Genomic DNA, 66,731 nt, shown 5'->3' with positions numbered 1-66,731 from the left:
TTTTTTTTTTTTTTCTTTTTTCTCTGGGTTCTTCTCATTCTGTGTTTTTTTTTTTTTTTTTCTCCGGGTTGTTCTCTGTTATGGTTCCTCTCTTATTTGCTTATATTTGTTTGGAAATCGAGTCTAAGATACTCGATTTCCATGTGGTCACCACGTGAAAAAATATGCCACATCAAATATGATTAGGCCATAAAAATCGAGTCTTAAAGACTCGAGTTATGTGCCAAAATCGAGTTTTTGAAACTCGAGGTGCTAAAAAAAAATATAGTTTGAAAACGTTGACAACTAATTATATTGTTAAGATTTTATGGTTAGTTACCCATTTCGTCCTGCCATCTTCACATAAAACAACCTCTTGTTATTTTCGAACGAATTTGAGGATTCCTTACTTCTCTCAAAGAGATTAAATTCGGTCCAGTCGGTCTTCTCTAATGATAGAATGACACGTAAGCAGTTTTACAGGAAAATAAATACAACCTATCGCACGTAATGACAGCTAGTGTGACAAAATCAGACTTAAATCTCGTTATAGCTGATTGTTGGTGTGGTAGGTTTTATTATATTTTTGGTAAAGTTGCTGACATGGCATTCTCTCATTTGACAGTGTAAACCCTTTGTTTAGGCCAAGGCCAAGACCGACCGGACCAATTAACTCTCTACTTCAAAAGAAGGTAGTCTAGTTTTTTTCGAACTCGAAGAAGAAGGTGTGTGTTTGTACTTTGTTCCTCATGGAGGCAACTCTTCTCAGCTCGCACCACTTCCATACTCAACTCTTTCCCATAAAACCCACCAAAATCCCAGGTCAGTTTTTGCTTTTTTATGTTCATTTGCGTTTGTTTCCTGATAAAACCAAAGGAAAAGCAAAGTTAAAGTAAGCGAAAGCAAAGAAAAGAACGGAAAAGTCTATAAATTTGTTTCTTTCATTTTGTTTATTGGACTTGATTATCATTTTTTTTTTCATAACAAACCCAGAGGGTGTCATTCTTTAGATGCAATTTCTTAAATTTTATTTGGCTTAGTGCTTTTTTTCTTTGGCGTGCCATGTGGGAATTTTGCTTCTTTGTGTTTTGTGTGTGTGGTGATTTTGGTCCAAGAAAAAGTTTTTCTTTTGGATGGTTATTGTTGGGGTTTGCTAAATTTTCAGTTTATGAGTTACTTGCATTGGTTTAGCCAAGGTTGATAATATATAGCGGTGTGTGTTTGTGTTATAGTTTTGAAGAATTTTTTTTTTTGATAAGTAACGTAAGAAATATGGGAGAATTATTAGGATTGTGGATTTGGTTAGTATGAGAATTGTTTCTGTGTATTATCTATTAGAATAATGTGATTAAGCTGTATGTGGCCTAAAAGATTGTTACTTTAATTACAATTGTTATTTTATTTTTGTATATTTGAAGATGTAACTTTCATTGACATGGAGGAGAGACCTTAAGTACAGAGAGTGTGTACGCAAAGCTCTCCTAAAGAATTACATTGTATAAGGTTATTATGAGAAAAATTGTTGCTGTGTTGAATTTTGATTGTGTTCAGAATTGCATGCTGGAGTTGATTTCTGTGCCAAATAGTGTTTCATCTTTGTGAACATTAGATGGATATGGGGCAAAATCCCAACATGGGACATTTCACACTAGAGCCATTCGTTTTTATATTTTTCATAATATGAATGACGGGGTTTATTGATAATCGTTCATTGTGGGTTGTGTGAATTCGCTAGAAGAGTTATACTTAGTCTAGCTCCAGATTAACATTTCTGTCTCTTTTAATTGGTCTTCCTCTTCAAAATTGTAAAATTATAAGGAATCAAAAGGGCACATTTAGACATTGGAGTCATTGATTGAAGTTGTGTTACTTTTGGAAGCTTGAGGTCAGCAATCTTTTGTCATCCTCATCTGTCGGGTTGGAAAACCTTTTCTGGAGGTCTCTCTCTTGTAGTGTTTTGCTTCATATAATTAACATGCTCTATCATTTGCTATATCACCAATTGGCTTCACAGTGAATAATAGTATAGCTTCCTGGATGACTTTGTTATACCGAATACAGATATATTTGTATCTGGACTTATTGTGCAACTATTACATCTTAATTACAGGTGGACACGCGGAACGTGGTCTGCAATTTTGTAATCCACTGTTTGCCAAAACCCAAGTTACCTTTAAGAGAAATCCTTTGGAATCCCATAGGAGGCATTTCCTGTTGCAAAACAAGCCTTTCTTCTCCAAAGTAAACAAAAAATTCTGTGTTAATTTCTCAGATCAGCTCCGAAGTGACTATGTGAATGTTGATGCTACATCTACAGCATCTCAAAATTTTAATGCTGTACCTCTGAAGCCTGATGATGGGGCAGATACTCTTAGTTTGCTTGAGATTAATAACTCTAAGACTGTACAGCACATACCCAAAATGTTTAAAAATAGGTTTCTAGATTTTGTACGGCTGAGTTCTGTCCTGAATAATGCTGCTGAATCATTTTTCAAGAGCGAGATACGTCGTAGGTTATTTGTGACAGCTGTACTAATTATAATTAGTCGTGTTGGATATTTCATTCCTTTACCTGGATTTGATAGAAGATTGGTACCTCAAGATTACCTCAGCTTTGTCTCAGGCTCTGTTGGTAAGTTACAAAAAAGAAAAAAAAGAAAACTGTGTACATATATGTATTTATATATGTTTATGATGTCCATATGACTATCCCTATACTGTTTAACACCTATATGATTTGTCTGCCATGAATGAACAAAAACTTGTTTTTGCAACCATGGAAATTCAATGCCTTCATTTATTATAACTTCAATTTATACATGTGTATAATTATTAATGTTGCTTCTGGCAGATGAACTTGGTGATTTCACTGGAGAGCTTAAGTTGTCACTTTTTCAGCTTGGGATCAGTCCTCAGATAATAGCATCAATTATCATGCAGGTTGCTGCATTTCTTCTGCCATGATACACAAATGAGCTGAATTCTTATTTTATAGGCTCTCTATTAGATATATGCTATTCAATATCTGTGCTGAATTTATGAACTCGATGTACAGGTACTCTGTCATGTAGTTCCCTCCTTAGTAAAGCTACGGAAGGAAGGCTTAGATGGCCATGAGAAGATTAAGAGTTATATGTGTGTCTAGTTATTCTTCTCAAGCAGTGAGCGAGTCTTTGCTACGCAATTTTGTAGTGTTTGTTTCGTAAATGTATTTTGAAGATTCCCAACCCTATGAATGTCTCTTCCATTTCAGATGGTGGATGTCTCTTGGCTTCGCAATATTGGAGGCTGTGATAGTTGCTTGCTACTCACTTCAATATTCAATTTACGCAGCTAGTCATAGGTAATTTGCTGGGAAGAAATCATTTTCAAAAATGTTCTAAGATTTCAATTTCCTTTCACAAGGTGGAAGTAAAATGCTCTATAGATGATTTGACAATACATTTTCTCTCTGATATCAAAGATGTTGGGTTGCATTATCCACTACTGCACCTAGCATGTCTTAATCTTTGTTTTTTACTATATAATATTCTTCTTTCTAATTGATGGTTGGTATCTATGCTATATTCAATGCACGCAATCCTCAAACTATAGCATGTGTATTAATTTTGGTTACAGTTAGGTGATCATGATACCATAGTAACAAGATGATTATATTTTGATTTTTATTTTTGCTTACAAGTGGGGGGGGGGGGGGATTTTAACCCAATTTCTCCACCATAAAAAAAATGGGCTGTGCCACTGAGCCAGAAGGTTCTGGGCCAAGATTATCATTTATTTCTTTATTTTTTGAAAGAGATTTTCTTTTAGGGCTTACAATTTTATGGATTTGGCAGGGTCAAGCATGTGATGGTAACGGCTCTTTTATTGGTCTGTGGTGCAATGACTACGACATGGATCTGTGATACCATATCAGAATCTGGATTTGGTAGTATTCTTGACATATTAGTTTGCATTTTTATTGTATTTCTTATACTTCTCTTGTCATTATTTATTCACACTATATTTGTGGATAAATCTTAATTTTCCTGTAAAGAAAACAACCAATGAAAAATTTTTATTCTTTTTTTTTTGATAAGTAACGAAAATTTTATTAAAAGATGAAAAACAGCCAACCCGAGTACATTGGGAATGTACTATGGGGGCAGAAATCAAAAACGAAGATTACAACGATTAAGTAAAACAGGAAGGGAAGAACAAGAAAAATGACAAAAGACCACACTCCAATCGAGGAGAGTGTGTAAAAAGAAAGACTTAATCTCTAACATAGAGCGTTCACATCCCTCAAAACTTCTAGCATTCCTTTCGCGCCAAATACACCATAACAAGCAATGGGGCACAATTCTCCACAACTCAAAATTTCTATGTCGACCAAACTTACCCTTCCAAGACTCAAACAACTCAATAACCTTCTGAGGCATAACCCAATGAATTCCAAACAAACAAAACACCAACGACCACAACTCACAAGCAATGGGGCAATGAAGAAGAAGATGATCCACTGACTCCCCACACTTCTTACACATATAGCACCAATCAAGAACTAACACACGTTGTTTGCGAAGGTTATCTGTTGTTAAAATCTTACCTAAGGAAGCAGACCATGAAAAGAAAGCTACCCTTGGAGGAACCTTCGATTTCCAAATCATCTTCCAAGGGAAGGATAAGATGGTAGGAGGGTAGAAAGAAAGATAGAATCCTCTAACCTCAAAACCTCTACCCCTTGCTGGCTTCCAACACACCCGATCCGGACCCAATCCCCGAACCGTCGAAGAGTAGACCATATCCATAAATAGATCAAAGGATTCTTGTTCCCAATCTTGTGGAGGACGACGAAATTTAGCATCCCAATGAATCCTCCCACCAGACCAACACAAAACCTCCGCTACTGAAGAATCTTTTGTTCTACTAATACAATAAAGTTCCGGAAAAGCCTCTTGTAGAGTACGATCTCCACACCACGCATGCTTCCAAAACTTCACTCTACTACCATCCCCCACATCATATAGAAGTAGTTTAGAAAACTTCACCCAACCACTCCTAATATGTCTCCACAAACTAACACCATAAGCACTGGTCACCTTTTTCGTGCACCAACCACCCCAATCATTCCCATATTTTACCTCAATAACCCTCCTCCATAGAGCATCGGTCTCCATGCCATACCTCCATAACCATTTTCCTAACAAGGCAGAATTAAAACTCCTCAATCGTCTAATACCCAACCCTCCAACCTGCAGCGGCTTACAAACCTGAGCCCAATTGACTAAGTGTACTTTGGGATCACCATTAATACCACTCCACAAAAAGTCACGTTGTAACTTCTCCATACGATTTGCCACCTTCCCAGGTAACGACAGAAGCGAAAGGAAGTATGTAGGTAAAGAGGAAAGGGTACTTTTAATAAGAGTTACCTTACCCCCTTAGATAGATACAACCTCTTCCACCCTGCTAATCTCCTTTCCATCTTCTCCAAAATAGGATTCCAAACTGACAACTCCTTAAATTTAGCTCCTAACGGAAGCCCCAAATATCTCAATGGAAGAGAGGCTTGCCTACAACCCAACATCCCCACTAGAACATCCATATTATGCACCCTCCCTATAGGAACCAACTCAGATTTCTCCAAATTAATCCTTAAGCCTGAGACCTCCTCAAATCTAGCCAGAATTGCTCTCAAACGAGCTATTTGCGTAGGAACAGCATCACAAAAGATAAGAGTATCGTCAGCAAATAAAAGATGAGACACCATCACCGAATTACCAGCCGTATTACCTACAGAAAAGCCTGAGAACTGATTAGTAGTAGCAGCCACATCCAACATACGACTCAAACCCTCCATAACAATATCAAATAGCAACGGAGACAAAGGATCCCCTTGCCGAATCCCCCTAGAACTACCAAAAAAATCAGAAGGGCTACCATTGATCAGAATGGAGAATTTAACAGTAGAAATGCAGCACAATATCCACTTTCTCCATTTCTCTGAAAACCCACAGCGCTGAAGCATATACATTAAAAAACCCCAACTCACATGGTCATATGCCTTCTCCACATCTAACTTACACAACACTCCTGGAACACCTGACTTCAGCCTACTATCAATACATTCTGAAGCAATTAAAAAAGAATCCAATATCTGTCGACCTTTCACAAATGCATTCTGAGAATCTGAAATAAGCCCATGTGCCACCCTCCTAAGACGATTGGCCAACACCTTCGAAATAATCTTATAAATGCCACCACCTAAGCTAATAGGCCGAAAATCCTTGATCTCCACAGCATCCACCATTTTGGGAATAAGAGCAAGAAAGAGGCATTAAGACTCTTCTCAAACACAGTCTGAGTATGAAAATTTTGGAACACTGCCATAATTTCAGTGCCTTAATAAAAAAAAAAAAAAAAAAAAAAAAAACAAACAAACAAACAATTGCAACTTGTTAAAAAAAATCCGGGCTCAATTAGTTGGGCCGAATGGGCCTTTCTGGTTTGTTTTTCCAGATAAGCTCATGTAATTTGCAAATCAGGACCACTCCCGCTAAAACATCATTTTTCAAATTTTATCACAGAACCTAAAACGTAGGTTCAGATCTCTCTCTCTCTCTCAGTGGCGATGATGGAGGAGCAGACGGAGATCGAGACGGCGGCAGAGTCAATAGATGGCTCCGTTATCTTCCACGTCATCAACGACGCCGTTGGCTTCGTCCTTTACATGCACCAACAAATCCCCTCGTAAGTCCTCCCTCTCTATTTCCCACTTTTCTTTTTCTGTTTGTTTGCTCGCAAAGTGCAGGAAAATCAGACGGAAAATTAATTAATTAATTATTTTTTGTTCAATATGAGTTTGTGGTCTTACGTGGCATATCATATCATATCAGTGTTTCCAATAAATTTCACAATTATTATTTTTTTTTTTTTAAACTTTTTTTGGAATCTGAATCCCTACCTAATTAACAAAAGAAATATTCAATGTGAATCTCTACCAAAAACAATTTTGAGGCTTTGTTAACATTTTTTCTAAAAGTTTTTTACTTGATAAGAAAAATTGAAATAGTTAATTTAATTATTTAACCAACATGTGAATTTTTTTAACTTTAAATGAAATGTATAGTTAGTTCAAATTGAGGTTCGTTGGAACTTTGAACCGATAGGAAATAGTGAATTTAATAATCATTTATTCAAGGATTGGAAACATGGACTCATGCGGATCAATCAAACACTCTTTTGGGTTTAGTAGTCTTGTCTTGTGTATTAGACCTGTTGGGATGCGCACACGTGTCAAACACTTGTCACCTGTCCACATCCGATCCAACAGGCTAAATTTTAATTTCACCACTCTTGACAAACTATCACTACTGTTAGTTTGGTAAAACTTTTTTTCATGGTTTTACTTTGCTTGAAAAATAGGTTGGGCAAAAGTACAGTTGTATCTTGAAAAACTTCAAAGATGGAGACTTTGAAAAGCTATATGTTCTTATACAAATAGTTGAGCTGATATTCGATCTTTTAATTATTGTTGTGACAGTTAGGATGGTAGTTATGATATCTGATATTAGATAGGAAATGGTATCTAATATCGGTCACTTGTAAACAGCATATTGCAGGATATCAGTCTTGAATTTGATACACTGCATACTGAGTTTACAGAATTGGTAATGTTAGTTGAGCACAGGCTAGTTTGCATTATATCGTTTTGGATTGAATTCTGTGCTCTAAAGAGTTGTAAGCTTTTAGGAGACGGATCTTACACAATCTGATATAAAGGCGCGGAGAAAGCTAATTGGCAGAATGAGGGAGGTCAAGCATGGAATAAAAAGACTGGAGAAACTGATGAACACAGTTTCGAATCTTCAAACTGCGCTTAAATTGATGATGAGTGAGATTCCTAACGTACAGGGTGTCATTTTGGTTCTTGGGGCTACTCCTATTCGACCTCAGCATGTTTATGAGTTGTGCTTTTCACATGGAAAGGTTGGTAGTGGGGAGATTGATTTCACCAAAAGCAAAGTGGCAGAAGGACTTTCAAGAAAGGTATTTTAGTGCTAATTCCACTTCCAAGTTCCATATTAAATTGAAATTTTTATCAATTTATAATAGGAAATTGTATTTAATGTTTCTTTGACAGGCTATTCGGACACTGATCTCAAAGGGTGCTGGATCTGGTTCCTATCCAGGTAGTTAATTGAGTGAGTTTTGTCTTGCTAATCCTCATTTCTTTTTTACTTAGCAAAAATAAAAGATCTAGATTTTTTCTTGTCTTTTATTAGGCCCCAATAAATTGTTTCTATTGGTTAAGGCTCCCTGTTCTTTCAACCTGCCTCTGCATTTTCTTCCCAAACGTGATTTTAAATACAGCAAAAAGGTAACAATTCTCCTTTATTTATTTATTTTGGGATAAGTAAAAAATGCAACAGCAAAGCTATATAAATAGCATGCCTTTTTATCATTTTTTTTTTTCTTTTGTATGGTGAGTCTGCTTGCTTTTATGTGCATAAGACAGTTGTATACCTGACATGATAGTGGATAGTCTTGATAAACTATTGTTCTCACTTTTCATTAATTGTAAATTTACTAGAGATATTGCCATGTGCTATTGCTATGGGTGCTTCTAGCCAAATCCACTTATAGATTGCAGTAGTGTCCTATTTGAAGTAGGAAATAGGACACAGTTATTGTCTCATATAAAATACTGTTTCTTTTACCCTCCTGGAGTTATGATTGTGCTGTGGAATGGACTGAATAAGTCTACAGAGTGGGTTAGACAGCAGATCATCTTTCCACTTAATATTATGGATGCTTATCACTCTTTTAATAATAGTTGGGTGAATTCATTCTGTGTTACCTTTGCTTACTGAAAGCATCAGACTGTTTTGCTTTTCATGATTATTGCATAAGAGGATCATGTAGAATTTTTTATAACTTTTTATAAGTTTATGAGAATGATAAAAATCTTTTATATGGACTCATCTCACGTGCATGTCCATCTGAGCTTGAAAGCATCAAAGCATTGGTTTCATAGGCTACTGATACGTATCTTTTCTAAAAGGAAAAAAAGGAAAAAGAAAAAAAAAAGTCGCATTCAATCTTCCTTGCATTATCAATTATTTGGTCACATTCATACTGACAATCTCTGATTCTGGTCTTAGTGCATATCAGAGAACATGAGATGAGTTTGCCAAACTGAACCTATGGCTGCTAGCATTTTTCAAGTATTTTGTGGCTTCCTTACATAAGACCTTCAGGCATTATATGCATGTTTATGATTTTAGTATTACTTGATATTTGATAACTAATAAGGTAGCATTTTTACAAAAGAATTTTCATTACAGATTGTGCCTTTCAGACTACGGTTCAAGTGCAGAACCCAAGATCAGCAAATGGATGCTTTGGGTCATGCTTCTCAAACTGGGAGCTCCACCAGTTTGTCAGATTCTACTTCAGATGATTTAATCTGGTATGATAGGGTTAGATTTTGAAGCAATTAGATTTTATATAAATCCTTCTTCTATACTTTGAAGTTGCTACTGAGGGCTGCTCTGAGACTACAATGCTTTATTATCTTTCATTTAACTTTAGTACTGTAAACTTAACTTGTTGAGATCAGTCTAACAAGTAATGCCATTTTGACAAATCCTATTTATCCTTCTATCACTTGACAATATTTTGTACATTAGCCAATCAATTTAATATGTACCTTATGTTATCTGTTCTTTTACACTGTTACTAATTTCTATAAGTTTATCATAATGATGTAAACGTAAGGTTGCTGTTAGGAGAATCTCATAAAATCTTTACTATTTTTTTTTCCACCTGTGTTCTAGGATTTATTTAGTGACTTCCAATGGAAACAGCTTTACAGTTGATCAATCGCCAATGCACCAAACTTGCCTGGTTTTGGGTGCTTGTATCGATTTCTGTTTGTTAGCATGATAAAACCACGAAGTCCATAATTTCTGAAGTTATCTATCTGATGTTGACAGGTTTCAATGTCGGCATGTGATCAAGGGCCTGGTATCCAACACATCAACAGAAGAATGAAGAAATTGGCCATATGTCCATTGTATATAGGAGTTTTCCCTCATTTATTTGATTGTCATTAAGACATTAACAGGCATTTTGTTACAATTTAAAACCAAAACTGCAAGTACACTTCAGTTATCTGTGTGTAGAAGCAACTGGCCATAGTTATGTCACTTTTTACTAGCAGAATGGGAGGGAGAGATGGGAGAGGTTTTCACAATGCATACATTGTTTCCTAGTCAATAGTCTAAACCAAAGGCCTAAAAAGTGACGAGTTAGGGTTCTATTACTCGCACAATGTCGGGATACTCTACATAATGGGTATTGGGCGACAGCTACCCTTTGAGAGGGTAACCACACTGGTGCCGCACTGCAATATGAATAATTGGGAAACGTGAATAATTAGGGTTCTATTTTTTTTTTTTTTTAAGGTGATGTTAATTGGGGTTCTTAGAGCAATTATTAATAAATCATATTAGAAAAGTTTTAGCACTACTATTATGAGAAATATAAAATCCTGTTAGAAAAATTAATTACTTTATTGTTTTTCCATTAAATTTTTCTAACAAAAGTTTATAAACCAAGGCCTTTATGACATTTGTTTAACATTTTTCTTTTAAAAAAAAGCAAAGGTAAAAAAGTTGTTTATAAAGATGGAGAAATCAATGAGGATGTGAATTATGTAACAAGAAAAGGACGGATAAAGTAGAGAAACGCACCAAAAATATTGAGTGATTCTAAATACTTATTAAGTAAATGGAAAAAGTCTTACATAAGTAAATGGAAAAAATTCTATAAGATGATGCTTATTGAATTCAATTCTCTAGGCTCTTATCATAATAAATAGTTGTAAATCTTATAAGACTACTGTAAGATTCAAATGGGGAGCTTTCTTTTAAGTTTATTTGACTTATTTGGTTATTTGGTTATGTATAACTTTCTATTTTTTGAAACTCAAATTTTTTAGAGGAACGATTGTACTTATATTTTTCAACTTATTTTGTAAGCAAAATAAGCAAAGAAAATATTTTAATTTTTAAAAAATATTACACATATTTTTTATCCTACAAGTATTTTTAGGCATATTTTTAAATAACAAATCACATGTTTTTAAGTTTTGAAGTGCAGGTAACAAACACCACGAGTTAACCCAAAACTCAAACTCGCATAGTACGAGACTCGAATAGAAATAGCTCAGACAGTGTACGAGAACTAGAAGAATAACTAGAAACAACAATAGCAACGACAACAACAACAACGGGTCTGCTGAATTCCAAACCCTAAAACCCCTTCTCTCTCTAAACCCTCCCAAAAACCCAGAAAACACAATGAAGTTTCAAATAGAAGACGTAACGGTGTACTTTCCGTACGATCACATATACCCAGAACAATATGCGTACATGGTTGAACTGAAGCGAGCTCTAGATGCCAGAGGGCACTGCCTCCTCGAGATGCCCACTGGCACAGGCAAAACCATCGCTCTTCTTTCTCTCATCACCAGCTACACTCTCTCTAAACCCAACAACCCTGTCAAGCTCATCTACTGTACCCGCACTGTCCATGAGATGGAGAAGACCCTTGCAGGTACACAATTTGAATTGGCTTTGGTTCTGTTTTTATTTTTTATTTTTTATTTTGGAGTAATGGGTCTTGGGTGATTTCAAGTGTTATATGTTTTTTTGATTGATTTCTCAGTTGTTTTTGGTATATGGAGTGAATTGGGTTTTTATTTTTGGTGCGGGCTGTATGTGTTTTGGTTAATTTGTGAGTTGGTTTTGGTAAATGGGGTTTAAATTGTGTATCTTGTGGGTGGAATGAATTGATGTTTGGTTTGCTTTTGTGATTTTGAAGTAATAGGTTTTGGGTGATTTAAATTTTGGATTTTATTTTTGGTATTGTATGTGCATTGGTTGATTTTTGAGTTGTTTTTAGCTGATCAGGAAAGAACAAAGTTTGTTGGGCAAATGGGGTTTATACCTTACAGGTGGGAATGAATTGGGATTGGTTTGGTTTTGTGATTTTAAGTTATAGGTTTTGGTTGATTTGATATAATATGCATTTTTAGTGTTGCATGTGTTTTGGTTGATTTGTGAGTTGTTTTGAGATGCAGAGCTCAAGCTCCTCCATGCTTACCAGACTACTCACATCGGGGACCGTGCTAGAATCCTTGCTGTTGGGCTCTCTTCCCGCAAGAACCTATGTGTTAATTCGCGTGTTTTGGCTGCGGAGAATCGGGACTCAGTTGATGCTAGTTGCCGGAGACTGACGGCCAGTTGGGTCAGGGCGGCAGCAGCGGCAAACCCCAATTTGCCCACATGTGAGTTTTTTGAAGAGTATGAGAAGGCAGGGTCTAATGCAGTGTTGCCTCCCGGGGTTTATACCTTGCAGGTTGAAATGAACTGGGATTTTTGTGTTTTAATTGATATCTGTGTTATTTTGGCAAATGGGTTTATACCTTGCGGGTAGAAATGAATTGTGATTGATTTGTTTTGGTGATTTCAAGCAATGGGTGATCTTTAATTTGAATTGGGATTTTTGTGATGTATATGTTTAGGTTGATTTGTAAGTTGTTTTGGGTGATTTCAAAAGAACATGTATTTCCAAATGGGTTTGTACCTTGTGGGTAGGAATGAATTATAATCAGGTTGTTTTTTGTGCATTGAGGCAATGGGTTTTGGTTGATTTGAATTAGAAAGTTTTGAGTTATATGTGTTTTTGGTTGATTTGTGAGGTGTTTTGGGTGATTAGGAAAGGGCAAGTATTTTGGATTTATGTTAATTGTTAATCATTATATTCAAGTAGCTGGATCTTATCTTGCAGCTTTGCTTATGAAATATTCGTTTAATTCCTGGATTCTGTTTGGTTATGAAGAAACAACATGTTTAGCTATCTGTGTAATTCCTAGATTCTGATTAGATATGAAGAAGCAACAAGTTTTGCTATCCTTGGAATCCATGTTGGCAGTATATTAACAATGTTGTTGCATGAAGTCTGATTATTGCCCCTTATTTTTTTTTTTTTAATAATTAAAGGATTATTATGAATAATATTGAGCTGTCTACCATAATATGAAATATTAATATGGCTAAGATTATTTCTTACATTCCAGTGATGCGTTGCAATCTGATAACATTTTACCAAATATTTCTGAGTTCCAAAATCATTTCTATGTTGAAAAATTCTTGCAGGATCTGAGGGCATACGGGAAGGAGAAAGGGTGGTGTCCATACTTCTTGGCACGACATATGGTGCAATTTGCAAATGTGGTGGTTTATAGTTATCAATATTTGCTTGATCCCAAGGTGGCTGGGTATATATCCAAGGAAATGCAGAAGGAATCTGTTGTGGTGTTTGATGAGGCACATAATATTGATAATGTGTGTATTGAAGCTCTTAGTGTTAGTGTGAGAAGGCAGACACTTGAAGGGGCCAGAAGGAATCTCAATAAAATGCGTCAGGAGATTGAGAAGTATGTGTTTTTCTTAAATTTTTTTTATTTCTTCCCGTTTTGCTGTTACATGATGTATTAGGTTCATAATTGATTGGCTTCATGGACTTTAAATATTCTCTTGTAATTTTATGGAAATATGGAGCCATTATTGTATAGTTTGGTTAGACCAGTACCTGGAAAAGTCTTTCTATTTAATTTGTAGGCCTTCTGTGTTTGCCTGTCAATATTCTGATGTGATTCTTAAGAAGTAATGGCTGGATTTCTCCAGCTTAGATTCATATTTAATTTCTCTTTGAACCATAAACTAAAATTTGATGCAGCTTTTATGAAATTGTTTGACATGGTAGGAAGGTTTAAGGCCACAGATGCTGGTAGACTGCGTGCAGAGTACAATCGGCTTGTTGAGGGTTTGGCACAAAGAGGAAACTTACCTTGTATGTGGATTGCACTGACGTTAATATTCATTCTCAAGACCCAAGAGTTTTTATTTTATTTTATTTTTATTTTTATTTTTTTATTTTTTTATTTTTTTATTTTTTTATTTTTTTATTTTTTTATTTTTTGACAATGTCCTTAGTTTATTTTATTTTATTTTTATTTTTATTTTTTTATTTTTTTATTTTTTTATTTTTTTATTTTTTTATTTTTTTATTTTTTGACAATGTCCTTAGTTATCTTGAGCTGGACTTCTTTCTCCATGCAGTCACAGACAACTGGCTCTCCAATCCTGCCTTACCTGATGATATTCTGAAGGAGGCCGTGCCTGGAAATATCCGCCGAGCAGAACATTTTCTGCATGTCTTACGTAGATTGGTCCAATATCTGGAGGGGCGGCTGGAAACTGATAACGTTGAGAAGGAGGGGCCTGTTGGCTTTGTTGCATCTATTAATACTCATGCTGGAATTGACCAAAAAACACTGAAGTTTTGTTATGATCGCCTACATTCACTGATGTTAACACTAGAAATCACTGACACTGATGAATTCTTACACATCCAAACAATATGTGACTTCGCAACACTTGTAGGGACATACACTCGTGGTTTTTCAATTATAATTGAACCTTTTGATGAGAGAATGCCCCATATTCCTGACCCTGTGCTGCAGGTTGGTTTCTCTTCATCTTCACCTTGCTTTGTTTTTGTCCTTTTTTCTCTTATTTCTTTTCTGTATTATTTTACCTTTAGGGAACACTCTATATGTTAGCAAACTTTCAGTATTCTGCAAATGGAATGGATGTTTGACTCCAATGTTAATATGTACCTTATGAAGTCCTATTCAACAATCTGTTGTATGTAATTTTGAACTTACAACATCTATGTTTAAGGCCACTTTTCCTTTTTCTTTTATTTTCCCAGCATCTTAAGTAATGAATCTAATGGGTTGATGTTTCTGATCCTTCAATTTTATATATTTAAACCTATAGATGCTCTCCCATCAGCCATCTACCTGCTTATGCAGACGTGTCTGTTTGCTGTTACTAGGTCTAATTTTATATTTTTGACAGTGGATGCAATTAAGATTTCCATCCTGTTTGGCATATCAGCTTTTTGAATTTATTATTGATTGGTTTTTCCCTCTATATGTTTGGTGTTTCAGCTTAGTTGCCACGATGCTTCTCTTGCCATAAAGCCCGTATTTGATCGATTCCAGTCAGTTGTCATTACATCTGGAACTCTGAGTCCAATTGATCTCTACCCCCGTCTACTTAATTTCCATCCAGTTGTTAGTCGAAGTTTTACGATGTCCTTAACAAGAGATTGCATATGCCCAATGGTTCTCACTCGTGGAAGGTATAAGGTTCAGCTAAAATCCATTAGCATTTTACAGGCAAATAATGATTTTTAGTCTTTTCAGTTTGGTTCTCACCTTTTAATTCGTAATACAACTAGACCCCATTATTAATACTTTAGTTTGTCGCTTAGTATCTGGTAAATTGGTTCTTGTTTCAGTGATCAGCTTCCTGTCAGTACCAAATTTGACATGAGAAGTGATCTTGGTGTTGTACGAAATTATGGGAGGCTTTTACTGGAGATGGCATCTGTTGTTCCAGATGGGATTGTATGTTTCTTTGTTAGTTACTCATATATGGATGGCATAGTGAACAGTTGGAATGAAAATGGAATTTTAAAGGTAGCAGTTCTATCTATATTCTTTTAGTTTCAAGTATTTTCCTTGAATTTCACCTCACTGTCCTTCATTAGTTTGTTAGGTATCTCCTTATGCTGAAAGGTGCTTGATGCTCTCATTTTCACAGGAAATAATGCAGCATAAGCTTGTCTTCATCGAGACTCAGGATGTTGTAGAAACTACTTTGGCTCTTGACAACTATCGCAAGGCCTGTGATTGTGGGAGGGGTGCCATCTTTTTCTCTGTTGCCAGGTACTGTATTAGTCCTACTAAAATGCTTTTTTTCCCCTTTAAATTCTTTCAGGGGTAAAAAGCTGCTTTTACATGTTGAAATCTATAATACTTGAATTCTTGACTGTTTTCAACCTATGTAGCCTTGTTGTACTTCTCCACCTTGCAAAGGAGAAGATTTTAGTTTAACTCATTCTCAATGCTTGGAAGTGTTTGAGTTATAGCCTATTGGTTTCTCTAATATTTTACTGGGAAAAAAAAAAAACTTTTGAATACCATTTGCAATCAAATGAAAAAGGATGTCATACCCAGTGCATAAAGCTCCCACTTTTGTGGGGTTTGGGAGAGGTTACAGTAGGCAACCTGTCGCTGTTGGTGGAAGGTACTTGCCATCACAATGGTGTAAATTTTGTAGTATAATCTTTATGTTAATACCATAAGTGACTAAAAGAACACCGTGCTATGTCTCATTTGGTCTGAGGCAACCTTCTCTTAATCTGGTGCCTTTAGCACTGCTGATGTTAGCATATAAAATATTTCCAAAAGATTTTTGTGATTTTTAAGCCTTAAGTTTTACATTTTTTTTTTTTTTTTAATCTCTAGTCTCTACTGTATCTTTTTTTGAGCATTGTGTCCTTTTCTGGTTCTTAAAAGGAAGCTTGTGAAGGGGAAATCTTTTATCGATCTAGGTTCATTTAAAATTGAAAATATATCTGTACTTTTGCAGGGGAAAAGTTGCTGAGGGTATAGACTTCGATCGACATTATGGTAGACTGGTCATTATGTTTGGTGTTCCTTTTCAGTACACATTGAGCAAGTGAGTTTTTAATCCACAGTTCTATGTTATTGTTACTTATGAAATTGATTGTATATGATGTGACAGATGAAAGTATGGTTTGCAGGATTTTGCTTGCCCGGTTGGAATATCTACGGGATACCTTTCAGATTAAGGAAGGAGATTTTCTGACTTTTGATGCCTTGGTATTGTTCCATTGCCCTTGTGTCAGAAGAACAACTATTGTTTTGGCTGTCTTGTTTCAAAATTCATTTTTTGTGTAATAGATTAATATTTTTACCATTGGATTTTACTGGAGCAGAGACAGGCTGCTCAATGTGTGGGCCGAGTGATCCGGTCAAAGGCTGATTATGGGATGATGATCTTTGCTGACAAAAGGTCTGTATATTTTTTTTGATAGGTGACAAAAGGTCTGTATATATATATACACTAAAATACCACCTGTTTATCAAGTAATTTTTCTAAATTTTTATATACATTGATCAAACATTTGTGCTTTTGTTAAACTTCAGCCACTCCATAAGTATTAGTTTTTGTAATTTAAGAACTTCATATGGATATTTCAAGTATCATTATGCTGATTTTATGTAGTGTTGGGACTTGGGACTCTTGAAGTTTGGGCTAAAATCATACTCATATTTGTCGAGAAACTTAGGTGAAGACAAGGGGATTGAACCTTGGACCTTGGCCACCACATGGGGTGGGAGTGCCACTTGGCCCAAAGGCCAATGGTGAATGGTGATAATTGAGTAAAATTTAGTACAGAATGATCATAACTTAGATATTTGCAGTATTTTACCATGTATCCTCTTCTTTCATTGTTAAAGCAAATAAGATAACTGACAATATTTGGTTCCAAAATGAACAGAAGTAGGAAGGAATTAGTTGAGTTTACCTGCAGCTTTTACACTTAAATTGCTATAATTTTATTGGGAAAACATCTTTGATGAGTGCTCTGTTTTATTTATTGTTGCTGTCCCCAGAAGTGCTAACCACTCTCTAATTTAGATTAAATATATTTATCTTGAGATAATTTTCTCTGTTGGATTGTTGACCTAAATTTTGTGCAGGTATAGCCGTCATGACAAGCGCTCTAAATTGCCTGGGTGGATACTGTCACATTTACGTGATGCACACCTGAATTTGAGCACAGACATGGCTCTGCATATAGCACGGGAGGTAGGTCCCTGTTACTACCACATGTTTGTACAATATTCTCCCATTTTTTACAGTTTGAAATCGACAAATCTGTTATGACTATTGAGGATGGGCAAAAGGCCAAATTTGCAACCACATCAGAGTCGTGTGTTATCGGTTTCACCAAATAGCAATCAAAGGACATTCTAGATTTTCCAATTGTTTGAAATTGCTTTCTTTTACTTTTTTCCCTATTGTATGTGTTTTTTGGGGAAAGACCATGGGTATTGGGTGTGGGAGCAGTTAGCCTCAGTCACACCTTACCCTGTGCACATATGCCTTTGCCACAGTTCTTTCTGGTTTTGGTTGTCTTAAACCAGATAAAGATATTTGTGCCAAGAAAAAAAAAAAAAGATGATGACCTCTCTGGTGATCACTTAGTAACTTTTTAATGGAAACAAAATTACCGAAAGAAAATTCTACAACTATGGATCAGAAAAATGTTAAAACGGAGTGTTATTCAAGCAAGATGACGAAATTCAATGTTCATATCCTGTGTACAAGTCAGTTTGATACAATAAAATAAATAGCGAGTTTGTGATATAGAATATGGTTGTAAATCTGATAATGTGTTCTCTCTGGTTTCAGTTCCTTAGGAAGATGGCTCAACCATATGATAAGGCTGGTGGCAGTGGTAGGAAAACCCTTTTGTCCCAAGAAGATGTGGAGAAGATGAGCGATGGCATCTTGAACGAAATGCAGTATTGAAGATTTATCTGCCTGCTAGCAAGTTTTCAGTCTGAGGGTGGTTTGTTGGTGGATCATTCATTCCTTGGGGTCCATGCTTACATATAGTAGTTGGCTAAGTTGTGGAACAATTATGTGAGAAATAGCTTCCTCTAACGGCAGAAAATACCGTTCATATAGCATTGAATTTTCCCTGATCCTTGAATTCAAAAAGGTGTTAGAATGTTCTGCGTGGACTCACAAAAATCAAATTTTGTTTTGTTTTTATTTGTTTTGTTTCTTTCTTGGGGGACAAATTCCTGGTGCAGGTGTATATTTTTAGTTATACTGCCATTCCCTTTTCTCTATTGTGAGTTGTGGTATTTGTGGCTCATTTTCGTACTGTCAAATCATAAAGCATTCATGAATTTTCCTCAGTAATGTATCACTTTCTTTTGTTGCCCCGCAGATGAATAAACTATAATAAGTGAAAACTATTGTGGACAACAAAACAGAGATTATGATTCTGATGAATGTTATTATAAGCAAATTATAAGTAACAAAACAGGGCTTCCGTATAAGCCTATCTGCCCTGAAGCTTTGAATTTGCCTGGTTAAAGCTTAAGTTAGGGCTGGTCTTTAATAGTGAATGAATATATATATATATATATTAAATAATTAAAAATATTCATTCAAAAAGAAAAAAGAAAAAAGAAAAAAAGAGGTACATATTACAATCATATCCTACACTGAAACTCACTTTTATTTTTTTAATTGTTTAACTTTCCTTATTTACTTATATGCAACATATTTAAACCTCATTTTGGAAGTTCACCTATTTTTATTGTTTGATGATACAGTCTGGACTTATGAAACTGTCAAATTCTCTAGCTTTTGTGACGATCATATATCTCTTAATAACAGCTTAGCATTTGAGTCATAGTATAATCCATGATTTTTAACTCTCTCTCTCTCTCTCTCTCTCTCTCTTCCTCATATATTTAGTATATATATTTAATGAAGGGAAAAGAGATGCATATACGTGTCGATTGGTTTGCATGAAGGCTAAAAGTTCATAACTATTGAACAGCTAAAAGGTTATATACAATGCTAATTATCATGCTGCTTAATTACAAATATTACTTTTGGTCATCTCCTCTTGGCTATAAAGATGATTAGCTATATGGTCAATATTATCTTCAAGATATAGTATCAACAGGCGTTACTAGACCAATTTTATATTGCATTTCTTGAACCTTTATGCTAACATACACTTTGTTAGGTTACACTTGGGAAATGACTACTAAATCTCACAAGTACTAAAGATTGTACATTGCTACTTCAATAAGTCAGTAATTTACGGATTCCCCCCCTAACTCATATCCTTCAAATATCTAAGAGTCAGTATGGGGTATGATTTGATTTATTGCCCTCTTCACTTCCACAATGCTTGTTTTCTTCCCATTAACATTCTCTTTCACCTGAAGATACACACAAAAAAGAAGAATTAGTATCATGATGTACATAACAAATGAGTTTAATGAAACAAATTAGTAAAATATTAATCAAAACTTTTAAAAAATGTTAATGAGAGGATATCTTGTACATTCAATATATGTATCATCTTTCTCATAGTATATGGGTCACATGCAGAAGTAACATCAATAAATTATGAGAAAAAAGATTCATATATCAGATGTATGTGATATCTATTGATTAATTATATGTTTAGCATTGTACCTTGGCTCTCAATTCAGCTACAAAGAACCCATTATTCAATGAAGATTGCACTGTTGTGGTCTCAATTCGGAGCTCTCGGAGCTTTTGCATGATATCAAGTAACAACCCTTCTTTGTAAGGACATTGGAGCTCCAACAACCCTTGACTCTCTATAATTGACACTTCTACTGAGGTTCCTGTTGGCGTCGCTGGCGGTGATGAAGGTGGTGGTGGCGGAGGTGGCGGAGGCGGCGGTGGTGGTGGTGACTCAACAACCATCTTGGACTTTGCAACACCACCACTCCCTTCCACAATTCTCAACTTCCTCTTATCTACGCCGGATAGGCCGGCCCGAGTCCGGTCTGAAGTTACCCCACTAGTAGTGGCCCGCAGATCTTTTAGACTACTAGACCTTTGTAAGTCTCCAGTTGATCTTGACCGTTGATCAACCTCCATTTGTCTATTACGTGTCTCAAGATCCTGAATCTTTTTACGCAATTGTTTTACATACTCAATTGTGTCACCTAATATTGAGGCCTTGTCCATTTTGGTCACGAATGGCACTAGTGACCTTAGTATAATGAACCTCTCATTAAGCTTCTCACGGCGGCGCCGCTCAGCTAAGACATGGTTAGCACTGAGCTCATCTTGTGGGGTACCCTTTTTGAAACGAGTGGCAACATCACCATCCCTTAATTTTGGTGAATTTTCATCACGGTACTTAGTGTGAAGAAGTGGTACACTAAATAAAATGTATTTTAGGAGCCATTGTGATGTGCCCTCAAGTGGGACCTGAAGGTGGTGGTCCACACGGATTGTCCACTTGGCAAAAGCTGATTGGTTGGAATAGGGGATGTAGGTGGATGAGTCAGTAGCCCATCGGGGCTGTGTTTGGAGGATGGTGGAGACTGTTTGAGAGTAATGGGTATCCTCTTGTGTCAAGTCGTCTAATGGAGGAGTTCCTCCTGCACATATACACAAACACCAACACATTGACAAATGAGAATGATTATAAAATAATAATGGGGTTCATTGATTTTGTGGATTAACTTCTACGGAGTATTTTCTTATTATAACAATGATTATCCCAATAAACGGAATTAGTAACTTTATTAGAAATATATAATGTTTTTCACAATTGTTTATGATTATTGTGATTATAATAATATATCTATATATTTTTTTGAAAATATAGCTTTGACCTAATTTTATTTATTTTTATTATACACAACAAGCCATAGTAACAATATTAAACTAATTTATGTGAAATATTATTTCTTTATAATATTTATTAAAAAAAATTAAGATTCATCACCAAGTGAGTTGAATCAGATAAAAGGTAAACAATTTATGTAATAATTTTATAAAAAAATATTGGGAGCCTCGGTAAAAGAAGAAAGGTAAACCATTTATGTAATAATTTTTCTAACCCAAGTTAAAAAAATAAATAAAGATCCAAAAGGGTTATAGGGGACAGAATATATATTATTTAATTAAAATATTTATTAAAAAAAAAAAGATTCACTAGCAAGTGAGTTGAATCAGATGATATCTCCTCATATCTTAAGAAGAAGAGTAAAATGTTTATGTAATAATTTTTCAAACCTGAGTTAAAAAAAAAAAAAATAATAATAATAATAATAAAAAGATCCGAAAGGGTTATAGGGGACAAAGTGTCAACCAAGATATTGAATTTTGCATGGGTTAGTTGAAGATTTCACTCCCCAAAAACCAATAACTGTGGAGATTTATTGCACCGTTGCACGCAAGTCGCGACAACTAACCACATAAATGAGGCTTGTCCCTTTTCACCCAAAACAAAAGTATGATCCCAATTACATTTTGCAGCCCAGCACAGCACCACTTCCACCGGGAAAAAAAAGAAAAGAAAAAAAAGGGGGCGCGTGGACTTGTTTTCATGGGCTACCACAGTGGCTAGTGGGATCCATTAGTAGAATCTTGAACTAAATTTTGTCAGTAAAAGCCAAAATATGTATATATATATATATATATACGTATACATACTCTATTTTTTATTTCCCATGTGCATGGACTATCAAGTCACTCTGCTCTGCTGAACATCATCATCATCATACAGTGATTAGGGGATTTAATGCAGTGACCCCACAGGGACCACCATTAATTGTGACCCCATTTTTGGAAACCAAATTTATTAGTATCATGCAATGCATATATATATATATATGATACGTGCTAATCAGTGTTTATCTATGTAGGAGTCCGTGTAAGATCTGGCATCATATATTAAAGTCAATTATACACTACTACTCATGTCAAGTCATGTGCTCCGTGTTGTACTGAATCACTGCCACGTGCAGTGCTGAATAGTGAATACCCCACTATTGTATTTGTTATGTGCAGTATTAATTGAATCACTATTTTATTTACGAAGTCAATTAATACTACTGTGGTATGTGTTGTACTGAACCATTTATTTAGTTGGAAACCCTAACTAACTACCAGTTTTTGATGTACCTGAAGATGGTGGTCGAATTTGAATTCCACTGCTTGTTGGTTCTTGTACCATTGGCCATCTTGGGGCTGACTCGCCTCGGTACGAGTCAGCTCGACGTTGGTGGTGGTGGTGGTGATCGGCAATTGGGTTTCCAGATTGAGTCACAGCGAGCATGTGAAAATCAGAGTCCAAATTGTTTGACGCGTCATCTGGTGAGCCTAGTCGGATGTCCTCTGACATCTCGAGCTGCATAAGCTCGCTGGGTTGATCAGTTGTGGCTATGGCATGAGGGTTTTGGACTGCCATGGCCATGGCGATAGGCCGACCATTACGGCCCGTTTCGGCTTCTGAGTCTGATTCTCCACCTTCATCCTCCTCTTCTTCGTCCTCTTCCTCTTCCTCTTCCTCCTCCTCCTCCTCGGCATTGATAGGTGGGTCTGCTGAGGTGTAAACAGGCGGGACGGGTGGTGAGTGGAAGCGCGTGTGGCCCGATGATGAGGCAGGATTGGAAGTGGAGTGCTCGGAAAGAGCTGGTTTTGGTGGCTGAGGGTTGTGCTGGTGATGCTCAGTGAAGAAACTCTGGATGTGTTGAACAAATGCAAGATCCTCTTGCACCTACAATATATACACGCGCATGTAATTGTAAGTGATATTTTTAGTACAATTTTTTTTTTTTCTTTTTAAGCACAAGTGTAAGTACTAATAGTAATGACAGAAAATTGTTCATATATACGTACCTTATCAGTTGTGCCAAGTTCCACAACACCGTCAAGTAGAGGAATGCATACTACAGTCTGAAACAGAAATTCTTAGTTCATAAAGCAAATTAATCAGGGAGCAACACAAATTAAATTGCATTGGTCTTGGGATTAATTACCTGAACACGAGCACTCTGGTCCAATGGCAAAGTAGTAAGTTCATGTTGAAAAAACAAGGAGAATGTAGTTAGTTATTGAACTGGATATTGGGATAATATATATAAAATATGCTACTCACTACTAAAAACAAAGCATTAGCTACCAAGAAAATTTTAAGTTATCAATTTTTGTTTTTTCTTTGTTTTGTATATAACTTAATTTCCATTAGGAAATTATAGAAGTTGATATAATATTTTTCTGTATTAAATTCCTGATCTATATATCAAGTATGTGTATTTGTCTTGAAAAATTTATATAAACGGTGATTTAGCCAAATGAAACCTCTATTGTATGAAACATTTTACATTTGTGATTTAAGAGGAAGACAGGTAGAGATACCTTGGCAAGAATGGCTCTAGAAAAAGTTTTGCTATCGACATCATTAGCACCGGTGAGCCATACATGCTGCCGCCTTGAATATGCTTTTCCAGGTAACCTACAATAATTAATTCCTCCCCTCGTAAATTACATGAGAGAGTTGCAAATGTTGCATTGAATCAATATATACACACCAACATATCATATAACCTTAATACATTTTCTTTGAAATAGGTATAGTAAGAGTGTCCTAGCTAGGTTTTTTTTTTTGGTCATGTTGTTATAGAAATGCATGATTTACAGCTAAATGTGTTTAAACATGTGGTCCAAATTAATCTTCTAGAAAAATAATACTAGATGAGGATTTTACATGTTAAAAAGAGCCAACATGGTTAAATTCTGATCAGTGCTCCATCCCTTTCCGTTATTAAAAAAGGGTACAACACAGCCCTCTATGAGAGCAGCGAGTACTCAGAGCCATGAAATCTTAGTTTCGAGGTCTTAGCGAGAGAGAGAGAGAGAGAGAAATAGATTTATGAAATCTTAACAGGACGTCCTTTAGTTGCATAAATAAAACGAGGATTTGGGTTTTGCTTGTTTTTTCAAAAGAGATAGGAAATTCATTGAGCCAGTGTGATCAACCTCTATTTATTTATTTGACTTTTTCTCTCTCTCTCTCTCTCTCTCTCTCCCTCTCTCATGCACCTTGACTTTTTGATACAGCACTCTCAGAATATATTCCCAGTAACCACCAAAGTAGTTTTCAATCTTACAATTGTAAAAAAGACAAATCAGTGTAAGCCTAGTAACCCTGAAAACATGAAGTAAAAAGTAAAAACCAAAAATTTGGTGCAAAAGGCTCTCACTTGACGTGTTGTAAGGGCAATTTAAACGATGTCAATACCATGTTTCAAAAACAAGCAAGTAATTCAACAAAAAAACAAAAAGAGCAGGTTTTGTGTTTGAAGAACTTTGGTGCACTGTCTAGTTAGCTACTATTTTGGACAAGCTCAATTACTAGCTCTTTGTTGTGCCTATTTTCTGGCCTTGGACCAGACTTTACAGTAGTAACAGTCGCCTAATGATTTCGTACCCAATTACAGAAGAGAAAGACAGATAGAAAGACGGTCGTCATTATTTTCTTGGCTCACTTCTTATAAGAAAGAAATTGAATAGGATGGTTTCTGAAATAAATGTCCTACTATTGGGGAAAGGAAAATTTTGAAATTCTTTCTGTAACTTTTGAAAGAGAGACCATAGATAAATTGGAAGAGAGAGCATTGCATGCGTTGCTTGCCTATGTGACAAAGTGTATGAAACAAAAGGAAATCATTCACACCCCATGATTTTATTTTATTTTTCTGCTGTTTTTACTTGCAATTTGGTGCACACTCATGAGATTCACTTCAAGAAATTAAGATTGATGTAAACACAAAACAGTTCACAGGTTAAAATAATAAAAAAATAGTAAATGGTTTTCAAGTCAAATGACATTTTCTATTGCTTCCAACTGATGTTTTCAGAATTCAAATCTTTTTTTTCCTACTTAAAATGTACCAAGAAAAGGAAATTAATTAAGACAGAAACCCTTACATTAAATTTTTTTAGCTAAAGAAAGGAAGCTAATCTAGCTAGTAGAAAGTGTGAAGTAATTAATTCAACTTACCCCGCCCCAGGAGGAAAAGAGAAAGAGACACACATCAAATAGAACCACTCCGACTCCGTCAAGTCCTCTGGCGACAAAGCAGCACAAGGCCTTCGTGCCGGCTGGTTAGTCTCTCCGGCGGACAATGAATCATAGAGCTCTCTAAGCTGCTGGCTTCTCTGAAGGGATGCTTCCTCAGCACTAACCTCCATAGGTTGCACTGTTTTCCTAGTCTTAATTGCTCCATTGTAATACCCATCTGCCCAAACTAAGATCCTGGACCATCATAAACATCAAGAAATAAGTAACAAAAAATCTCGTAACCCCAAATTACGCAACCATAATTGATAATGAGAAATGGGTTTTGGTCAAAAAGTTTTCTTGTTGCTCGAAATTAATTAATTAGTTATAATTACCCTTGTTGTGGACAGAGTTGCCAGAAGAGACTATAAGTCCATTGAACCGATTGCACCGCCGCCTGTAACATATTTTGAAGCCGGCTACTTGGCGGTGCAGCCATGCTTGCAGCTGAGTTTCAAGCACCAAACCTACTCTATCTCCTTTTCTATCAAATATCAACTCAAAAAAGAAAAGAAAAGGAAAGAAATACTAAAAAAATGAAAGAAAGAAAATCACTTTTGGATTCCAAAGATAGTAAATAGACAGAAAGGAGAATTAGCCACTTGAACTAAAAAATCAAAACCCCTTTAATCCCCCCCCCAAAAAAAAAAAAAAAAAGGAAGGAAAAGAAAGTGAGAGAAGAAGTTTAGGAAAGAAGAGAAGGTAATATGGCAGACCTGCAGGTGAGGAAGAGAGAGAGAGAGAGAGAGAGAGAGAGAGGAAAAAAGTTAGATGACTTTGAGGAAGATCTGTGAGTTGCCCAAGAAGTGCTACAACTTTGTAAAGGTTGATGATCCAAACAAAAAAAATACACAAACACACACCCAAATGATAGTATTGAAGGGTCGTTAGACTAGGTTGATGGCTAAAAATATTCAATAGAGAGAGAGTGTGGTTAGGGTTTGTGTGTGTTTGACATAGGAGAGAGAGAGAGAGATATGTGGGTTTTGACTGGTCGGTCTACCAGACAGTACTGATACATGTCATTTTGTGTGGGTTTTTGTTAGTTGTGCGCGCGCGTTTGTGTGTTGTGTTGGTAAGTGAGAGTGATATTTGAAAAGCGAAGACTGAGCGTTGGAGTTGAAGAAAACGAGTTTGCATTGGGTAGAGAGGTTACTACTCACCAATACTTCCACACCCACCTGTCAGATTTATAGTAGTTCTAGTTTCTCTCTAATTTCTCAAGACTAATGTTTGTTAGAACATAAATATCATATATATATATATATATATATATAAAATCTGAATTCATATTTGATAAAACTTTTAGTATGTTTCAATCATTTTAGATTGTGAAAATTTTATAAAAATGATTGTGTTTTTAGGCAAAATTCACATGATATATATGGGTCTAATGACTAGTGAAAAAGCCATTAATTTTCAACTATGAATTTCGGCTAATTAGGTGAGCACATTGAAACTATGTCTGTGATTCTTTTGTGCAACTAGTGTTTTGTTTTTAAAAAATGTGACAAGAAGAAATTATTATTGCCATGGTCAAGGGGAAAGGATGGTGCCCTACATTAAAGATAACCCCAAGAAAATGGTTAAATAATTGGGTCACTGCTGGTTTGGTACCATCACCCAAATGATAAGGGTTTACTTATCTTTTGCTTTTTGTCAATTAATTTAAAGAATGGGAAGGGTAGATAAGGTACTAAAAAAACTCAAAATCTACTCTAAAATAAATACTTGATTAAGACTGTGCTTGATTGTCGAAAAGAGTGACTTCTTAATAAAGTCAATTTAGGCAATGGAGAAGGAAGTGGAAAAAAGGGGCCATTGTTTAATTGGATCCCTTAGTTGAAATTTGAAACCTACTTTCTTGAAATGAGAATGGAAGGAGAACCAAAAACTTAACACATAAGCAATCAATTTAGGATAGAGTTTTTCTCTAAACCTTCAAACTACTTTTATATCTTTTTATTGAATGTAAATTTTGAAAATCTAATCATTAGATTGCATGTTTTTTGTGCTCTTAACACGCATGTCAAATTTTTTTCAAATCAAGTATTATTTATTACTCGATCAATAAAATTATTTTTTATACATAATTTTTTACCATAAAACTTGAAATTTAAACATGTCATTGTTGATATAGCTATTAATCTTTGATATTCTTGAAATTTTGCAAGAATGAAAAATATAAAAATAACATGTAATCAAATAGTTAGAGTTTCAAAGTACACATATAATAAAAAGATATATGAAGAGTTTGATGGGTTTCTCTTTAAATTAGTTTGAAGAGAACCATTTTCCACCAACTTATACTTGACACAATTCTTTGTTATTTTTATATTGTTTAGTAACTATCAATTGATTATGATCAACCCTATTATTGGACTACATTACAAATTTTCTTAACAAAGATGTCAAATTTCATATTTAATCAAATAGCATTTATTATATATCCAACTTATACACTTATGTTTTTGACTAATTAATTACACTTTTGCTCCTTTTATGGTTTGAGTTGTTTCTATTTAAATTTTTTTTTTTGAGAGACCTTCTATTTGATTCTTTATGTTAAAAAAAAAAATTTATTTTCGTCTCTCACATTTGGTATTGTCTCCAATATCGTCCTCATATCCAAATTCATTATTTTAAAATGACGTTTTAAGCCCATTAAACTCATGTAAGAAAGAATGACTTTAAAGATAATCTCTCTCTCTCTCAACCTTGCACCATTACATGCTCACTGTGACCACACTCCCACCTCACTCCAAATCTTCCAAAAAATACCACTCAAATCCTCCTTTAAATCTCTTAACTTGCTAGGCAAATACCAAATCTCTCAAGATCCTCCCAAAATTTAATTTCCCCAAACCCTCTCTAAATTATCAAAATTTGTTGATTTTTTTTTTTTAAAGTTTTGAGGAGTCCTCTCCTCTCCTCTTTTCATAGATTTATATCGTGACTAAACTCCCTTTCTCTCTCTTATCTCACTGTGTCTTTGTCATCCCCAAGCCTTTCACTCGTCGAAGCAAAGCCAAAAATCCTTAAGAAAAGGGAAAAAAATGTAATTTTATTTCATTAATGTTTTCTACTTTTTTGAAAATGTGGTGTTCAAGTTACACCTAGTTATTGAATTTAGATTTTGAAAATCTAACAGTTAAATTACATGTTCTATATGTTCTTAATATACATGCCAAATTTCATTCAAATCATATATAATTTACCATTTGATCCATAAACTAATTTTTAATGCATTATTTCAAACTACAAAAACTTAAATTTAAACAATTAATTGATGATATGGCTATTGATATTTGATCACCTTGAAAATTTTCAAGCGTGGAGAATATATGAAGATAATGTAATTTAATGGTGGATTTGTTAAAATTTACATCTAATTAAAAATTATTGTTTGGTGTAACATTGCTTGAAATTATACTAGGTTAAACTTGAATCCAACCCTTTTTAAAATATAAAAGTTGATTTAGATTAATTAATGCGTAAAATGTCGACTACATAAGAGAGATTAGAAAATATTATTGAATTACAAGATTCTTTAATAAAAAATGAAAAATTTAAAATATAAGGGATTGAAAAGAAAACAAGCCCAAAAGTAAAGGGGCTAAAATTGTAATTTAGTCTATATGTTTTTATTTTTATTTTTTTATATATATTACTAAAATTAAAAATATACTAAAATTCTATCATTTTATAGAAATGATAGTCATTATTATATGATTATGATATCTTACAACCTTGAAGGTTATGTTAAAATATTCATCTAATAAATTGAGCCATATAAGTTATAACATCAAAAGAATATGAACAAAAAAAAATTCTAAATAATTTGAAGAATAATGTTTTACCTTGTTAGAGCTTATCATACGCATTAGTCACACAATGATCATTAATTAATTATGCATCGCAGATTGTCTTTTTGGTAACATTGAGATTTGAGCTTGACGAAAAGTTTGAAGTTAAACAATAGCCCAGCTGAAAAGTTAGTTCAGCTTTGACTTTGAGATAAAATTCTAGTCCGGTCATCCTACGACCCACTAGTTAATGATCAAGCCCATATAAAAGTTGGGCTACCAAGTCACTTTTTTTTTTTTTTTTTTTGGTAAGCTACCAAGTCACTTTTAATTGCCTTACGTAGGTATATAAATTTGATAACATTTTGTTTACCAATATTTAACACATACCATTAGAGACTTGAGGCCTTTTGAAAGTTTAGTATGTTTCGGTTTCAGCCGAAATGAAAGTTAATATTATTTACTGTTTGTTTATTGTCAGTCCACACATGCACTGGTAAAGTTGAGGCAAATTAGTTAACTTATTTTGAGTTTGAAAGGCATGAATTTGTAAACACATACCATTACAGATTTGGGATACCAAGTCACTTTTAATTAGTTCATGTATTTTGTGTTTGGAAGGTATAAATTTCACATGCTGATAAAGACATACCATATTAGAGATTTGAGATCTCCTGATAGTTAAGTGTGTTTCTGTTTCAACCAAAAGGGAAAGTTCAAATATGTTTATTTGTTTATTTTCAATGCCCTCATTTGCACAAGTAAAGTAGAGACTGATGCTAGAATATGTAGGAACATATGCAAACAGCGATAGATGGAGTCAAACTACTAGCCTATTCATTTTTCCATTTACAGTAAATATAGTGCAATCACAGCCCAAAAACACTAAGGATTACATTAACAATAACTTCGACACAAAAAAATTCACAATTGTTCAGGCAACATATTGATTAGTGCAGAATAAGCGTGGTGTCCGTATAGTAGACTTATGTGAAAATAATATTACATTAATTACAACTTAATATATAGTTTGAAGATCTCATTTTCTACGCATTAATTATTACTTATAAATAAAATAAGTGGTTGGTTATATATAGAGCTGCCCATATGGCTAAAGAGGTCATGAAGTGGGCAAGAGAGACAGTAAGCCACCCTAATATATATATTAGGTCCACACTGACTCTGCTGTTTCTCCACACTTTGGCAAACTATTTCGCACAATTAATATAGAGATACAGATAATTGAGGTATAGCTTTGATTATATGATCGTTCATGAACTGAACCCAACCAACAAACTAATTTCTATGGCTTAGCCCTAGCATTGTTAATTGAAGGTGATAGTATAGCATTATTTACGCCTTAATTACTAGTATGAGGTTCTTAGAGCACTTGACTTTTGCATTACGCCTTATTAATATGAGGTGATGATTCATTAGTGTAGTTCTTCCATCTCAAGCACGTTGGAATATTTATTTATAGGTAGGATTTCCTTATAGCTTGTGGGGTTGGCTAGTGCTCTATAATCTATATGTAATAGTTCTTACTATGCACTTTGAAATGACTTGTTTCATCTAACTTTCTAATCTGGACAACATACTTTAAGAAAAGAGAACAAAAGAATGGTTCAACTCTAAAATTTTCAAACAAACCATGTACTACTCTAATTTATATATATAAAGAAAATGCTAACGAGTGCCCTTAGAGCACTCATTAATAATCCATTTAAAGAAAGTTTTTATGGGAAATGAAAAAAAAGTAATTAATATTTTGATATTTTTTTTTCATTTCTCATAAAAGTGTTATCAAAACTTTCTTAAAATGGATTATTAATGAGTGCCCTAAGGGCACTCGTTAGCATAACCCTATATATAATAATAATAAGTGAAGTTGAGAGAAACTCAAATTAGAATTCCAAATTAGAGTTTCAATTTTGCGTCATGTGTCATAATTATTTATTCTTAAAGAGTTTTATCTCTTAATTTTAGAATCAAATGTGAGATCACATCATAAATATTCATCCAAGTGAGTTATTAAGTACAAAAACTAAAGAATTTAGAATAAATGAATCGTAAAAAAAAAAGTGTTTCACAATAAATTTTAAAAAAAAAAACGTAGACAATTTACATTTTATACATAATAATATCCTTACAATTTTTTTTAAAGAGTTAATAAAATATAAAAATGACTATCAATAGTATTTACATTATATATATATAGGAATTATACCGTGCATCTTATTGTATATATTTGAGTATATCCATATATATGCATGGAGTTATAAGCTAGTTTAATGATAGTAGGTATTTCTCAAAAAGCTCTTAAAATTTTTTGATGGATGCCTACAATTATGGTTTTTTTAGGGTTCATATAAAGTTTACATGCTGAATCAAGGTTTTTAGACTCGGATTGTTTATTGAACCGTAAATGAGAAAGATTCAAGGTTTTTAAGGTTGAACCGAGGTCGAAATAACTCATATAAAGTTTACATGTTGAATCAAGGGTTTTTCCCTCCTCCTTAGGTTGCATTATCACTCTGACAGACTCATCAACACCAACACAAATTTGACAAACAAAACATCACTCTCCACCACATATTTTAAAACCACCAAATTATCTAATTGACCAAAATCAAAAGAGAACAGAGACTAGAAAAAGCAAATCTAACATTTGCAAGAAATAGCACACTTCTTCATCCATTTGCAAGAATCAGCACACGTTTTCTCTCCACCTTCCAAATCAATTTCAGCCTCCAAAGCAATGACAAGGTACTAAATCATCTATCTTCAAATCAACTCTAGAAGTTCCAGAGACACAAGCCTTGAAGAAAAGAGTTTCAAATGGCAGCCAAACTTTAGCTTCGTCCACAAAGACCTGAATTTGTGCTTTCTTTTCTTCATCGTCTTCTTCTTTTTTGTGTTTTTTGTTTTTTTTTTTTATCCTTACAAATCAATGGTTCCAGATCTGAAAAAAAGAGGAACCGTGCTAATCGTAGAAACCGACCACAGTTCTCAGAACCGTACAGTTTGATCACGATTCGAACGATTTCATGCTTTTATCTCATAGAGGGGTTCTTAGGGTTAAAAGAACTGCAATAGTGGGAGGTTCACAGTTAACTGGATTGGAACGTACGATCCGGTCCGGGTCTAAGAACCATGTGCTGAATATCATAGGAGCATGTTATAATTAGAAGGAACAACCCAATTTCTTGGAATCAAGACTTGCAACTAGTCCTAGTATATGTCTTTAAAATATAGATTCACTTAATAACTTTATAGTATGTGTGGTGAATCTATACCTTTGGTTTTCCTAGAAATGCTTTTACTAGCTTTCATGGGTCCAAACTGCTTCAACTACCCTTCTTTGCTAGATCATTTACTACGCTTAGTAGTTTCATACTACAACATAATTATTACTTAGCAAAAGTTTCATACAATATAATTATACATTTGAGACAGCTTTTAGCTTGAACCATGTGCTGGGTTTAGGCCTAGCCATCCATTCCTAAAGGCTCATACAACCCATGTCAAGTGCAAATTTTTTTCCCCTTCGACATATGGAAGTTCCTTTCCTTCTTTCAACTCTTTTTTTTATTTATTATTTTTTGTTATATATATTTATATATATATGGAAAAAGGAAGTATTTCTAAACTTGAAATAATAATAATTAATTCTTGTAATTCAGGCGCGTTGCGTGGTTCTTTTATTTGAAAGACATGGATTCGAATCTCTCTTTCCCAACTTCTTGTAAGGAAAAAAAAAATCAATAATTTTGGTTTATGATTTTTTTTTGGCCGACATTGGATCAATTGCTTGAGTGGTTCAAATCTATATGTCCCTTTTTTTTTTCTTCCAAAAATGTCATCCCCAAATTGGTAGCCATGTACTTTTGAGCCCAATAAAAGTTCAAGCTATTTAGTACCACAAACAAAAGAATTTCTACATGTTCACTGACAGCCAAGTAGCCAACGACAGGTCAGATTGTCCTGATAAATTCACTGTCATAGGCCACATGGTAATTTGATGTATAATATAAAGTAAACAATCATAAATATTTCGTTTATGATGTACCACACATTGGTTCAAGAATAACAGAGTGGTCCATTGATTCAAGAGGTACAATAAAATTGACGGTCCCAAATTGTTTCTTAATTGTATTCCCTTCTAACCTTCTCACCAGCCATTCTCATGTATCTCCCTTTTGACTTGATTTTCTGGTGAGACTATTCATAAGGATTGTTAGAGTGGTCCATGTACCAGCCCAAACTCCTTGGCCCATTGGGTCTAACAAGGCAGACTCAGGCCTAGTCCTCTATTGAAATAGCGCTACATTTGGGCTTGACCAGGGCCCATTTCCAGTTTCCAATCTTTTGTGGGCTTAATTCTAGGCCCCATATGTGGCCCATCCTAAGATATATATTATTTATTTGAATTTTGGGGAAGGGAGGGGGAGGCGGGTCGAATCCATGACACCGGAGACAAGGGAAAAGATAGTGCCTTTAGGCTACGAGTCCATAGATTCATTTTCAAAGGGGAGAAAACACACACACACACTATAAATTAATAGGTATAGTCTTTGTCAAGATGAGGGATGCAACAAGTTTCCTTATCTTATGGTTGTGCGCGTGCACTATTGTATGATATTTTTCTTAAATAGGGCAATACACATTCTTCTTTCAAACTTGCAATAGCTTCCTATTAATTTGAGCAACAAAAGTAAGTGCTGGACAAATACCTAACTTAAGCTAAAATAATAATAATAGAATTGTGTATCAGGGGCAATATGCCTCGGGGCAGAAATTTCATGACTTTTCAGTGGACTCTCCACTTGTCATTTGTCCTATCTTTTTGCATTTTAAAACTTTGTTAGTGTCTTATCTCACAAACAAAAGAGATCACAGGCTAACCTCATTTGGTGCTGCTATGGTTAAGGCTCCATTTGCTAAACACAAAGTCATTTCCTTCCAGATTATAGATGTTTTTGTGATCAAATATCTTAGCTCTTCCTGTTGTTTGGTATCAAGAGAAACAACTAGAAACCAGTTCTTAAAGAGAATCCCGAGAAAATAATGTGCATAAAAAAGGAAAGATTCAGTTTAGGGAAAAGAAATTTGTGAAGTAAAATCCATTAATCAAGTGCCCCTCATATTAATCTTATACTGTGGTGTAGGGGAGAAAAAGAAGATGATAGAAAATAGAGGAAGAAAAAAATTAGAGGAATGTGTGATTTTTCAATGTTTAATTCTAGTGAAAAGGGATAGGAAAGAAAAAAGGGTGGTTAGAGTTTTCCACTTGAACTTACCATTTTTTTTTCATCCAAATTGGGAAGAAAATAGGAGGGAAAATGACATTAAGAAGAAAATTGTAAAATTACCCACTCACTTTTCAATCCTTCAAGTTTTATAATAAGGGTATAATAGTATTTAAATTTCATCATTCCATTTTTCCGTCCTTTAAACTGAACACAAAGAAAAACATAAATTTATTCTATCATGGTATGACTCATTATTAAATACACACTCCCAATCTACAACTACAAATGTTAGACTCTTTTATAATTATACTCTAGTTATGTAATGTATTATAAATCTGGTTTAAAATACTATTATTATTATTTTTGTATGTGTTCTAATAAGTAATACCGTTTACTTGAAAAAAAAAAATTTAACTCTTGTGGTATTTAAGATAATGCAATTGACCATTTTGCTAAATTTACTTGGACAAAAAATGACGAAGTGGATATATATGTTAGGTGAAAGTTGTAAGATAAATTTAGAGTTGCGGAATAAAATATACATACCTCCAGCCATAGTTGTTTAAGTCTTTGAAGAAAAGAAGGCTCACTATATGATGATAGTGTATATAAAATGGTCTTTTAATTTATGGCCTTTACCTCACACATATCTTTTTGATGGAAACACAGGCTATATATATATAGGCTAGACTAGGGACCCTTTTAGATAAAGATTTCCATAACTCTCCTTCCATCAAGGAGCTTAAAAGTTGTAACTTCATGGTATTTATTAACCAAATGGGTTACACCATTTGAGAGTTACTAAAGGATGTTACATGTAACTTTCACAAATAGGAAACTTAAGACATGAGTTTCATCTTCACTCAAATGTGGGCCACATAAAATTCTCTTTAAGGAGATATAATCCTACATTCTCCCACTTGGCCCACATGAAATTTAAATAACTCAATAAGTGATTATCAATATGCTATAGCCATGATATTATCCATGTCACTAATTGTGAAATGCTCACACTCAAATAAAGAATCCAATACATGAATCATGGCGGTAATACCCTTAATAATAATGAGTACTTCCTTCCATGTATTATAATGTATGGTAATCCTTATGTGAGTACTTTATGGGCCATTAATTCTTTATGAATGGACTACCTATTAGCCATTCGGGTCCTCCTCTAAACATCCCCACGGATATATTGTTCTTTATTTATCCCTATGGATTAAATTAACTTTATATATATATATATACACACACACTTTATGTGCACAAAATAAAAATCATATATTTTCTTCTCCAAAAATAACCAAATATGTGTCCAAAACATAGAATAATTAGAGAGAAATTAAATACCAAATGAGCTAACAGGTTCCATATGTCCAAAAGACTTTTATACTGCTTTGCCGGCAAACCTTTAGTTATGAAATTAACAAATATTAGCTCAATAATTTTAACACAATGGACACTTTCAATTTCTTAAAACTCTCTCTTGGATTGAGTTACTTTATGTCGATATGTTTATTTTGGCTTTCACATTCATTGTCCTTAGAGAAGAAAATTATAGCCGAGTTATCTTTGAAAAAAAAAATCTTTAAAGGTCTCATTATAAAATTGACAACCTTAAGACCTATCCATAATGCTTGTCTTATAGCTTCATAGCATGTAGGATATCTTACATGACAAAATAAAATCACTACTTCCAAGTAGTATGTCACATATTTAGGTGTAAAAACAATGCATTTACTCCCACTGATCTTAAGGTATATACACTGATTAACAATGTGCCCAGTAAAACCAAATGACACAACAAAGTTGGTGTACCTTTATATACCATTAGTAGGATGCCTATATGCCTAAATTTTGCAATATAAAACTTTTATTGGGAGTCAAACCTTAATGGATCTTGTAAGCTAATATAAATAGCTTTCACAAAACCTTTACCTTAAAGGAATAAATTCCCAAGTTTTTACTCTTGAGCAATTAGATCACTCCCACGCTTGTACTTAATTTCTCATTTTAATATATTTTATTCAATGAGATGGGTGATTCATCCACATGAGTACCAAAACATAGATCCACAAACTCAAAGAATATAAACTTTAATGCTATGAAACTTAAACTATAATTCTAAATTAACCAATGTCAATTTAGTAGTAAATTTAACCTTCTTATGGGCAGAGGTGCATCATGCATGAATTTACTATAAAACTTTATTCATAAAACTAGTAAATATAAACACTAAGAATCAAATTTTCCATACCTATGGGCCTAGGAAAAATCTCATCTTAATGCTACATTCACCACTTTATTCCAATTAAATCATAAAAATAATAACCTCCCTATGGGGCCAAGTCATTATCTTCATGAATTAATTGCCACTTAGATGCCTTTGTACCTAATGAAGTCTTGTAAAAATTTCTTGATGTGATTATCATCATGGCTTAGGATGCTATGGCCACTCCCATGTCATTTTGATATTCACCACTTCATATCAAATTTTCCATACCTATGGGCCTAGGAAAAATCTCATCTTAATGCTACATTCACCACTTTATTCCAATTAAATCATAAAAATAATAACCTCCCTATGGGGCCAAGTCATTATCTTCATGAATTAATTGCCACTTAGATGCCTTTGTACCTAATGAAGTCTTGTAAAAATTTCTTGATGTGATTATCATCATGGCTTAGGATGCTATGGCCACTCCCATGTCATTTTGATATTCACCACTTCAAATAGCATCATAAAGATCAACCAATCCTAATATTGATCATGACAGTATGCACTCCAAAATGACATGAAATAATATTTAAATACATGATAAGTGCAAAGAAACCTAAAATGCACTTAAATAAATTACTCACTTGAATGATCCAAATCTCATATGTAAGTGTAACAGTAAACTTTATGAAATAATTTCAAACTTACATGCAACACATTTATCCCCATAATTTATTGTAAAAAGTTATGGTTTCCAAAATATAAGGATCATTTGTGTTATCATGCCAAATATATTGATCCACAAAAAATAGTCTCTAAAACAATTTACAATTAAAAATTGTACAAATTATTGAGGCATGTTGGTCATATGAGCCACCATACTATCACAAATTATTTTCCAAATAATTAAGATTTTATATCCAGGAAACAAACTTAAATACTTGAATGAGCACTTGATGAATATCAAAATCAAAATCAAATTTATGAAAACTTTAAGTGTCTTGGCATGTATTTTAGTTGAATTAACCACTAGTGCACATTAGCATTTTGTAATATACAATACGTGGACAATTTATGATTAGAGAAAACAATGTCCTTGAGTCGCAAATGTAATGAAAAAACAAATTGATACAACATATCTACCTTTGAACCTATGTAGTTCTATATAGATAATAATCTTGTGGATTTCAAATTGATTCTTCCAATCTCAAAACTCAATGGTAATTCGTTATACAAATACCAATAAAGATGCAAAACAAAACTTGTTATCTAGGATTTAGAGTACACATGCTCTATATTTGCATTCAAGACAACTTAAATTTCATCCCAAAATTAAATTAGTGCATACAAACTTTTACCGTAGATGGTACAAATATACCATGATTGGAAATAATAGAAATTTCTCAAACTAAAATTACTAAACAACATAGCATGAAGAATGGCTCTGATACCAAATGTAAGATAAATTTAGAGTTGCGGAATAAAATATACATACCTACAGCCATAGTTGTTTAAGTCTTTGAAGAAAAGAAGGCTCACTATATGATGATAGTGTATATAAAAGGGTCTTCTAGTCTATGGCCTTTACCTCACACATATTCTTTTGATGGAAACACAGACTATATATATAGACTAGACTAAGGACCCTTTTAGATGAAAATTTCTATAACTCTCCTTCCATCAAGGAGCTTAAAAGTTGTAATTTCATGGTGTTTATTAACCAAATGGGTTATACCATTTGAGAGTTACTAAAGGATGTTACATCTAACATGTAACTTTCACAAATAGAAAACTTAAGACATGAAATAAGAAACTTAAGACACGAGTTTCATCTTCACTCAAATGTGGGCCACATAAAATTCTCTATAAGGAGATATAATCCTACAAAAGTAAGTTATAACATGATGCCCACATGATTATTTTCTCTCCAATAGAAATGAGGATAACAGAAGGGTTAATTGAATTATTTTAAATACCACAAGAATTTGAAAAGTCAATTTGCAATGAGAGGGCATTTTAGTAATATCTCATATCATAGAAGGTAAACTTGTAGTTGAATTGACATTTTCAATTACACAAAGTGTTTGGGAGTTTAGGAGGAAAAAATGTTCGAATTGTGGGGCATATTATAACTATCTCTAAATAAAAAAAGATCTTTTAATCTTATTTAACAACTCATTTGACTCAACATTTCAAAACCAATAGAATGCATATACTATTTTTTTAAATTTTTTAATCTCATATATTTTCCTCTTTCACTCTAATTAGTGATATTATATATATATATATATAATTTATTTATTTGATGATGTGATGGTATGTTATTAGTGTCTAGTTACACGAACAGAATTATGCTAGAGATGATGGTTTACAAAGTAAATGGAGAACTCATTTAGCACTTACTCAAGAAGATAGGAGACAGAAAGCAAGTAATGAGATGTTTAGCACTCCTAATGATAATGCCATTAATCTTATAGTTGAATTTTATTCTTACCCTATCATTCTTTCTTGCAGTTAATAATTGTTATACTGAATTTTATTCTTGTTAGATATAGACTTTTGTTCCTTTAATCAAATACTGGCTGCTGAAAACAATTGCACATGTTTAGGGTAATTTCTTGCCTACCTAGCGGCTCCAGGATTATTTTTTAGAGGGTCAATAAGTAACATAAATTGTACAAAATTTAAAACTGAATAGAACTTGAATATATTGACATCACCAAAACACACACACACACACACACACACACACACACACACACACACAAAAACTCAAATACATGAAATTTTACAATTGTTTTTACAAGATTTCATATTTTAAAATTGTTGCATGATATCTTCATTATAAATGTTGTGATCTACGTCTCTTTCAATATACATAGCCAAACAATCATTTATCCACTGATCTCTTATTTAATTGATTTATTTCAAATTTTTTAAGATCTAAAAGAGCTTTTTCTAAGCTTTAAGTTTAACAAATTTTTACTTTTGTTGTTGATTTTTTCTAGATTTTAGATCAAATTGATTTGTTATTGGGTTTTGTGTGTGTGTGTGTGTGTGTTTAGAAAGACTAAAATATTATTAAGAGAATTATATTCAAGTGTGTTTCAGCTTGACTTAAAAAAAAAAAAAAAATAGAATCAGTGTTCAAAATTATATTTTAGGGGGGTTAAAACAATTTTTTTTTTAATTATATATAGTACATTTTTTTTTTCAGTTCTAATGAACCCCTAGGCTTTAAGTGGAGCCGCCCATGCCATTATCACACTTATGCGTTCAATTAATAATTCTAGAATTTGTTTTACGAGGTTTAAAGTTTTTAACCAGATTCTAAAGTAATAGTAAAACTTATTTTAACTTAAATTATTATTCTTTTCTTAAAGAATCGATAGGTTGTATTATGTATTCTACAAATTAAACTTATTCTTTGCTTTTTGCATAAGAGATTTGACATCATACTCGACCTTGACACTAATTTGAATGAAGGGAGAATAATACATCTTATTATATATCCTATAAATTTCATGAACATCATTGACAACAAACAAAAATAATTCTAACTTTTATTAATTATTATTAATATAGTTCATGATCGTAGAGTACAAGTAACATATATATAGGTGATTTACAAGTAAATGACAAAAGGCCTGAGTCTATATACCTGTAGAGACCTTGCAATCTTATGTGCTCTAACAATAAACATGCATTCTTACTTATTTCTTAGCAGTGTGGAACTTAGCCCCTTCGTTCTTCTATTAAGATAATTGGTCTCATCCATGTTTAACTCTTTATAATTATTTCTCATTAAAAAAAAAAAAAAACTCTCTATTATAATAATTATTATTTTGAATAAATGTTTAACTTTTTACTGCTTATTATTATCTCATATTTTGACACTAGCATTATACGGGAAATTAGTAGAACTACTCAACGGAAAGATTAATTAAGATTAGGGTTTAGCAGAGATATTTAGAATTCAAAATTTTCTCTCTCGAGTCTCAACTATCGAATAATTTATTATTATTATTATTATTATTACTCCACTTTAACCAGCATCTTCTACGTGTATTTCATCAATTGAAAAATGTTAACACGTATTACATGCTACTTGGTCACATCAACTGATGGAATTTCAGTCATATATGATATTATCTCAATTGCCTGGTTGAATCTTAAATCGTACAAAGTGCCTCTTTTCTCGCAGTCCAATTTGGCCCCCCATCTTTGCAAGTTGTTAGGAAAAAAAATCAATTACATTAGGAACAAGGAAATGAAATGGTGCAATAAGTCATTATTCTCGTCTATATGTTGGTTGAATTTTATTTCCATTCCTCTTTATACGTTAATTCTTTAATCAAACTTTATACTTGATATCATTGTCTAACAATCTCTTCATACAATCTAATTATATTCATGATGATTTTGTTTTAGACTCGAATTGATTAGGAAGTGTGTAAATCTAATGTGATAATAATTTTTATTTTAAAATGTATATAGTTGATTTATTAATAGCATCATATATCAATTTTGATTGATGTGTATGATCAAATTAATGAACTTTAAAAACTATCATTGAGAAGTTCATATGGGAGGATTTTAATATCATGTTTTTTGTAATGATCATTTGTTACATGAAGCAGGATTTACAATAGTTTTTTTCTTGGATCTAAATACAAGATGTTTTGTGTAATGATCACTTGTTATGCGGACAAAATTGCCCTTTGCCCTTTTCGGAAAAATTAAATAGCTTTATACCTCATTTTTCAAACTAATTAGGAAAATGCCCCATTTTTAAAACTCAATTTGTGATAAATTGAGTTAGGCCCTATAGTGGCATTTTAAGAAACCTATAATGACGTTTTAAGGACCTATAGTGGCGTTTTGTAATGCGACCTCAATGAAATCAAGTTATAGGTAAAAAAATTGCCTATAACTTGATTTCATTGAAGTTGAGTTAAAAAAACGTTACTATAGGTTCTTAAAACGTCACTATAGGCTCCTTAAAATACCATTATAGGGTTTCAGAAATTTTTTTTCTAACTTGATTTATTATAAATCGAGTTTCAAAAGAGTGGTATTTTCCTAATTAGTTTGAAAAAGATGGTATAAAGCTATTTAACTTGCCCGAAAAAGGTAAAGGGCAATTTTGTCCCTTGCTATGCACCTAAAGCTAGTAATCACCCCCAAAAAAAAAAAAAAAATTCCACACCCAATTTTGTTAATTTTACTGTTAAAAAATTTGCAAAAAGTTACATTGCTCAATATTAATTGTTACAAAGGAGTGTAGCTCTCTCTCTCTCTCTCTCAGCGGCGGTGATATGGGTAAGCGACTTTGCAACGACAGTATGGTCAAATAAGATAAGAATGTCTTTTTCTAGATGGATACGAGGGATTTGTCTGTTATAATCTACATTTTATGGCGTTGGTATAATGGTTTTGGATTGATGTGCGTAACAAGTTTTAACATACTTTTTTATTCTTTTCAAGAAAAAAAAAAATGGAGGAGGCTGTTTGTTGATATTAATTTTACTTGATTTAAATGTTGAAAATTAATAAATATTTAAATGTTGATGCTAATTTTACTTTTTTTTTTTTGAGCTACTGATGCTAATTTTACTTGATTTAAAGAGAAGGTAAAACTAATAAATATTTATAAATTAAGAAAGAATATTTTTATGGGGTCACGAAGGAATAGCGAGTGGGAGTAAGTAGTTAATTAAAGTAGAAAAGTGGCCCTTTAAAGAGATAATTTCCCTAAAGATGCAAAATCAGGATTATTTACTCTTAAGAATATATTAATGTCTAAGGCTTAAGTACGTACTGTACCATTTGTAATCCTAACTATATTACTTGTATAGTGACCCTAGGATTAATCTGAGGTAGTACTCTAGGGTTATTATAGCATAAGATTAGTATCCTATAAATACTGAGCATTATATATATATATATATATAGTTGTTTACACATACAATATACTGTCATAAGTCTTATAACGTGTTAACATTGTTTGGTATTTCTATAGAGAGAATCTAGATTCGAATCCCACGTCTAATTGTTGTAAGACACATCAAACAATAATATTTTTGTTATCACTTTTTTTAAATTTTATTATTGTTATTAAAGGTTAGACATGGCTTTTGTTACTAAAAAGTTACCAAACATGGTGGTTTTTTAAATTTTTTTTTTATTATTATTACTTATTTTTTTGATAATTTGATAGTTAAGAGTGGAGGATATATATAAACCCTAAATATCTCTATTGAAAACACTGGGACATAACAACCGATTAAATTACAAAATTCTTGACCCAAACATAATGGTTTTGAACAAATTATTTGTGATTAATGCATAAAATATGAGGCTAGAGGTAGCTTGCAATTATAATGAAACCAAAATAAACTCTACAACCCACGACCTTCAAAATTGAGACGCTTTAAAGTTTTAGCCTTCAAAATTGAGATGCTTTAAAGTTTTAGGTTAACTCCAAAATAAAATTATGAAAATTTCAATTGTTAAATATTACAAGAATAATTTGAATTTTATCACATCATCAACATTTAAACAAACTTTGATTAACGTTATTTTAACATTTATTTAATAATTGAAAATATTATGGAAAAAAATTTAATGCTCATTCTTTTAGCAGTGAACATGTAAGATTTTAAAAATTCAATGATTCTAATATATGAACTCCTTTATTCAGAAAAAATTGGTCTCAGCCATTTTCGGACAAAATAAGTAGCATTCTATCTCCTTTTCCAAACTAATTAGGGAAATACTTTTCTTTTGAAACTCGATTTACTCAAAATCTAGTTAAATTTTTTTTTTAGAGTACTATAGTGGCTTTTTTAAGGACCTATAGTGACGTTTTAAGGACTTATAGTGGCGTTTTGTAACTCGAGTTTCATGAAATTAAGTTATATGCAATCTTTTTATATATAACTCAAGTTCATAGGGCTCGAGTTACAAAACGCCACTATAGGTCCTTAAAAACGTTACTATAGGTTCTTAAAAAGTCATTATAGGGCTTAACTCGATTTAGAGAAAGTCGAGTTTCAAAAGATGGGCATTTCCTTAATTAGTTTGGAAAAGATGGTAGAATGCTACTTATTTTGCCCAAAAAGGGCAAAGGCCAATTTTGTCCTCCTTTATTCGTTCTAACTATGAATAGAAAAAAATCCCAAAATTTAATGATCCGAATCCATGAACTCCTTCATGACTGGTTGGGGATAAGTTTTACTTTTTTACACCACCTCAATTATGTGTATATATATATATATATATAAATTTAAATTATTTATATACTTTATTTTAACACATACCTTGGCGTCATCCCCGAAATACTCATAATTTGACATTGTCTAACTCCATAGTTAGCTCTAAGGACAAAACTTACGTACAGTATTTTAGGTGTTGTTCATTAGGTTCATTTCTTAAGATTTTACTATGTGATTACTTAATTAAAAAATATATTTCTTTCTCATAAAAAAAAAAAAAAAATCTACATGACAGAATTTTATTTTTAGGTGTTGTTCATTAGGTTCATTTCTTAAGATTTTACTATGTGATTACTTAATTAAAAAATATATTTCTTTCTCATTAAAAAAAAAAAAAAATCTACATGACAGAATTTTAAGAGAGGAACCCAAAGAACAGTACCTAAGTATTGTTCCTAAGTTTTGCCCTATCTCTAAATCCTATTTACTTTTAAAACGTTTTTTTTCTTAAAAATAAAATAAAATAAAAATAATAATAATAAAAAAAGTGCGATGAGTGTAGGGAGATGACATGCCAATCTTTTTTTTTTTTGGTTTAATTTTATTTTGGAGAACAATGGAGGAACATGCCTAAACATGCTTTGAAGAGCGTAGCGCTTTGGGAAGCAACTGGATTTTTTGGTGCACAAATGGGAGATCGAGGTGGTGATTGGACTCCGAGACTGTAGGTACCGACTACCGAGTGGAATGACGGTGCAGCAACTATAATGACATAGCAGGATATTTTTATTTATTTTTTTGATGGGAGACATAGCAGGATATTGATCCAATTAGATAGCACAAAAGATGGATAGAGGTAAAGGTAAGCAAAGTACGGATGGATGTTTTCCGTGCCACGGACTTGACTTCAAAAACTATTTTACTGGTACAGTTAACTTACAACTTACAACTTATTAGAAGAAGAGTGTAGTTGATGGAAGAAGAAAATGAATGGAACGAAACATCGTAATGAACTTCCCTTTTTCTTCCTTTTTGGATAAGAAGGTTCATTTCTTTTTTAACTTTTGTCCATTTTTTCAATTTTGAGGATCATGATCCATTATTTTTAGGGTCAAAATGGGATCGAGCCGAATTGAATATTAAAAATTAAAAAAAAAAATTATTTAAATTTTATTTTGAATACAAGTTGAGTTTGAATTCTCGTTGAATAAGTTCAAACTTTTTTTATGAGAAAAATGATTAACATATTCTATCCCTGTATAAAGTAATCATCATGATTTTTTTTTTTTACAAAATAATAAATTCATAATAATAATCAATAATTAAACAATAGTTGAAATTATATTGCTTGAGTTAATTAGGAAAATTAATTTTCATTCTTGAACTTATAATATTTAGGTATTGTTCAGAGTGATATATGGATTTTACTACGAAATGTACTATTTATATTAATAATAAATTACAAATAATAGTTTAGCATCTTATAAAATATATACTTATTCACAAAATTCCACAATCTAACTAAACTCTATACAAGTATATTTTTATACATGTATGCATATAAAGATATAATATTAGAATTAGTTACATTTATACTCACAAATTTGTTTATGAATACATTTTTATGTTTGAGCTTGACGTGTATATTATTAAAACCTAAACCTAGACTTGAACCCGGCTTGTTTTTTAAAGATAAACAAAATTTTTCCTTGAGCTGAATCTGAATTGTTCATAAACTACTCCATTAATTTATAGTCTTATTTTTTTTTTTCTCTTGTTTTATGTCTAATAAAATAAAAGCTCAATAACAAAAATAATAAAATTTTATTTTTTTTTTAATTTTCATTTTTACTTTTTATATCTCAATAATTCTTTGTATTTTAAATTCATTTTTCTATATCATTCATTTATTTTACAAAATCTTAAATACACTGTGAATCAAGTTCATTAACCTTAATTTAAAAATGCCAAAGAATCTTGTAGTTCAATTAATTAATACTTTTTGGTATTTCCAGTGGAAACGTTTAGAATTCAAGTCCTCTGTCTTTATTATAAGTATCGAATTATTTATAAAAAAAGAAAAAAATTAAGTCAAAAACCGAAAAAAGAAAAAAAAAAAAAAGAGGAAAGATGTTAATATGGGTTTTGCTAACGTATGCCCCTAAAGCATATGTTAATAAACCATTTTAAGAAAATTTTTATCCAAAAAAAAAAAATTGTCAAAAAATTACAACTTTTTCAATTTTTAATAAAAAATTTTCTAAAATAGATGGTTAATATCTGCCTTTAATCAAACTTTTTTAATGTTGGGCTTTATTATTATTATTTTTTTTTACCTAAAATCGTAGGTGCACTGTACGAAAATGTGCATTGCTTAAATATGCCTTACGTCAGGAGCATTGAAGAGCCAGTGTGATTGATATGCTCAAAGTGCGCAACTCCTGTTCTTGAAAATATAAGTAAAAGACAAAAATAAACAAGGAAAGTAGCATATATACCCCTTGGCAGCCAGACAATGAGCATTGAGAATCTATAGTCGAAGTTCAGGAAAGGTGTCGAAGAACCCAAAAGAAGGAAGAACGTATATCTCCTCTATGGGATCAATAATTAAAATTAAAAAAGAAAAAGAATCAATAATTAAAAAGTTAACTATTATTACTGTAGATTATTGGCGTGTTGGTCATTTTATAAGCACAAAGTTTTTATCGAGTATGAAGAGTAAGGGTTATGATTTAAGTTTCTATGAGAAAATTTTACATACGTATACATTTAGATTAAGCTAGATTAGAGTTTTTATCTTATATATATATATATATATAATTACTATTGAATGACAATTTAAAATTATGCCTTAATAATTTTCAAAAAAAAATTAAAATTATGCCTTAATTCGGCCAATGCGTTTGGATGAACTTATTTTAATTAATTTATTTATATAAATGTACATTCGTAACTTGAAATGTTTGATACCTTAAAAAGTTACACATTCTCTTTTAAAATGAAAATAAGGTATGAATTTATAATAGATGGCTTTGAGTTATAGAATTTGACCTATAAATTAACTGAACCAAAGAAATGACCTATTCCTTGTTTCTTTCGAAGTTGTTGGCAACTTGGCATCTATATTATACAACAACAAAAATTAAGTCTTTAGTTCCAAAAGTTTAAGTTTAGATGTAAATTCTTCACAAACTAGTCAAGATCTACCTCATGCATTCTTTTTTGCCATTCAATTCTATCACAAGTCGTATTTTTTGTACATCAGATAGTTCATTAACTAAACGGTAAACTAATCACCCAACAAGCATAAAAGAAAAATGCGTCTGCCCAAAGAGTAGGTTTAGTTTCTCAGCAAATGCAAGTCTAAGAAGAGAACCAATCCCCAATGTGAGTAACCTTGAGGAAGGCTTTTGCCATAGAAGTTAAGCATTTTGGACAAAGGGCTTAAATGGTTTAAGCTTCAATCTTCAATCTCTCAAAGAGTGGGTCTGTTAAGAGGGAGAGAAAAATGTAGTCTATTAATGCATGCCTCTATTTCTACCATTATGGCTCTCTAATTTTTGTATATTTTTTTATTTTCTCTCTTTTCTTTCTTGTTCTACCTCTTCTTCTTTACGTTCCCTTCGCCCTTCTTTACGTTCCCAGCCCACACTTACTTCTTTTGAGTGAGATGTCATCCCAGCAAGACACTTCTCTCCCAAGAAGTTTTAGTAGAAACCTCAAAATAGACTTTCTCTTTCTTCCCACCGCTAGACCGCACTCTCTGAATACCTTGACCCATGGCCCACCTCCAATGTATTGGTTGGGTACAAGTAGACGGTGCCCTGGCCCTTTGTGCATGCTCCACTTCGTCTAAATTTGCTTCTTTCTGACCTTCACACCATTTTTGCTGCCTCCGTGTTTGTTTGATTTTGATGTACGTTTTGGTTGGTGTTTATCCTTTGTGGCGTGAAGGATGTGTGAACTTTTAAGTTCATGTTTTCTCCCTTCTTAGACTGGGCATTGCTTGGGCAAAGGTCTTCATCTTCTTGCCGAACCCATGTTTTTCTTTCTTGTGTTTGTGTGCCTCTTGGCTATTGATCTTACCATACCACTTTATCTTCTCTTTTTCTTCGTGTTACCCTGTGAACTTGTGGGTTGGTGTTCCTACCGTGCTAGCCCACTTCTTCATCAATCTTTTGCTTGGGGCTTCTTAGGCCCACTTTTTACATCTTTACCTCTTTTGGGCTTTGTTGGCCAACATTCCTGCTGTGCCAGCTCATTTCATTATTTCATTCCTCAGGCTTCCTTAACCTGTTTAATTACTTCCTCTTTACCTATTTCTCCCATGGGCTTTTTGCTAGATCATTTGGGCTTCTTCGGCCCAATTATCACATCTTTACCTCTTATTACTTTTTGAGCTTATTGGCTTTTAGGGTGACCCATTGAGTTTACTAATTCATTTCCCAAGCTTCTCTGGCCCATTTACCTCTTTTTATTTTCATGGACTTACTATTTCATTTTTTGGGTTTCCTCGACCCATTTACTTCTTCTTTACATTTTTTTTTAAAAAAAAAATTTTAATTTTAAATTTTAAATTTTTATTGTTGTGGGCTTGCCCACCATCAATCTTGCCATTTCAGCCTGCTAGGATTGTTTTCTTATTCTCTTACTATTTTCCCTTTGTCAAAAATGGACATCAACACAACTCACTCTTTTTTATTGGTGTATTAATCACTATTTTCTAAACATAACCAAACATCGTACTAGACTAACCCCGAAATTTCCAATGTGTATGAAACAGTAAAATTAAAGTAACAATCATTTTCTGATTGAAACTATGTATGACAATGAAATGCTTCCTCACATGCCGAAATCAACTTATCTTAGGCTCTTATCATTTCTAATGATCAGAAGCATACTAAAATGTGATCCCAAATGACTCTCCCTCAAAAAGGATGTTACACTGTAGACATTATGGTATTAGGTTAACCATATCCAAGATCAGTAGCTTTCAACGGGAAGGTTTTTGTCAATATCATAGCTGACTCTGGTTATGGTTGAGTTGTATAGTAATTATGGCAAGCACTCAAAATTTTTAAAAAAGCAATCACTAAGGGTAGCCCCATTTTTTAAAATTAATATAATTTGACTGTTTGATCCTGTGAATTGTGATAGTCAGAGTTCATTATATACATATTCAAGATGGTTTTGTCCTCTGCTTTTTTATTTATTTAAAGGGAATTAATGCTTCTAGACATCATGATTCTCATTAGTGCCTCAAGGTCCCGTGGAAGGTACAATTTTCGTACAAGAAAAAAAAAATAGTGCAAGCTTTTCTTAAATTCATTAATAAACAATGTTCATTCCAGATGCCTTTTCAGCAATTGGTGAAGTTCCTTCTAGTCAGCATGTAATTTTTGCTGAATTTGAGATGGGTCTAAATTTTTAAGAATTTAGACCCATCTCAAATTCAGCAAAAATTACATGTTTATACTTTATACCCTATATGATGCTAGCACACTTGTGTGAGTGGTTATATATATATATATATATATAAATTTAACAGTGCTACCAACTACAACAAATCTTTTTTTGTTCTTCTCCATTTCGAGGCGGTTGCTGCGAAGAAAGCAAAGGGCCAAAAACGCTTTCAAATTAAAGTCAAGAAAGAGATTTCCGCGGTAAATACACGGTGTTTGTTGAGTGATAGATCCATTAACCCTTTTCTCAAAAAGAAAAAATAAAAAAAGATCCATTAGCCCAAGTCAAAAGATTCTTCATTATATATATATATATATATGTACAAAATTCGCCAGAATTATAAATTCTAAGAAAATATCAAATTCTGAAAGATAGAATTATAATTCCCTTAGGTAGAAAATGTCAATTTTCGTATATCCTATAGTTGAGAGGATTACCCGTATTTGCTAATTAATTCAAAATTTTACTTCTGTTTTATTTCCTCAAAATTTACTACAAATAGTTTAAATTTGGAAAATAAAATATTTATTTCTTCACTAAATAAGATGTTTATCAATGTTGAAAGGGATTTTTTTTTTTTTTTTTTTTAAAATTTAAAAAACTATCCATAATTGTCAAATAAGGGATTTTTTTTTTTTTTTTTTAAATTTAAAAAACTATCCATAATTGTCAAATAATTAATTATTTGCTTTTTTTTTTTAGTATGAGTTTTTAGAAGATTATTTTAGACTAATAAAATTTATATTTTTAAAAATACAGTGTTAATCAAATTTTAAGTATAGTGGAACAACAAAAATGTTAACTTTCAATTATTCTAATCCTTGCGAGTTTAAATTGTTAAGAATTAATCTAAAACTCTTCAAGATTTTAGATCAGGAAAAAAAAAAAAAAAACTCTTCAAAATTTGAAATACTCCAACTAAACCGGTATTAAGAATCAAATGTAAATGGGAAATCAAACTTTCAAGCTATCAAAATGTTCCTGTAATTCTAAAACTAAATTAGGTTATGTTTATTGTTCGTGCCATCCCACTAATATTAAGTTGGCTGCTTGGTTCTAATTAAGTTATAATTACTAATTAGATCTAAGTAGTTTTTGGACTCCTATGGATTTATATCTTAAAGTGTTTTTGGGCTTCCTAATAGTATCTTCAACAGTGAACTAATTAATTTTGAGTCCCCTTCCTCACTTGTTCTATGCAAAACAAAAACAAAAACAAAAATAAACAAGAAAAAGTAGAAAAAAAAACCAAACAAAAACTCATCTTCCTCTGGATTTCCGGTAGTGCTCTAAATCAATTGCTAAAATGACACACTAAATTAATCAATTAGTTTAATATTAATATTTGTACGCAACCTTTTGACCATCATATAATTGAACCAATCTCCAATAATCTGGAATTCATATTATATATGAAATTTCTATGATCAACAAATTTAAAACATAGATGAATAGCAGGAGTACTAATTAATTGATAAAATACTAGCAAACATGAGCACGTAACAGACAAAAAATAGTGGCACAATGCGACGTAGCCCACTATATAGTAAAAAATGGTGGTGTCATTTTCTAATTGTTCGTCACTATTATTAGTAGCTGGCTAAGCCTTTTTATCTTATTATAATGCACCCGACTCATTTTTCAACCCCCTCTTTTTTAAATATGTATTTTCAAGTACGGATATAACAATTGTCTAATAGTAAATATAAACACCCGAGGTAATCTCTCAGAATCACAACGTGTACATTTATGCATGCTTTCCTACCGTATATTTCATTTAACTCCGTACATATATACTGCATATTTATGAAATGAAACTAGTTTAATACTACTACTACTACTACTACTACTAGAACCTAGTATCAATTTTATTATAAAAGATACATAAATTGAAATGACAATAGATTTCATTGGTATTACATATATCAATGAAATTAATTAATATATATATCCTTAATATTACTTGTATTCTTTATTCCCAGTGAAACATACATGCATAAGAAGCAGGCGCGAATAAATTGGCATGAATGAATTAAGGGTCATATATAAATGATCGTCTATTGAACTTGGCACTTGGTACTTTTGTCAACAAGTTTTGCAGCCACACAAACATTGAAAATAATAATTGATAAGTTTGGTGAAAGACTAATTTTGTCGGGGGTATATATCGTATGGTGTCTCTAGTCTACAAGCAATATAAATGAATTAAAGGTCGTATAGTACGGTATATAGTGCGATATAGTACTACTACTACTAACCAATATGTATGTATATATATGTATGTATTGGGATATATGAATACCATATATTACTTAGAAGAAAAAAGAAGTGGGATATATAATTGGAAACCCTACCTGAAGAACTAGCATGCATTATAGACTATAGTACACCACCTCTCTGCCCTTGCTGAATATGCATTTCTCTCTACGGTGGGCATGCATTTGGAATTGCATATAGAGGTAGTGTTGTGAAAAGACTAAGCTCCACAAACAAAACAATACATGTATGATAAGGAACCGTCGTGCCGTGCAAGCGTGTTCCACTAGAGTCACTAAGTTCAAATTATTGTGTCCCCACTGAAATAAAATGCAGTCTTACATGTGGTTTTTCATGCCTCATTTCAATAGACCATGTATTTGGCTTCAAGTGCATAGGCCCTATTTCCACTTTCGGGTTTCAACTGTTGCTAGCTAAAGCTAATCATCTACCCACTAATTTGACATGCATTCTCATGGTTTGCCATGTGTATAAATATAGATGGTTTCTCTTTCACTCCAACTCAAACTTCTCAACAAGAAAGTGAAGCTCAATTCAAGTCAGAAGAGGAAAGAACAAAGAGAGTTTAGTGTTCATCACCAATATGGGCTCAGCTGTGATAGATATTCCAGATGGAGAGGGAGTTGGAGTTACTATTAAAGAGAAGAAGAAATTTCAATTTTCTCTTCAACCCATTATTTCCTATCTAAGAGAAAACAATAAGAAGATCCAATTTTCTCTTCCTCCCATTGTTTCCTACCTTAGAGAAAAGAAAACTAAGCATGACATGAGAAGAGTTATTCACAGTACCAAAGTTGGAGTTGCCCTTGTTTTGGTTTCACTTCTTTTCCTCTTGGATCCTATTTATGTTCAAGTTGGAGATAATGCCATGTGGGCTATAATGACTGTTGTGGTCATCTTTGAGTTCTATGCAGGTTTGTTTGTTTATCATTCATATTGTTATGGATTTATATTCTAATATATATGGTCCCTAAAAAAAGTCCCTATTCTTCAAATTTCTTTTTTTTTTTTGCTGCCTTTGTATAATATTGCAGGTGCTACACTAAGCAAGGGTTTGAACCGTGGAATGGGAACCATATTAGGAGGTGGGCTAGGGTGTTTAGCAGCAGCTTTAGCTCAAGAAGTTGGTGGGAAGATTGGTCACGCCATTGTTGTTGGCATTTCTGTTTTTATTTTTGGTAAGTGATAGCTTATCAATGTGGTTATTATTAATAGTAGCACATAGTTTACTTTTTTTTTTTTTTTTTTTTTTGGCTTATGATATATGGGGAAGGGAATTCGAGTACAAGTTCTTCTTCATGAGGGAATTGTGTCACACAAACGTTCACTTAGTTCTTATAAACAGAAAGATTAAAAAAAGTCGAAAAAAATGCCATTGATATAGTAATGGAGTATAGTTAGTTTGTCACTTATGTGTCCAAGTTCTCTATCTATGTGTGTTCCATCAAAATTTTTAAGCTAAAAAATTAATTACTTTTTTCTTAATAAGTTATCAGTTGTTGATGGTGCATGCCTTAGCAATGAAAGAGAAAGAAGCTTATTAGTTTGTGGTGGGATTCTGAAGTGGCATTCTACAGTGCAGCTTTTTACTATAGAGGTCATCCTGTTTATTAGTTTATAACATAAAGATCTTATTATTATTATTATATATGAGAAGGGAACCATGTATACATTGCTTAGTTGGTCATGACAGCAATAATCCTAGGAGAAGTGCATATATTCATTCACTTCATTAGGCAAAAGGCAATGGCTTTCCTTTCACTGAAAGGTAAAAGTTAATAACTAAATTAACACTTCAACCTTTTTAAAGTGTAATGACAGATCAAATATGAGATCATGCAAAATATACCAAAGCTTAAATTAGTTATCAAAGAACCTAAACGTCGTGCATATATATATTGTTAGCCTCAACATGACCACTATATATGCATAGTAGCCTAGGTCTTTAATCTTCATAATCAAACCTATTTCTTAATAACTCTATTCTCATTTTTTCAGCTGCAGCAGCAACATATGCACGATTAGTCCCAAGAATTAAGAAGAGATATGACTACGGGGCCTTGATTTTCATCCTCACCTTCAATCTAGTTGTGGTATCGGGTGTACGTGCTGTAAAGGTCTTGCAAATAGCACGCGAACGACTCTTAACAATCGGGATGGGTTTTTCCATCTGCATTTTCATAAGCTTGCTCATCTTCCCAATATGGGCTAGTGATGAACTTCATGACTCTATAGCATCCAAATTTGAAGACCTCGCGCGATCTATTGAAGGTAAGCTTCTTTATTAAAGCAAAATTGAACATATATATATATAGTGTTGGTTTGGAATCTTTGGATCACGCGTTTCCTGGCGTTGCGATTTCAGTCTTTTTTTTTTTTTTTTTTTTTTTTTTGCTTTCACGCGTTTAGTGAACTGAATTTACTGTGTAGAAAAAAAAAAAAAAACTGTTCACGCACTATTTCTGATACTGATACTGTTTACATACGGTTCATACTTTATTTTAAAAAAATATTAAAAATAGGTCTCATGGTACTATTTATAAATTTAAAAATTATTTTGTTACAGTATTTTCAGTAACAATCAATTTTCAGTAACAATAAATTGTATCCAAACGGAGTCGTAAACCACGTTGTCAGTTAGTCTTATAAAATTTATGTTGTTTCTTGCAGGATGCATGGAAGAATACTTCGGTATTGTGAATGAAAAAGAAAGTCAGCCCAGTGCCAAAAATTCTAGTAGTTGCAAATCTGTCTTATACTCCAAGTCGAAGGATGAGTCATTGGTATGATATTTCTTCTTCTGACTCAAATTATCATATACCAATAAGTTATCAATTAGCTAATCCTCTAAAACACCATAAAAGTTCATTACTATTAAACATGCATGTTTTCTAAGCTACTAGATAATATGATATAAATCAGTGATTTTGCGAAAGCAATGATGCAAGATATACCTTATCCTTAGAAAGAGAGACATGCTTACTAACTATTAATCGTGGAACTTGAATGACCTAAAGTTAGCTGAATGTTGCTTTAAGCTCAGACATACAGAGTCTCTTAATGTTCTTTTAAGTTCTTTCTCTCCTTGAAAATTGATAATTGTCATCTTTGTTTATATAAATCTTATCAAGAAATGGGAAAAGGATGCTCAGAAAGTTCTACTGTATTTTAATTTTAGGCAAATTTTGCAAAATGGGAGCCATGGCGTGGAAAATTTGGGCTTCGCTACCCTTGGGGAAGATATCTGCAGGTGGGAGAGCATCTTAGAGAGCTGGCAGCAACCATCATTTCAATGGAAGGTTGTCTTCAATCTCCTAGACAGGTACATAATTCAATTCATTTGCTCTTATAGTAGTCAATTAACCAATAAAGGTCTAGCACAATAACTTATAGGAAATTGATAAAATTACTATCAATTAAAGTATAATAAGTTTATAAATTGATGTGATAATGAATACAATTTATATTACTTCAATACCATAATAAATTAATATCATAATTTTTTTTTGGTAATTGATGACATATCAATTTATAAGAACTAGTAAGTTATTCATGTGATGCACGGATAATATTGTAATATTTTATGTAAGATAAAACACTCATATGATACACAGAGAATGTTTATAAGAATTAGTAAGTTATCCATGTGATGCATGGAGAATGTTGTATATGTATTATAGCATAATTGTTATAGAACTTTATTAGTAATGAGTTCATCATAAAAAGTAATAATTATAAATTGTATACACATATTCTTTATAATTATTCAATTGAAGTAATGAGAAAAAAAAAAAAAAAAAACTTTGGAGGAATATTATAGAATAAAAGTTGATATAGAAAGTGTATTTCTCTTTCTCCTTAATTTTAAAACAAAATACACATTTCAAGCACTCACAGTTAATCACATCTACGACTTTAATATCAAAATTGTAATTGCTGTTGTTACTCAATTTAAAATTCAAGTCTCCCTTCCTTGGTTGTAGCCAACTCATATGGGTTAGGATTAGATGAAACAACAATGTTAGAGCTGGATAGGTGTCGTCAAAAGATTGAATGTAAATGACATCATTTTTTGTCTATGTGTATTTGACATGGTATGACATGAAGGACTATGGATAGATATATATAAAGGGGTAGAAGTGCAAAAGATGAAAATGATGCATTAAAATGCAAAGTTTTGTATGTATGTATGAGAGATAAAAAGTCTTGAAATATTAAACCAAATAATACAAAAAATATTTATTTTTTAATTAGAAAAATCTTAAAACAATTAACCAAAATAAAATAAAAAGTTAATATTTAATTTATTCTTATCTTTGATGTAACACTTGAGAATACTTCAATTCTCTTTATATAGAATATGCTATTTGGCAGAACCTCCTACTTTCTCATATGAAGCCTCTACTTATATATATATATATATACATTGATTACGTAGAAATTTTTGCAATATCCTTAATATCACTACAACTAATATCATTGAAAAATCACTTATTTCTTTTATTTGAATTGTGTTATTAGCCCTCGACAACTCTGAGACACTTGTTCAAAGAACCATGCGAAGCAGTTGTCTCATTACTTGCAAGTACTCTAAGAGAGCTTGGAGAGAGTATCTTGAAAATGAGAGTATGCGATGCAGAGAAAATAGTGCCAAAGTTGAAGTCAAAGAGACTAGAGCTGAGCTTGGTCATTTCTCCCTCAAAGCTAGCAACTATAGAGAATGGTGAAGGATATACAATAGCAACCTTTATATTCTTATTGATGGAGATGGTGAAAAAGGTGGAAGAACTGGCAAAAGAGGTGGAAGAACTTGGAGAACCTGCTGGTTTTAGTACTCATTAGATTAAATTTATTGCTCCCTCTAATCTATGAGCAGTTGCTGTACGTAACCATTTGCCACTTTTTTTTGGCTTTGGGATATACATATATGTTCTTTGGGAAAGAAGAAAATGATTTTGGGGTGGTGTTTATAGGAAATTACTATTTAACAAGGGTTTGTTGGACAGACACACACACACACCCCCCGGGGGCGGTGGTGGTGGTGGTGGGTGGGGGAAGAGTAGAGGAATATGAACAAGGGAGAAGAGAATATAATCAATATTCACAAGCTTGGGGATGCATGAATAATGTTACATCCTATACCCTTGTAAGTCTTATGCTAAATTACAGAGCTAATAATCCTTTGCTGATTAAATCAAGAATTGACTCTTTTTAATCTGATGACACCAATATCTAAAATCTAGTTAAGGCCAAAGTGATCAGGACTTTCTAGCTATAGCACCACAAGCACAATGAGGAGAGAAAATTCAGCACTACGTAGTGGTACACTGGTACTATCCAATAAGTGAATAAAATTTAACTTTCAATGGCAGTAAAATCATATACAACCAAAGTGAAATAGGTAGTTTGAGTGACATTTGTTCAATCTGATCCAAAGTCCAAACTGACCGTGAAAACCCTAAGCATAACATGTAATTTAACATTTCTTCATTGGTAAATGGATTTTCTTATAAAGAAGGAGGTGTCAGTTAAACTAGAGCTCTCATTAGTGAATAAATAAGCAATTTTAGCTATAATAATATATTCCAATAATTACATTACGTAGATTGAGAAATTTAAGCATAATTAACGAATTAACATTATGTTTGAGAGTTTTTCTTAGGGAATTTATTAACAAGTCATAAAATAAATAAAAATAGAAAGAGATTAGAATTAAAGAGAGATTAGAAAGAAATAGAAAGGATTATGGTGTTTTTTAATATATATATATATGTGTGTGTGTGTGTGTGTATGTATGTATGTATATGTGTTTTCGTGTTTGTGGAAGTTTATAAATAAAGAAAAGAAATTGAAAGAAGTATATATTTTTCCTGTGTGATATCATTGATCTTTGGTTATATCTTATATCAAATTAGAGACAAAAATGATATTTACTTTAAAGTTTCAATTGATTAACGGAATCAACGTTCTATCTACTTTTAATCCCAAAGCATACAATTTTTTATATTTACAATTTTTTAGATGTAGACAGTAATATAGAGGAATCCAAATATGCCCAAACACCAATGCTATGATCCAATCTGATTCCAATGTATAGTTTTGATTGACTCACATTCAAACATTCAAAGTACACACTCCCCTGCACATCTTGGGAAATCATGTGTTAAATGTAGATATTTTTGAAAAATATGTACACTTGATGTGAAAGTATGGATATTATGTGTACAATGTCTGTATAAAAAAAGTGTGAAACAATTATATTCCTCTAAAATTTTCCAAGAATTTTGAGTAAATAAAGAACAGGACCCCTGAAAATGACTTCTGTGTCCCAAGAAAATAAGGACAAACAAGGGTCTGATATGGTCATAGTTGCCCCCCTTGTGCCGATCCATTTTGTTTTATTTATCCCATTTTTGCCTTTGAGATTGGTGCCGATAAAATTTTGTGTTCGGCCATCAATTTAAGACTCACACTAAAACTATTTGAATGTTGCATATAAAATGAAAGACAAGGTTGGGCTAACGGCACTAACATGGGGTGATATTGATGTTGATTTGTCCACTATTTCTGGGCTTTCACAGTGTTGAGACCTAAATGATTTGTCACTGGTTGTTTTCCTTAAACAAAAGAAATTCTTTGACTAATCGTGGTTGCTTAAATTTAGACTACATATTATTTCCAGTAAAGAATGGCCATTTGGATTTTGAAAGAACGGCAAATTGTTTGAGGAAAATGGCAAAGGAAAGTTTGGTTTTATGCATATATTATGACCAAGTAGTACAGATTTTTCAAATTGATGGTGCAGGTGTAGCATCACTGCAAGTCATTACATTGAAACCCTAATGCGTCCATCAATAAGGGTCTAGTGAGAATGTGTCAAGAATATGATTAGCGACCCTTCAATTATGTGATTGACGATGCATTAGTTTGTAAGACTTATGTAATAGTAAAACTCTATCAAATTATTCCATTTTATGTTTTAATGACACTGTAGAATAGATTATTTGGTGAATTATGCCGTTCATATTTCCTAACATTTTGTGGTCCAATGCCCTTTTACTGTAAATAGAGGAAGATAACCACCATCAAAATAAAGAAACAAGCAAGAAAGACGAACTAATGATACAAATCAACCAAGACAAAGACCTATTCTAATGACAATAATGGAAAAACCAATGAGACCCACCTAAAAAAAAGTCATGAAGGCTTCATTTTGACAAGAAAGAATGAAAATTCAAGAAAGGAAGAGACAGAGAATTGGGTTTTCCTCCAAAATTTATAGTAGCCATAATTGCAAGCTTTTGGCTGTGCAGTATTGCAAGATGTGTCCCAGACACTAATGTCACAACCGTTCTCTGCAACAGTGGTGTGTATTCTCAAGGTGATCCTTTTGTTACTAGTCTCAACTACGTTGTTGCAGAACTAGAGAGTGTTACACCAACATACAAAAACTATGATTACTACAACATATCACCTTATCCTAATGCATTTGCCTATGGTCATGCTGCTTGAAACCTAAATATTACAAGCTCAGATTGCACTACTTGTCTTGCGGCTGCAAAGACGGCCATGTTTAGTACGTGTCAAAGCCAGATAGGTGCTCGTGCAGTGCTCCATGATTGTAATATAAGGTACGAGCAATACCCATTCACTATTTAGAAAGATGGGTAACCAATGGATTATACTTTTATGTAGCATGTTTGTTATCTGCCACGAAGTGTGTGCAACATTATCCTTTTCAATTGTGCTGAATGCTCTACTCACTGTTGGTTAATGGGTTTTCTCACTTCTTTCTTTTCATCTGGTTTGGGATTCTTACAGAATGTGTTGTATCTATCCATATAAGAGCACTCTCATCAGGTCTCTCAAATGTGCCAAATGCTATATATTTGGCACATTTGACATACCAAACACAAAAATAATCCCTCATCAGGTATGTTATATATCCTAAAAATTTAAGACATGCTACAGTTCGGTTGTATTTTTGGCATGGTACGGACTGAAATGCCATTTCCGTTTATTATTATTTTATTCATCTTTCTCTCTCATCCGGATTAAAATAACAATTCATCTTTCACGTTCAGCCATTCCTTTTCTGCCTCACCATCTCCACTCTCCAACACTCATTTCTTCTCCCTTTCGCTCTTTTCTGCCTCACACCGCCATCTTTCTGTCTCACATACTCCCTTCAACTTCATCTCTACCATCACTGATTTATAAAAATCAGGTTCACCGGTTTTTTTCTCCTTTTTCCCCCCTTTTTTTTTGCTCTCTTCTCTCTGTTTTATGAACTGATACACCGAATCGGAAGTTCATCTTAGAGTCACCGATTTACTCTCTACCATCTCACAAATTCCACCATCACTGATGTATAAAAATCTCCTTCACCGGTTTTTTATCCCCCTTTTTTCCCCTTTTTTTTTCGCTCTCTCCCCTCTGTTCTATGATCTCACACACCGAATCGGTTTAGTTGATCTCAGAGTCGCCGATTCGCAGTTCAAGCTCGGTATCGCCAATCGGAAGTTCATCTCGGTATCGCCGATTCTCCAATCGAAGTTCATCTGGGTATCGCTGATCGGAAGTTCATCTGGGTATCGCTGATCGGAAGTTCATCTGGGTATCGCTGTACAGGTCAGTTCTCCATCTTCTCTGTGATTTTCGGTATTTCGGTGCTACTTCTATTCTTGGTATTTTGGTATTTATTAGAGAAAAAAATAAAAGGGCTGGGTATCGCCGTACAGGCAGATTTGTTGTTTGTTGTTGCTTTTGTTTTTCCTCTTGTTTGCATATTTCAAAGACTTTCTTTCGTTTGGCCGTTGTGAACTTTGGGGATTGCATAGTTTAGCTGTGCATGAATATAGATATATAGTCTGCAACTCTATGTTGTTGTAACATTTACAATAAGGTAGTGGACCATATCTACTTCTTGTATAGACTTACTTGTCTTGCGGCTGCAAAGACGGCCATGTTTAGTACGTGTCAAAGCCAGATAGGTGCTCGTGCAGTGCTCCATGATTGTAATATAAGGTACGAGCAATACCCATTCACTATTTAGAAAGATGGGTAACCAATGGATTATACTTTTATGTAGCATGTTTGTTATCTGCCACGAAGTGTGTGCAACATTATCCTTTTCAATTGTGCTGAATGCTCTACTCACTGTTGGTTAATGGGTTTTCTCACTTCTTTCTTTTCATCTGGTTTGGGATTCTTACAGAATGTGTTGTATCTATCCATATAAGAGCACTCTCATCAGGTCTCTCAAATGTGCCAAATGCTATATATTTGGCACATTTGACATACCAAACACAAAAATAATCCCTCATCAGGTATGTTATATATCCTAAAAATTTAAGACATGCTACAGTTCGGTTGTATTTTTGGCATGGTACGGACTGAAATGCCATTTCCGTTTATTATTATTTTATTCATCTTTCTCTCTCATCCGGATTAAAATAACAATTCATCTTTCACGTTCAGCCATTCCTTTTCTGCCTCACCATCTCCACTCTCCAACACTCATTTCTTCTCCCTTTCGCTCTTTTCTGCCTCACACCGCCATCTTTCTGTCTCACATACTCCCTTCAACTTCATCTCTACCATCACTGATTTATAAAAATCAGGTTCACCGGTTTTTTTCTCCTTTTTCCCCCCTTTTTTTTTGCTCTCTTCTCTCTGTTTTATGAACTGATACACCGAATCGGAAGTTCATCTTAGAGTCACCGATTTACTCTCTACCATCTCACAAATTCCACCATCACTGATGTATAAAAATCTCCTTCACCGGTTTTTTATCCCCCTTTTTTCCCCTTTTTTTTTCGCTCTCTCCCCTCTGTTCTATGATCTCACACACCGAATCGGTTTAGTTGATCTCAGAGTCGCCGATTCGCAGTTCAAGCTCGGTATCGCCAATCGGAAGTTCATCTCGGTATCGCCGATTCTCCGATCGAAGTTCATCTCGGTATCGCCGTATAGGTCAGTTCTCCATCTTCTCTGTGATTTTCGGTATTTCGGTGCTACTTCTATTCTTGGTATTTTGGTATTTATTAGAGAAAAAAATAAAAGGGCTGGGGTTTAGATAGTTTGTGTGTGGGAGAGAGTGAGGTGGGGGTGTCGATGAGAGGAGAGAAGGGGCCAAAAGGAAAAGGTCCAAAGGCAAAGAATTGGAACCAATGCTTTATGCTTTTTCTTATTGTTGTTTTCAGATACTGTTTTCGGGTTAAGCAGATTTGTTGTTTGTTGTTGCTTTTGTTTTTCCTCTTGTTTGCATATTTCAAAGACTTTCTTTCATTTGGCCGTTGTGAACTTTGGGGATTGCATAGTTTAGCTGTGCATGAATATAGATATATAGTCTGCAACTCTATGTTGTTGTAACATTTACAATAAGGTAGTGGACCATATCTACTTCTTGTATAGACTACAGAGGCTGTAAAAGTTCATATGTGCTGTGTGCTGTGTTATTTGTTTTTTTTATTTTTTTCAATTCTAACCATAATTAATCTTAGTAACATATACTAAAATGTATTAAGAAACAATCATTTTTTGTCTTTTCGTTTGCTCATAGTTTGTTATACTAAATTGATGTTATTTTGAATTTTCATGAATTTATTTTTTGTTAATACTTCAGGCCCCTAATCGAAATCTTGGTTCTGATCTGTTTAGGACTAGTTAATCAAAATATTTAACATGCATTGATATCCTGCCAAATAATTGAGGGAGATATTCAAGTCAAAGTAGAAACTAAACTCTATCTGTACCAGCTTGATAAATCTTGCTTGAATTGTGTATTGGAACTCATCATCTGATAGTAGCTCAAATAAGATGTCTGCAGGCTGATTATGATTATTAGACTTAATTCTTTGCCGATTGTGTATTGGAACTCATAATCTGATAGTAGCTCAAATAGAGACTATATTCTTGGTTATTAATTTTTTCCCCCTTCCTTTGCTTTGTCTGCACATTTTCCTGCTATTGTAATTGTAAAAGGAAGAGAAAATTTGCGTTTCATTTTTAAGTCTCAACTGGTACGTTGTTGCAGAACTAGCAGAGTGTTACACCAACATACAAAAAACTATGATTACTACACATATCACCTTATCCTAATGCATTTGCCTATGGTCATGCTGCTTGAAACCTAAATATTACAAGCTCAGATTGCACTACTTGTCTTGCGCTGCAAAGACGGCCATGTTTAGTACGTGTCAAAGCCAGATAGGTGCTCGTGCAGTGCTCCATGATTGTAAATATAAGGTACGAGCAATACCCATTCACTATTTAGAAAGATGGGTAACCAATGGATTATACTTTTATGTAGCATGTTTGTTATCTGCCACGAAGTGTGTGCAACATTATCCTTTTCAATTGTGCTGAATGCTCTACTCACTGTTGGTTAATGGGTTTTCTCACTTCTTTCTTTTCATCTGGTTTGGGATTCTTAAGAATGTGTTGTATCTTATCCTATAAGGCTATAATGCATCCAAGTCTTAATGCATTGATTGCTAGTGCCTAGTGATACAAAATAACTAGTCGGATCAATCCATGACATTAAATCAAAGTCAACTGTCACTGGCAGAATGATTATAAGTTTTTTTTTTTTTTTAATAAAGATATTTATATTGAAATTAAAAAAAAAAAAAAAAAAAAAAGAACAAAAAGCATGTTATGATTGACTACAGATTAAGCAATAGAGAGAAGAAAAGAAATGAGAAGAAATTGTTCCAATGTGAGGCCAATGTAGTGCCCTCTCTTCCTTTTCCTACCTGCCAAATTAAAGAAAAAATGTTACACAAGAGTTTGTGAAAGCTGAGAGGATTTAAACTGATCAAACCCAAATCTATGTTATATCCTAAAAGGACTAGTAAATTTATAATTAGGACTTGTAATTACTTATATATTACCCAGTTCAATCTAGAAACACCAGATCTAATACTCAGCACACGTCTGTTCAAACACACTTCCAACCTGATCTACATAATCTAGAATTTCCCGAGTACTACTACTCAAATAACTAAGAGCTGCAGCCATGGGTCAGGTGCAGCTATTCCTATCTTCAGATTCTGTCCAAGTGAGATACTAGAGCAACTGTTCTTAATCTGGGGTGTAAATGCTTGCATCTTTTGCTCATCAAAATTTTAATTGATAGTCTTGGAAATTACATGGAATTTTGTTTTGCGCAAAGTTTTTCTTGAAATTAACGTTTATAGTACCAATTATACAGACCATTTGTTTCGACTTCTTGGGAATTCACCTATAATAAAAGGACTAGTGAACATGGTGTTTGATCTGGTTTTACCTCCTAGCAATAAAGGATGCTGCACATGAAGATCTTTTCCTTGGCCTAAGATAGCTCCCCTTGATGGAAGCAATTTGTGTATTTCTGGATTAGAACTAGAGATTATTCATACAAGAAGATTATAGGTAACTTTAACTAAAAGCAAAGGCCACAAGGAAGAAAAAAAATTTAGAACTTTCTTGCAGTGGATAAAGTTTATAATAGACCCAACAAATTCTATATAAAAATCAATTACAAGTAGAATGATATCAACCCATTGGAGACCACAGAAAATTCTTCTAAAGACTTTGTGGCTAGAAGGTATTTGATTAGCAAGCCACAATAAAAATTCTATCAACAGTTTCAGTGGCAATGCTAGAAGTAGACATGTTAAACTCATTAACACTCACTACTCCTTTCATATTATTACAATATTTGGTTCTTGAAATAAGCTTGCAAAACTGATGCAGTGAATTAAATGCACGTCATACAAAACAAAAGTGACTAACCTGGAACGAACTGCATTTGTAGAAAAACTGAAGCATTCCATTCAAGTCGCTTGGCCTACAGATAAGACAATCCTCTACCTTAAACTGCTAAGTCATCAACTATGTCACAACTACTAATGATTTTCATTAAGCAATGCATTTCAATTTACCTCCCAAATAGAATTCTAGATAAGTGGAAGCTAAAGACACCTCCATAATTCCAACAAAGCAAATCAATTAAGCAGCATTTTCATGGGTTTCAATTTGATCAGGCCACCTATATACTGCAGTATGTGTACTTTTGCACCTTGCACAAACCAAACTTTTTAAAGCTAACTGCCTGCTATGAATACTCCTGGAAATTTACTGGTTCATTAGCCAAAGTACCATTCAGGTAAAACCCCATTCAAGCAATAAGAAATTCTGGTATTTTGCAAAGAAGATTATAAGGACTCACACTTAAAAACAAAGAATCAGCGGATACCATACCTATGCAGCAGTTTCATGATAAAGATAATTGTAATAAGATGATATCTATAGCTTATTGAAACAGAATCCTCTGATGCATTTCTTGCATCTCATGCTAGGTGTTACAATAACTAGAAAGAAAGCAAAACGATTAATGTAATTAAAGGTCTTCTTCCTTTATCAGATTGAGTAGTGTTTAGCATTACAAGAAAATATTTGGTGCCCATTCTTCCTTCTTCGCCAACATGAGTATTAGAAACTCATATTCTGCTTTTACCTCAAAGACAGTAATTATAGAGAAGCATAAAAACACAGTTGAAAAGCTCACATCCATGCCATACGACCTCCAATCCAAAAAGTATGCCAAAACAAGGGGANGAAGAGAAAATTTGCGTTTCATTTTTAAATCATAGAGTTGGAAAGGTATCACCATGCAAAGCATGTCTTGCTCATATTTTTTACGTTGCCAGTATCTAAATATCCCAAATGTTGGTGGTAATTTCTGACTGCAATCCTTGAAGAATTATTGGCCTTATAGCGAGTGTCCTACACTATCCCCTGACAAACACCCAGAGAAAGAGGTATTCTATTATTTCAGAATGTTCTGAGCCATTTTGCTCAACTTCTGTTCCACCAGTTTTATTTTCTTTTGATATTTCATATTATATTCTGGTGTGTGCAGAAGTCACTCTCCTTATTGCTTCAAGCAATTAGCAACAATCACAAATTTTCAAAGAGGTAAAGCTAATAGAAAATGAAGTTAAATGTGATGAAGTGTGTACACAAAGTCTTTAATTGCAATTGGTGGAAGTCTTGAAAGAATCTACAGTGATGAATATGAAGTGTGCCACCCGTATGCATATGATGAATTAAGAATGATGTGAATGGAGTGCAAAATTCTCTATTAATTCAAGTATGTCTGTTATTTGACCATCTGTGATCAAGGAGTACCATTTAAGCCAACTATGTGTGTAAATTTGAGTTGATGTTATTGGATATGTGTTAATTCAGGTTGACAGGTTATGTTATTGGATATGTTATTGGATATGTTTTTGCCTTTTAATATGAGTCTTGACAGGTTTTTTTTTTTTTTTTTTTTTTGTTATTGGATATGTGTTTTTTTTTTTAATTTGAACGTAACGGTTGAGTTTTTTTTTTTTTTTTTTATTTGAACGGATCAGGTTTTGAGTTCTTTATTTATTATTTTTTTTAAGGTGACAGGTTCTAAGTTTTTATTTTTATTTATTTTTATTAAAATGTTAAATGGAAAATATGGATTTAAAAAAATATGACAGTTGAATAGGAGCTGATGAAAATGTTACCGTTGATTAGAACAAGAAGGGGGGGGGGGGGGGGGAGTGCAAGAGAACTCAAGATTCTTCTCCTGCCAAAAACACTAAGAAAGCATGGGAAAGCGGGATGCTTTAGGTTAGCATAAGATATTCTAAAACACTCAATATTCTTTTGCTTCATACTTTCCATTAACAAAATGGACAGAAAAGAGAACTGAATTTTCTGGAATGTTTTTTCTATATACAAAATTTAAGTAAGAAATATCAGCAACATTACACCTTTTTTTTTTCTTTTTTTCTGTTCTTTCTGAAGAATTACATCATATGCCAAAAACCAAAAACCTGTATGTGTG

The 66,731-nt window shown here is 33.2% G+C and overlaps 6 protein-coding genes across 7 annotated transcripts in view; 4 read left to right on the top strand and 2 right to left on the bottom strand.

Moving 5' to 3' along the window:
* Positions 1-642: 642 nt before the first annotated feature.
* On the top strand, positions 643-4,085 carry LOC111985418 (preprotein translocase subunit SCY2, chloroplastic). Its single transcript, XM_065770493.1, has 6 exons — positions 643-801; positions 2,090-2,611; positions 2,831-2,919; positions 3,035-3,114; positions 3,233-3,322; positions 3,816-4,085. The coding sequence occupies exons 1-6, from the start codon at positions 729-731 to the stop codon at positions 4,000-4,002; spliced, it is 1,041 nt and encodes a 346-aa protein (XP_065626565.1). The 5' UTR covers positions 643-728; the 3' UTR covers positions 4,003-4,085.
* Positions 4,086-6,516: 2,431 nt separating this feature from the next.
* Positions 6,517-10,223, top strand: LOC111985433 (uncharacterized). The gene is made up of 7 exons (XM_024017082.2): positions 6,517-6,711; positions 7,574-7,631; positions 7,714-8,010; positions 8,105-8,153; positions 8,247-8,341; positions 9,309-9,433; positions 9,960-10,223. The coding sequence occupies exons 1-7, from the start codon at positions 6,593-6,595 to the stop codon at positions 10,015-10,017; spliced, it is 801 nt and encodes a 266-aa protein (XP_023872850.1). The 5' UTR covers positions 6,517-6,592; the 3' UTR covers positions 10,018-10,223.
* Positions 10,224-11,133: 910 nt separating this feature from the next.
* On the top strand, positions 11,134-18,864 carry LOC111985419 (general transcription and DNA repair factor IIH helicase subunit XPD). The gene is made up of 13 exons (XM_024017064.2): positions 11,134-11,583; positions 12,110-12,387; positions 13,188-13,468; positions 13,802-13,884; positions 14,154-14,557; positions 15,050-15,243; positions 15,403-15,583; positions 15,708-15,832; positions 16,539-16,628; positions 16,714-16,792; positions 16,909-16,985; positions 17,678-17,786; positions 18,393-18,864. Exons 1-13 carry the CDS (start codon positions 11,328-11,330, stop codon positions 18,510-18,512), a joined length of 2,277 nt encoding a protein of 758 aa, XP_023872832.1. The 5' UTR covers positions 11,134-11,327; the 3' UTR covers positions 18,513-18,864.
* An 832-nt stretch (positions 18,865-19,696) lies between these two features.
* Positions 19,697-26,461, bottom strand: LOC111985424 (transcription factor BHLH42). Its single transcript, XM_024017072.2, has 8 exons — positions 25,962-26,461; positions 25,567-25,821; positions 23,922-24,018; positions 23,543-23,557; positions 23,403-23,459; positions 22,686-23,280; positions 20,211-21,154; positions 19,697-19,951 (listed from the first exon to the last, which is right to left on the bottom strand). Exons 1-8 carry the CDS (start codon positions 26,063-26,065, stop codon positions 19,865-19,867), a joined length of 2,154 nt encoding a protein of 717 aa, XP_023872840.2. The 5' UTR covers positions 26,066-26,461; the 3' UTR covers positions 19,697-19,864.
* Positions 26,462-52,364: 25,903 nt separating this feature from the next.
* Positions 52,365-56,855, top strand: LOC111985411 (aluminum-activated malate transporter 13). Its single transcript, XM_024017055.2, has 6 exons — positions 52,365-52,773; positions 52,894-53,037; positions 53,858-54,130; positions 54,530-54,642; positions 55,038-55,181; positions 56,381-56,855. Exons 1-6 carry the CDS (start codon positions 52,443-52,445, stop codon positions 56,699-56,701), a joined length of 1,326 nt encoding a protein of 441 aa, XP_023872823.2. The 5' UTR covers positions 52,365-52,442; the 3' UTR covers positions 56,702-56,855.
* Positions 56,856-66,528: 9,673 nt separating this feature from the next.
* LOC111985427 (protein trichome birefringence-like 10) overlaps positions 66,529-66,731 on the bottom strand; it is a 7,465-nt gene continuing 7,262 nt past the window's right edge. For both annotated transcript variants that reach the window (XR_002880037.2, XM_065770492.1), the window contains exon 5: positions 66,529-66,731. This exon is cut by the window's right edge. The gene's annotated coding sequence lies outside the window, so the exon portion shown is untranslated.

Source organism: Quercus suber, unplaced genomic scaffold (genome assembly GCF_002906115.3).
Source record: "Quercus suber isolate HL8 unplaced genomic scaffold, Cork oak 2.0 scaffold_32, whole genome shotgun sequence".
NCBI lineage: Eukaryota > Viridiplantae > Streptophyta > Magnoliopsida > Fagales > Fagaceae > Quercus > Quercus suber.
The sequence above is the reverse complement of the archived record's forward strand: the minus strand, read 5'-3'. Positions and strand labels throughout refer to the sequence as shown.

Coding starts and splice junctions, on each gene's coding strand:
- LOC111985419 (XM_024017064.2), top strand. CDS start 11,328: ATGAAGTTTCAAATAGAAGACGTAACGGTGTACTTTCCGTACGATCAC. Junction 12,388..13,187: donor CCGGGGTTTATACCTTGCAG/GTTGAAATGAAC, acceptor AAATTCTTGCAG/GATCTGAGGGCATACGGGAA. Junction 13,885..14,153: donor ACAAAGAGGAAACTTACCTT/GTATGTGGATTG, acceptor TTCTCCATGCAG/TCACAGACAACTGGCTCTCC.
- LOC111985433 (XM_024017082.2), top strand. CDS start 6,593: ATGATGGAGGAGCAGACGGAGATCGAGACGGCGGCAGAGTCAATAGAT. Junction 6,712..7,573: donor ATGCACCAACAAATCCCCTC/GTAAGTCCTCCC, acceptor ACTTGTAAACAG/CATATTGCAGGATATCAGTC. Junction 9,434..9,959: donor ACTTCAGATGATTTAATCTG/GTATGATAGGGT, acceptor TGATGTTGACAG/GTTTCAATGTCGGCATGTGA.
- LOC111985418 (XM_065770493.1), top strand. CDS start 729: ATGGAGGCAACTCTTCTCAGCTCGCACCACTTCCATACTCAACTCTTT. Junction 802..2,089: donor AAAACCCACCAAAATCCCAG/GTCAGTTTTTGC, acceptor TCTTAATTACAG/GTGGACACGCGGAACGTGGT. Junction 3,323..3,815: donor ATTTACGCAGCTAGTCATAG/GTAATTTGCTGG, acceptor TGGATTTGGCAG/GGTCAAGCATGTGATGGTAA.
- LOC111985424 (XM_024017072.2), bottom strand. CDS start 26,065: ATGGCTGCACCGCCAAGTAGCCGGCTTCAAAATATGTTACAGGCGGCG. Junction 24,019..25,566: donor TCTTTTCCTCCTGGGGCGGG/GTAAGTTGAATT, acceptor TAATTATTGTAG/GTTACCTGGAAAAGCATATT. Junction 19,952..20,210: donor TAGCTGAATTGAGAGCCAAG/GTACAATGCTAA, acceptor GTGTATCTTCAG/GTGAAAGAGAATGTTAATGG.
- LOC111985411 (XM_024017055.2), top strand. CDS start 52,443: ATGGGCTCAGCTGTGATAGATATTCCAGATGGAGAGGGAGTTGGAGTT. Junction 53,038..53,857: donor CATTTCTGTTTTTATTTTTG/GTAAGTGATAGC, acceptor TCATTTTTTCAG/CTGCAGCAGCAACATATGCA. Junction 54,131..54,529: donor CCTCGCGCGATCTATTGAAG/GTAAGCTTCTTT, acceptor TGTTTCTTGCAG/GATGCATGGAAGAATACTTC.